The sequence below is a fragment of the Rhinolophus sinicus genome, linkage group LG14 (genome assembly GCF_036562045.2).
Source record: "Rhinolophus sinicus isolate RSC01 linkage group LG14, ASM3656204v1, whole genome shotgun sequence".
NCBI lineage: Eukaryota > Metazoa > Chordata > Mammalia > Chiroptera > Rhinolophidae > Rhinolophus > Rhinolophus sinicus.
In genome coordinates, this window is record NC_133763.1 from 54,703,947 (window position 1) to 54,764,836 (window position 60,890).

Below are 60,890 nucleotides of genomic sequence, written 5' to 3' on the forward strand. Positions count from 1 at the left end.
TCTGCTTATATGTAGACTCTAAAGAACAAAACAAACAAACAAAACAAAAACATAATCCTTTCAGAGGACAGTTGGACAATATGTATCCAAAGCCATTGAAATGTCCTAATTTTTGACCTGGTTATTTCACTCCTGAGACCTTATCGCAAGGAATTAATTCAAGGAAAGAAAAAAAAAAGATAGTGGACCAAGGCTTTGAAACCATTTTATTTACAAAGCAAATAATAAGAAATATTCTAAAAAGACCCCCCCAAAAGGTCAAGGTTACATATACGGAATGTTTGGCCACCATTAAGACGGCCAACATGGACTCTAAAGACAGGGCCGAGCGTCTATGAAGTAAACGTCGATGAACAAAGTGATCACACAATGAACTGCATGTGTGTTTTCACAACTTTACAATCGGCACCTATTGCCTGGCCTTCTGTGTTTGGGGATTAGAAATGATTTCTTACGGTTTACCTGTCGGCATTTTTATGCAGGTTAAGTGTGAAAACCAAACAAAAATGTATGTTTAAAACCAGTGCTGAGCACTTATGAGGAAACCCCAAACGTCACTTCGAGGTGACGTGTGCACCCAGCTCTCCGGCCCTGTACTCAGTCCGCCTGACGGCCCAGGCCCCACTGGCCTGCAAAGCCCCTCCTTCCTGTACCACGCAGTGACTTCTGTCCGCTGCTGGGACACTTGCCACATGCAAGCGTCCCAAGGGCAGATACCCCGGGCCGCACCGACTGTACCAGAGAAACCCACACCCTGCAGGCTGTGGCCACATTCGACCGGCTGACCCTCGGGTGCATAGTCCCTCCCTGATTTGCAAAAGGGGTCTGAAATGAGGGGAGAGGGAGACTTATCATAAGATGTTTACACCCTGCAACTCGCTTCCTCCCCTCAGAAGAGTCCGGGGTGCCCAGCACCATTCACCTCAAGCAGCGCCGCGCGTGGGCTCCAGCACCCAGACGGTCCACACTCGCTCTTCTGGGCGCTGGCACTGGCTCTGGCCACCAGGTGGCGCGCGTGCGCCGTGCATCTTTGCCAGAACCACCCCGAGTTGCTGAAGCCAGTCTCGGCGGAAGTGGTTCTCAGCCAGGGACGACTTCTCCCCCCAGGGGACAGTTCACAGGGGGCGGCGAGGAGTGAGGGTGCTCCTGCTACCTAGGGGCCAGGATGGCCTAAACACCTGGCTGCACAGGACGGGCGGCCGCCGGGTCAGTTGCGCCCCGAAGCCCCGTCCCAGTGGGTCTGGGTAGTTTCCCACCGGGTCTGACACGCGGAGCACGCTGTCTGGCAGCTATGGCCTCCCGGGCTGAGCCTTCAGTCTCCTGGGTTCACCCACCACCAAGGGAAGCTTTAGAACAGTTGACCGCAAAGCATTTTTCATCCACTGAAATGTGGGGGGTCACAGCAACCGCCACCACTGAGAAGGGGTCAGGCAGCGGGCACATGGGTCCCCGCCATGGGACCTTGTCCCTCGGGCTGGCCTGCAGCTGTTTGCAGGTGAGGCGCAGTTTCCTCTGGGGCCCCTGAGACCTCCCCAGAGACACTGAGGCCCCACCTCTGCTGGCATCTGGGGTGATGGGGGGAGGCAACGCTCCTGCATCCTTTCTGGTGGCCCACGTCCAGCTTGGAAACCCAGGAGCTGGGTTCCTCGCTTTTCTCAACCTTTCTGTGGGGTGAGGCCTAACCCTGTCCTACCCTGGGTCTCTCAATTCCCGTTTGTGACGATGACACACCTGCCACAAAGGAGGACTGACAGGCAGCAGAAAGCCAAATACATGGGCAGCCCTGATGGAGGGAAGTGCCCTTACTGCTTGGATGAGGGACAGGGACAAACGATAGCCAGAGGGACCCTCTGTGCTTCCTCGGTCCCCACTGTGGTCATAGGAAGTGGACACAACTCCTGAACCTGCCATTGGCAGCCTGGAGACAGGACTGCAACATAGTTCAGTTGCCTTGGCCCCTGGAATACTGTTCTCTGCTGGCATTTCCTTGGTTGAGCACAAGACCCTCTGTCGTGTGCCCCCCTGCTCCCACCCCCAAAGCTTCCCTTGGCTCCCCTGTCATTCTCAGGACCCAGGGCTGAGAGCAGGAGCAACCCCTCCCCCCACCCACCCCTTAGAACGCTGCTGGGAGGTGCCCGGCAGGGACCCGAGGGGCAGTCCCTAAACACCGTGCTCTGCTCTAGTTCTTTCCTCGAGGCTGGTTTCTCCCTGGGACGTGGTGGCAGCAGACGGGCTGGCTCATTTCCACTTCTGCCCTAGGCCCCCTCCTCACCTTCAGCGCAGACCAGGCGAAGGGCAGCGGGAGGTCAGCCGAGAGGGCCTGTGCCAAGGCCATTTCACACGTGGTCTGCAGTGGAGCATTACCAAGTCCTCCTAGCCCACCTGCTGGGGTCCTGGGGAAGTGGAGGCAGGAGGATGTGCCTGTGGGACAGAGCTCCCAGAAATCAGAGCGGTGGGAGAGAAGTGTACGGAGGGGAGGAGGGGCTGGAGACCTTGGCTGTGGTACGGGACATGGGCCCCAGAGAAGAAAGGCATCTCTGGGACTCAGGAAACAAATCAACTGCTGACCCCTGGCCTAGACCTATGATGTCTGTCGCCTCATGTAGGCAGGTATGGGTGCCTCCCACGAGGGAAACCTCATCCTCATCTCCCTCAAAAAGGCTGAGATTCAGAATGTCTCCTTAATCTGATTAGCAATTTGGAGGGTGGGGAGGGACACGTGCCTCAGTTTCTCAGGACCACACGCTCACCTCCCTGCAGCACCCCATCGCCTTGGGTCCAAGCCCATCTCTTCAAATCCTCCTGCAGTCTCAACCTGTTCCCACCCAGGGAAGGCGGACAGCCGGGGGGAAGGAGGACCAAAGGGATGTGGCTTGGGGGTCCCCATGTCATGTCTTCCCGGTTAAAGAGGGTTCAAGGGCCATACTGCTTCAAAGTTCTCCTGACTGGGGAAACAGGGCTTTCCTCCATTGTTTGGGGTCCATGCATCTCCTGGGGATACAGGTGCCCTCTGCCCCCATCAGGGGGCGGGCCTTTACCTCAGGGACGGGAGCCCAAGCCTGTCACCAAGCCCCATCCCAGCCCAGCCAGCAGGGGAAGCCCCGGAAAATGCCCGGCCACTGAAGGGCACACAGGCCCTGGGAGCAGGGTGTCTGGCTTGGCGGACCCTGGGAACTGCTGCTCTGGGGGGACAGGGAGTACGAGGGGCCCTGGGAGGCGGCGCCAGGTGGAGGGGAGAGGGGCTGGGAGCGGAGGGGTGAAGGAGGCAAGACTGGGCAGCTCTTCTGGGGGGCTCCCCAAATGGCAGCAGGGGCCGAGCTGGCAGGGGTGGGGGGCAGAGCCAAGCCCTAGAGGAAGAGAGAGAAAGGGTCAGCGAGTGCCCCCCAGATGCCCCTTTCTCCTCCCATTTCTGTTTCTTTTTCCTTTTACTTGGAATTGTCTCTCCCGATCACATGCCTCCCTTTCTGCTTTGCTGCAGGTCTCACTGTAAATGTCACTTCCTTGGGGAAGCCTCGTGAGACCCCCCCAGCCTGGCGAGGGTCCGGTTGTTCCTCATGACCTCTCCTCCAGGACCCTTCGCTTCGTTAGAATCAGGTGGTCATCTGTTTGATGACTTAATGTCTGTGTCCCCAACTCTGTGGGGGCAGAACTGTGTCTGCTTTATTTTCCTCTGGAGCCCGCCCAGCCTGGCACATGAAGTGCTCAATAAAAACGTGTTGAATGAATGAATGAATGAATGAAGATATTCTTTGCCGTAACCCAGCGAACCCATTCTCCACTGTCCCCGTGGCAGAGGGCTCCAGCTCTCGCTGGCACAGGACTGGGCGTGTGGTCCTGGGCTCGTCATTTACACTCTCAGGCTCAGTTCCTCACCCATAAAACCCCTCCTGGCTAAGAAGCAGCAATGTCACGTCACGGTACGAAGGGGCCGAGGCCCAGCATGCGTGGGCTAAGCCCCAGCCCGCCCCCTCCCACTGGCTCTGGCCCACAGGTCTCCTCCTCCAGGAAGCCTTCCCTCCTTCCAAATCCCCCCTCTTTCCCCAGGTCCCACACAGGGGCTCCCCGCCAGGGGTCTCTGGGAGTGGCGATGGAGAACACCACTTTCTATATTTCAAAAAAACGTCACTCCATTTCCACGTTTTCCTTACCAAGGCCACATCATTTAACTAAAAAAGCACGTTATCAACCCAATGTGATCACATCGGTGGGGCTATAGTTAATAAATATTGGAAAAACAAATTAATCACGACAATTTATCTGATTTGACAGACAACGATATTTCTAAAGTCGGACCTATGAAAGAAGAAATAGTAACAACGGTCCTTCGTGAGGAAGAGCGTGGAACCTCGGCCAGAGGGGACCCGCCCCGGCCACTGTCCTTTCCCTGGTCCTTACACGAGGTGGAGACTGATGTTTCCCCAGGAGGTTTGCGTCCCCTGAGCCCCGAGGCTGGGGCGCTGTGGCCCCTTGGAGACCTGGCCCCGAGGAGGCAGTCCTGCTTCCCTCTCCCAGCACCGATACTGCAGCTGCATCTTTGGGCCACTTCTCTGGCCAGGAGCAGCTTCCTCTCTGTGGAGGGGCGGGGGTGGCACAGCCTCTGGAACCCCAGCCAGAGCAGGACATGTGGCGGCCACTCACTCATCTTCTGCTGGCCTGAGCCTGCTCAGCGTCCCTCAGGGCCGGGGCACAGGCAGGGCGTGTGTGCCTGCACAGGGCAGGGATGTGCAAAGTCGCCCACTCCTAGCCGAGGACACTTCTTCACAGCTTCCCAAAGGGGGCAGCTCCGTGCTCAAGGCCTTCCCAGGGCTGGAGGGAGGGAGGGCCAAGGACCCAGGGAGCAGTCCTGGCGTGTCCTGGCCACCCACGCCACACCTCATGGCACTCACACCGAGGGGGCACCCCCGGGCCTGGCTGCACTGGGGTGGGGCTGAGCCCGGGAGTCCTTATTCCAAGAAGTTGCCTGGAACAGAGGGCTTGGTCGTGGGCCGCTGCATAGGAGCCTCGGGTTGGTCAAGCGTGTCTGCGCGCTTCACAGAAATCTGATTGTCACCTCCAGGTTTACAGGCCTGGACGCGCTAGCCTCTGCCCACATGCCTACCTTCTCCCCCTCGGGTCACCACAGGCGGCTGCACTGGCCTTCCAGACGCTCTGTCCCATCCCAGGGCCTTTGCATGTATGGTTTCCGCTGCCTGCCATGCCTTCATCCCTCCTTCTGAGCTAAGCTGACACCTGCTGGGTGTCAGCTCAAGTGTCACATTGTCAAGTGAGGCTCCCGCTGCTCTGTGCAGCAGTCGGCACAGTTAGAACGACAAGTCTATGGTCAGGTTAGTAACCGAGTGTTTGCAAACTCCCTCGTGCTCAAGCTCCATAAAAGCAGTCGTGCTCAGGTTGGCGCACAGTCCTGGACAGAGCCTGGCACACAAACAGGAGGTCACTAAGTGTCTGCTGACAGAAGGAGCGAGCGAGCGGATGAGGGAGTGAGGCCCTCAGCCCCGTGTCTCCACCCTGGCCCTCGCCTGGCCCTCGTCCTGTTGTCCTGGCCGAGGCCATCTCCAACCCCAGTCTGACATCTAGCCCAAACTCCACATTCAACCCCAGTTGCCTTTGTAACATGGAGCTCTCGACCAGCCCACAGGATCCAGTCCCCTCGCAGCGTGGCCCCCGAGGACCCTGTGACTGGACACCGTCTGCCCTGCCGGCCTCATCTGCTGCCCTCCGCCACGTTCCCTCCCCATCACACAGCTCACGACGTGACGAGCTACCCATTCTTCAGATTTGCAACACCCGCTCACAGCCTGTGCCTCACGGCCGCTGCTCTCTGCCTGGGCGTCCTACTCCACCTGCCAGTGTGGCCTCCTCCAGGAAGCCCACCTCCTGCTCTGCACTCCAGTGGCGCCTGTGCTCCCCAAATCTCAGCACCGGTCACCCACTGTCCTCCCATCTCTGCTCCCCACTAGTTTCTGAGCATCTTGAGGGCCATCTTCTCTGAGCCCCAAAACCTAGTCAATAGCTGGTACTCAAGCAATGTTTGTTGAATGAATACATGACTTACATTACCCCTTTTCTCGGTTAGCAGACCTTTGCTCCTGTCCAAAACGTCCATGCTTAGAAAACGTCCCATAATGTTCATTCCTGCTTTGGGCTTACCGGTTACCACACAGAAAATGTTGTCACACTTTACAGTCCTTCACAGTGTTGTGTGTGTCGCCTCAGCTCGTCCTGGCACATGGGCTCAGGCGGCTGGGTCAGCGTGGACCCAGTGTCTCCGTGGACGGTTAGGACAGGATAAAGTATCAGGGACCTTTCGGCGTGCATGGTTAGGACAGGACCAAATGTCCGGCAAGGCTGTGCTCCTCTAGGAGGGTGCCCCTCCTTGTCTAGTAGGACCCCCTGTGCCCTCCCCAGGCCCAGGCACTCACCGTGGGTACTGCTGCCGCTTCCCTCCTCGTCCTCAGAGGCCTCCGGTGGCCACCGGGGGGTCTGCTGTCCAGCCAGCGGCTGCCCCCTGGCCCAGTGCAGGGGCTGCTGAGTGAGGAGAAGCAGGTGTGGGGTGACACGGGTGCTCCTTGGCACACATTCCCCAGGACACACTGTGTGACAACCAGGGGTTAAAACAATGAAACCATCTCGCAACGGATGGCTGTGGAGTCACCCCTGCCCACGTGCCCGGCCCCTCGCCTGAGAGCCACACCCTCCCTGTGACCTGACACTGACGGAGCCTGGCACACAGGGACTGTCTCGTGTCTCAGCAGATATAGTGTCGCCCTGCCACCGGGGCACTCAGGGGCCAGGCCCAGGGGACAAAAAGGAGGGAAGCGGATGGGCCCCAAGGCAGAGAGGAGGGCTGGGGGGCCAGGGGTGGCCTCGTGCCTACCTCACCCCACACGTCCAGGTCCAGGGGCATCAGGCCTGGCTGAAACCGGGCGGGGGCCCCCAGCAGCAGGTGGGGGGCTGGCGGTGTCCACGCCTCCCACACAGGGCAGCCGACCAGGAGGACCTTGCTGAAGTTGAATTTGTACGTGAATCTCTTGCCTTTGCTCTTGTGCAGGATGCTCTTGTTGTAGTAATACCTGCACGGCCCGGTGAGAATGGACGGTCAGACGGCCCAGTCCAGGCACCGCAGCCAGACCCCAGCCCGTCCCCTCCCCAGGCCCCAGGCAAGCCACGGCGTCCCAGCGGTTCCCACGCCTGGGAGGGGCGGCAGTCAGGTGGGGACCCAGAACCACAGCCCTTCCCTCTGAGCTCTGCAGCCTCTCACCTGAGGGCCCGGCTCAGCTTGTCGTAGTTCATCTGTGGTTTGCACTTCCTGCGGCCCCAGAGGCGGGCCACCTCGTCGGGATCCTTGATGACAAACTCCCCGTACTCTCCCTGCTGCCAGGCGATGACATGGCGGAACTCCTCCTTCTGCAGCAGCTCCAGGATGAAGTGCCACAGCTGGATCTGCCGGGAGCCCGGGGACGAGCCGGCCTTACAGGCCCAGTCAGGGACGGCCAGGCCTGGGCACACGGGGCAGCGTGAGTGGCTGAGGGCCACCCTGCAGCACACGTGGGGCGCCTGGCAGAGGCTCACCTGAGATCCAGGAGTGGCCTGTGACGGTGGGGACGCCCCCGGCCAAGCAGCCACACTGCATGTTTCTCTCTGGGAGGCGGGGGGTGGGGAGCGAGGGCTGTGTCCAGGTCTCTGGGGAAATGGCCACCACTTAGGAGGAAGGGAAAGAAGGCAGGGGAGACGGAGGTGATGGGGAAGGATGGAGGGACGAGAGAAGGATGAGGGGTGAGGGGTCAGATAGCTGACATTCTGGAATCCTCTTGTCACCTTCCTTTCCAAGCCCGAAGCAAATGTCCCCATCCTGTCCCACCCTCCCTCCTGTCCTGCTCCCTGGGACGTTCCCCTTTGTCTAACCTCTCCCCCCTCACCTGAAGAAACGGGCTGGGAGGTGGGGGTCACAGAGGGCAGTCCAAGAGAAGACTCTCCTTGGAGGCTGACAAAGTCCTTGGGCCCTGCCTGCAGCGTCTACGGTGTTTCCTGGTCTGGCAGTTTGCAACCTTGGCGTAGAGCTAGGATCTGGCAAGGAGAGGAGGAGAAGCCACCTGGGGGCTGACACTCTGAGCCCTGCCTGTGCCGGGGGACCTCGCACGCATGTCACCCAGGATGGAGGAACTTCTCTAAGGTCAGACAGCTCTTCAGTGACAGAGAGGCAAGCGAGACACAATATGCATCCACCTTGGCAGCCTACCCACACCCTCTCTCCTGCCCCAAGAGAAAGCACAGAACCAAGGTGGGTGGAGCCCGGGCTCGAGCCGCAGCCCTTGCCTGGCCCTCCCGTAATCTCAGGTGCCCACTGCTGGCAAGTCCCTGCAGTGCTGGAGCCCTGAGTGCATCGGGGACGCCCGGGGAGGAGCAGGCTGAAGTCCTGCCTTCTTGTCCTGGAAGCCCTCCTGTTCCGTAAGCTGAAGTCCTGTGCTCCCCACTCAGGAGGCTGTGCTCCCGGGTGGGGGGTGGTCCCACTCTGCCGGCCCGGCTCCCAGCCCCTCCCTCGTGTGCACAGTCCACCTGCAAAGCCTGGGCGGCTCTACACTGCTGCGCTAAGGGGACAGGCACTGAGAACCAGGCCCCAAAGGGTCAGTGTCCAGTCTGGAGTGGGCAGAGCGGCCACTCTTAGGCGCTGCGTTTCTCGAAGGATTACGGCAGCGAGTGTTTGTCACTGTCACCTCAGAGCCCTCATGCTGACGGCCAATAATATGATTGGTCCCCTTGGCCAACACGGAGCTCATCGGGCTCATGACAACACAGGCAGGTTGCAGGTCACTGTTCAATAGATGCAGGAGGTGCAATGCCGGTGACAGCCGCGGTGGGGCTGGGGCTCGGGGCTGCAGCTGAGGGGCGGCCAAAGCAGGTGCTCCTCTTACGAGATTCGCTCGCGTGAGTCAGGTGAGCGCCACGCACCCCGCATCGGGCTGGACTTTGTTTTCAGATGCGGCTTCACGGAGTCTTCACAGCAACCCTCGGAGGCGGGTATTATTACCTGTGTTTGGCCAGCAAAGGGAAACTGAGGCTCAAAGGATTAAGAGACAGGCTTGCCTAAGATTCCTGGGCGAGTGGTGTGGCCGGGGGCGTGGGGAGCAGGTCTGTGCACTCACTCTCAATGGTGACCAGTCAGGGCAGGAAACCTGGGAGCAGAGGGGAGGCCTAACGCTAAAAAGTGGGCGCTCGGCCAGAAGAGGGATCCATGGCGGCCCCAGGAAGCCCGGCTGGCCGGCTGGCTGGCTGTCAGGTGGGCAGGTGGGACAGAGAGGAGAGCGAGACAGGAACACAGCCAGAGGAAACAAGATGAGTCCCAGAGCAACGCTGCAAAGTGGACACTCGCCTCCCAGGTCACTTTGTCCTGGGGCCTCCTGGGCGGCTGCATAATCTGGCCGGCTGGACGCAGCCCATCCTCCCGGGGCTGCCGGATGAACTACGAGGGAAAACGGGAAACGGGGCTGATTCTAGATACAAAGGTGGAGGAAAGACCCAGGCAGGAGAGTCAGAGGGACGACAGAAGGAGGGATAAACCACAGGGTGGCACCTGGGCTGTGGACACAGGTGAGGTCAGAGGTCAGAGGTCAGACTGGAGCCACCCACAGAGGTGGTTGGTGGTGGGGGGTATTTTACGTTAAATTCCAAGCAAACTGCCAAATCCGGGATCCAATTAGAAGCCTCTGGTTTCTGCCCTTGATCTGGGCCCCAAGTGCAGGGTGCTGAGTCCTGAGACACCCCTAAAGCTATTAGCTAAAGCTGCTTAGGTGAGAGCAAGCCAGGCGAGGGCTGGGCAGGCACAGCCAACCTCCTTTCCTGGGGAGTTTGGGGAGAGGCAGGGATGGACTCCTGCGTACACCCAGACCCCAGGGCCTCTGGTCTCTCCTGGGCCACAGCCCCCACACCCATGGAGCCTCTGCTGCTCAGAGGCTGGGAGTGTGGTGCTGAACCCCGTGTCCTCCTGCAGCTCAGCCACCCCCCCCCACCCCCTTCCCAGGCTCCGTCTCACTCTGCTCGGTTGCCTGCCATTCCTGGTTGGGTCTCAGGTCTCTGCCCCCCCCCTCCGCCCAGCCCCCCCACCCAGTGCAGCCGCCTGAGACCTCACCAGTGTGTGCAGTCTCTGGAGGCTGTGGCTTTAAAAGGTTAGTGCAATTCCGTGTTGTAGACATCCAAACCCCGGCACCCCATTCCCCCCCAGACCTGACACCAAAGGCAAGTGAAAGTCATGGGGGGCAGGGGTTAGGGGCCTGGGGAATGGGTGTCAGGAGACAGCTTCCACCCACCCCTCGGTCTGCCCCCCCCCCCCCCCCCCGCCAGGTCTCGGTTTCACTGTTTGACCTTTCAGTCTTCAGCCCGTCTCCCCCTTCCCTGTTTCTCTCCTCTCCCCGGCTCTCCGACCTGCTCTGGTCTTACTTCCCCACCACCGTCCACTTCCTTCTCTCCGCACTGGCCGTCCTCTTCCAGCTGTGTGCACGGGCCTTCCCATTTCCATCTTAGCTTTTTGTGTCTACCAATCGTGGCTCTCTCTGTCTCGCTGTCTCTGTCACTACCTCTCACTGTCACTTTCTGTTTCCTTGCCTCTCTTTCTGTCTTTCTCCAGCCGCTCCCCCCCCCCCCCCCCAAGAGTCAGAGCTGGACACTGAGCCCAGGGCCTGGCTCCTCAAAGCTCCCCAGGTTCCCTGCTCTTCCCCCAGCGGCAACCGCAGTTGGTTCCTTTTATCCCGGAATTCCCATCAGCTGTGCCCTGGGGATCCCCCTGCTGACACCCCCATCCTACCCTTTGTCCCCCCACCCAGGGACCAGAAATCCCCAGCAGCAGGCGCTGAGGACCCAGCTGGAGGAAGTGAAAGCTCCCAGCTAAACGCGGTGCTGGGTGAGCTGGCAGGCGGCTGAGGAAGGGGCCTCTGGGGCATTGTCACCCTCGGAGCCTCTGATGCCAGCTCACTCAGCCCCCGTGCACTCAACCCAATCTTCACACGAACCCTAACTTCACCTTCCACCAAGTGCAAGTCCACCCACATGTCTCGGGTCTCCCCACGGGGCCCATCGCCCTTCAGGGTGCAGTGGCCACGGCCCCCCAGGCTTGCCCAGCAGCTCCTATGCCCCGGGAAGGGCTGGGGCCCTGGGACTTCTCTGCCAGAGCACCACCTCTGCCCCGCCACCCTCGGCCCGTGTCACAGGGCTCTCCTGGTAAGGGGCACCCCAGCTGTCGGCTCAGGCTTCTTGGAGCTGGCTCTGTGGAAGGACGCGGGAGTCTGGGAAAAGGAGGGCAGGACGGGGCGGGGCCATCTTACCCCATCCGAGGTTCAGTTCTGTTCACAGAGCCTGGCTCACACGGCAGCACTACCCTAACTGCTCCCTCCCGGGGCCCCTCTGCCCACGCCCACGCTGTGAAGCCCACACCCTCAGCGCCCGTCCTCACCCCTGCCCCTCACCCTGGGCCACAGGGGACCCCAGGGAGCTCCCTGGTGGACACAGCAGGGGTGGTGCCGGCTGAGACCAGCATCCATTCAGCTCCCCCCCACCCTTCCCCCCAGCCCCAGGAGTCTGCACCATCGGACCCCAGCTGTGCCCCTCTGGGAGAACAGCCTGTCCTGTGCCCCAGGTCACCACTTCTGCGCCACGCCCACCAGGCTTTGTGTCTGTCCCACACCTGATGGCAGAGAGATGGCCTCTGAGGCAGATGCAGTGTGGCCCTTGGGAGCCTCTGTCCCCTTGCTTCTCCTCTTCCCACAAGGAATCTGCAGCTGGGGTGGGCTTGGGGTGGGGAAGGGCCATCCCTGTGGCCAGCCCCAGCCCAGGACCTGCCACCAGGGTCCCTTACCTTAGTGCAGCATCTGTCCCTGCCGTCCAGCGGCGCCTTCCCAGCGACCCCTCGCTCACCACGCAGAGTTAGGGTTCCTTAAAATGAGAGCAGGATCTCCAAGCTCCCAGGGGGGCCCATGTGGTTTTCAGACAATGGCATTAACCCTTCAGGGGCCAGTGGCACCTCTGCGTGCCCTCCACCTCTGTGGGGTCGGGGGCTGGGAGGGACTGGCTCTCCCTGGGTCCCTTACATTCAGCGCCTGCCTCTGGGGCCAGCAGCTCCTAAAACATCCACGACAGACAGACAGACAGACAGATGGGTGACTGGGCTGCCGTTCTTAGATGTGGGAAAAGGGACACTGGACTGCCAGGAAGTCCTCCCAGTGGCCTGCTCTTCCTTCCCACTCAGGCAGCCCTTCTCTCCGGGAACTTCTGTGGACATAGGGAGAATCTGAGCCTGGAAGAAGCCCCCCTCAACCTCAACTCTCAACCCCCTGCTCCTGCTGGTTTCGTGGAGTCCAGGCCCCACCTGTGCTCACAAAAGGCTGCCGAAGCATCACTGTTTGGAACGTTCCCCTTAGTTTCAGTGTGAAAATGACACCCAGTCACCTCGTTTCGAAGGACTTGGAAGCATTCATCATGTTTCTTTCCTCTGAGAGTTCCAGAAAATGACTTTTCTTTATTAATGTGACTCAAAGCTAGACAGCAAAAAGAACTTCCAAATAAGGCACAGACCAGACAGGAGAAAGTAACTGGGGGTCATCAGACAGCTGCTATAGACATGGTAGGAACCAGCTGAGGTGGGGGGCTCCAGGACGCTGAGGGGGGCATGGGGATGGGCAATTTAGGGAATGGACCTCAGGCGAGGCTTCTGGGGTAAACAGAGGAAACCAGGGAAGCCACAGGAAGCCAGAGCTTCTGGCTTTGAAGTCCTAGGGCCTGAGCCCAATCTCTCTAATTCCTAGTGGGGAGGAGAAGATTGACGGCTGTCACCGGGGAATCAATATGGCTTTCTTTTTCTCTCCCTGACTCTGGGAGGCCAAGCCCCCGCCTCCCCATCATTACACAGCCCGCCCCAGCCCTGAGCGGATCCAGACGGGAATGGAGGGCCAAGGGATTACATTCTGGGGGTTGTTTTCTGGGTAAATCAACCGAAGCTAACATGATGGAAGTGAGAGAGAGGCTGAGTGATGAAGAGACAGGAGCTGGGGGCCCTGAGGAGAGGGTCCTGGGTGGGGGGAGGCGGGGACAGGGTTCCGAGCTCACCGAGGATGGAGGAAAAGGGCTGCAAAGGGAGGGGGCCCAGCACACTCCCAGGGAGTTGGGCATTGGCAGGGACCAGACGAACTGGAAGGACAGAGCTACAGTGAGGAAGACCGAGGTCAGTGCCAGGACACGGGGCCCTGCTCTCAGGTGTCACTGGGGTCCCCTCACTGGCGAGCTGCTCCTGCCCTTGTCACCTTCTCCTCATTGCATCGCCTCCACTGAAGAATCAGGACCATCCCAGTTAGGGGCCAGGAGGTGCCAGGGCTATGGAGGGCTCTCAGGACAGGCCAAGCCCCCACCCCTGCCTCTCAGGGGCCCTCAGGCTGCCCCCCCACCCCTGCCTCCGCAGCTCTGCCTGCTCTGCTTTCCCACTTCCTGCCTCCATTGCAGCTCCCAGCTCCCGCATACGTTGCTAACTTCAAGTCCTTGGAGAACTAGGGCAGCTGCTTCTGAGACATCAGGGTTGTCACCTTCTCTCTTCTGCTGCTCCCCGCTGTCCCCACCCACTTCCTCTCACATTCCTGTCAGCCCCCTCACGTAGCAGAGGAGGCTGGGGGGTTAGGAAGCCAGGTGCTTGGCACAGACATTTGCTGCTGGGGTCGCCCACTGAGCTTCCTGTGGCTTCCCCAATATGCAGGCAAATGTCCTTTGGGCAGGGGCGGGGACATGGCCAAATCCAGCCCTTTTCTGTGCTTTTCTGAGCATCTCTGTGTGCGCCCAGTGCTGGCACAGCGCCCAGTCGTGGGACGTGCAGGCTGCTCGCCATGGCTGGCACGTGAGGAAACCAAAGGGGCCCAAGCAGCGCCCGCACTGGCCAGCCCCAGCCCCAGCTCCCAGCTCCCAGCTCCCAACGCGCCTTCAGAAGCCCAGCCTCCCATGCAGTAACTGCACCCACACGGCGTGGCCCCTGAATCCCGACACGAGCAGTAAGAGGGGCCGTGAGCTGGGGTGGGGCTTGGAGCTGACCCTGGGTGTCTGCCAGCATGCAGTGGGGTGGTCCGTCAGGCCGAGGGCTGAGTGGAACCACTCTGCTCAGCTCCCTGCAATCCATCCCCCCACCACAGGCATGGAGAGTGCCCGCAAGGAAGCCAAGTGGGGGCTTCATCTGAGCCTCCAAGAGTTTCCAGTTCCCGGTAGTGACTTTGCACAGTTCCAAGCCTGTGCCTGTGTCTGACGCCCTTTGTACGAAGCCCTCAGCACCCCGAGAGGGTCCTCTCATCCCCACCCATGCCTCTTAACAATCTGCAGTGACAACAGGCTGGCAAAGACACAGGGATGGGCCCAGCACCTGGGGGGGCCTCCCCGGGCCACAAGGACTGGGGTTCAGGCAGGGGTGGCGGTGACAAGCTGGTGTCACCTCTTCCCCAGGACAGAAAGGACAAGAACAAGAAGGCTGCTGTGCCTCCTCCCTGCCCTCTGCCCAGCCCTTCTGCAGGCGCCTGGCCTGGGGTTCTGGGCCAGTGGACTGAAGGGGCGGGGGCCTGGCTGGTTCCACGAGGGTCTGTCTGGCCCGTCCAATTGTGACAGAAGGAGGCCACACCTTTGTAAACACCCCTGCCCGCTGAGGGCCAGAGGGGTCATTCCACTGCCCTGTGCCCTGGCATCCCCCACCTGCTCCCTGAGACAGGAAGGGGCCCAGTGCAGCCTCGTCAGAGGGACGGAGGGGAGAGGTGGCGACTGAGACAGGACTCAGGTGGGAGAAAAGGGGACGTGAGGGGAGGGAAGGGACCTCCCTGAAGAGAGGGACAGGTCCCTAGTGGCCAGAAAGGGGAAAAGCAAAGGAAGTGCCAGGTAAGCTTTTGGAAGGAGGAGGAAATCAGCCTTACGGACACAAAGCCCAGGGAGGGGAGAGGCTGGCGATGGAGGGGCAAGGGGGCAGCCCTGCAAGGTGGCCACGGACATGAGGGCTGGGGGAGGGAAGGCTGTGCTGTCTGTGGAGACTCTTCAGGTCCCATTAGCGGCAATGGAAGGTGACATGTGGGGATCGATACCAATCGAGGCAACAGACTCCCAGTAATGAACCCATTTCACTCACACTTCTCCACCCCCATCAGCAACCCCAAGAGAGGGAGCAAGGGCTCCCCGCGTCTGACCCCCTCCGAAAGGCTGCTCTCAGAACTGTCAGCCCTGGTGACAGGGCAGGGCAGGGACCCCAAGCCTGGGATGGGGTGTGTGCCAGCGCCTCTGCCTGTGGCCTGAGTCCTACCTGGCCACCTTCTCCTCGGGGGAGGAGGAGCGGGACCCACCACCCAAACCCACGGGCCTTTCCAGGGCAGGGCGGGCAGCTCTGGGTTTGCAGGTCTGTGTGCCTGAGTGTGCCCAGTGCCTGTGTGGCCACCAGTGTCCGTCTGTCAGCAGGTGTGCATCTGTGCGTCTCTGCCTAGGTGTCTGTGCCTGTCTGTGTCCGTGCACACCTACCCGGAACGTGGGTGTGTGAATCGGGCTCTGTGTCTGCTCCTGGGCGTGCGGCTCTGCTCTGTTCTGGAGACTGGGTGTCTGTGTGCATCTCTCTCTGTGGGGTGGGGGCGCCTGTCTGTCTCCTGAACACGCTGCTGGCCTCTTGCACCCAAACCCTGCCACCACCGGGCCCCTTGAGCTGGACCTGAGGCAGTGTCCTACCCTCCAGGTAGGGTGCCCCCGTCCCTGGGACTCAGTGATTTCCCCAGACATGGGACTCCAAGTCCTAAACCTGGGCCAGTGCCAGACAAGCCAGGACAGCCGGTCACACTTATTCCAGGCCTGGACACTGAGAGGCCCAAGTGAATGACAGTGCAGGTGTCCGGGAAGGGAGAATGGGAGAAAGGAGGGGCGGGGAGAGCTGGAGAAGCCGGAAGGTTGAGGCACTTGCGTGGAGGACGCAGGGAGGGAAAGGCTGTGGCAGCAGGAGGAATGCAAGTTAGGCTGAAGGAGGCTCTTCCCCGGGCACCCAGGTGGCGGTCCAGAAACTAAGACGGGAGAAAAGAAGGACGGCTGTCCTCTGCCATGCACACTCTGCTGAGTCATGCTGGGCTCTTGGGGGACACTGGCAGAGTGACAATGTGGCCGGCAGGTGGGAGGCACCCAGACGGACCCGTGGGGACACGGACACCCACTGCGTGCTCTGCCCCTCACAGGGTGGGGATGGGACCCCCATGGGGCAGTGGGTGTGGGTGGTGCCCTGCTTTGAATCCTTCTGCCTCCATCCGCTGAACTGGGCTTCCTTCTTCCTCACAGGGAATGAGGCCTGGGGGCCTGGGGGGTGGGCATGGTGGGGTGGGGGTCCACTGTCTGCAGCCCGGAAGGATTTCTTGGCCACGGAGAACTCGGGCTCCAAGGGCAGGCTGGTCTCCCTTCCCTGCATCCCCACCCCCACCGCCGACCACCCCCCACCAGCCTGCGGCAGGCTCGCCCACCTTACACACACACACACTCTCTGTGTTAAGGAGCGTGTCCGGCTGATGGGAAAAACAAGAGGGAGAGAGAAGGGGAAGCCAGGAGACGCAGAGCTCAGATGACACGCGAGATAAAGCAATTACCTGATCAATACGGGTGAAATTGAGTCCTCTAGCCGATCGTTACCCCTCCTGCGCGCCCTCCCTCCCTCAGCCCCTCCCCTTGGGAACTCATCTCAGTGGGTCCCCCAAGGCGCCAGCCCCCCCCTTCACGTCCACCTCATCTCTCCTCCCTACCCAAACTCATCCCCTCTCAACATCCCTCCAGGGCTGCCACCCCCATCTGTCCCCATCCCCCCAGCCCGCTCCCGCCCTGCTCACTGGGGCCACAGCCCAAGCCCACACTGTCCTGGGGGGTGTCACCTCCATCCCCCACCGAGAGCAGCAGCTAAAGACAAGAGCTAGGTTTGGGGGACTGGTCTCCCCAGACCTGATGGGGAGGAAGCTTGGTCTCGCTGTTGCTGGTAGTAGTTGCATAAATACAACTCCTCCGTTTGTATTTATGATACTGTCTAGGGACCTGGGGGCAAACTGGAGGAAGTGTCAGGGACACACGGGGACCAAGGGCCCTGCCCCGGCCGCCTGGCTGCAAGGCTGACTCTGCCCCGGGATGTGCTCTGCCCTCCCTGGCCTGGCGCTGTGACTCCAGCAAACAGCCCTCGCTGGCCCTTAGCTCCCTGGGACCAAGGCTGTGAGGCTCGGAGTGTCCTAGACCAGCCTTGGGCCTGAGGTCAGGGTGGAGCCAGCACCTGACAACTGAGGCAAGACGCAGTGACACAGCGACACGGGCAGACGCCTGCTGCCCCCTCTGCAGACCTGCACGTGTCTCAGCCACTGTTGGGGCCACAGCGCCACAGCGCCGCCCAGCTGGACCCCCAGGTCCCGGAGCCACTCGCACCAGGCGCTGCCAGTCAGGGGAGGTTCCGTCTCTGCTCTTCGTCCCTCCTGGTCAGTCGCGCAGCCCAGGCCCCGCCCGTTTGACCGGAGCTAAGCACCGCTGCCCGTGCTGCCCTCCAGGCTGGGACACAGGCCTGACAGCTGGAGAAACACCAACGCGGGCCCCACGCCACCCAGTTCTGCTGGGAGGCAGTCAGTGCCCTCACCAGCCCCTCAGAGGTTCCAGGCAACACGTGGGGCAGTAGGGGCCGCGAGTCGGAGACCAGAGTCCCGTGGGCCGTTTTCTCGGCTGTAACACCGGGACCACGTACGAGCGGGGCCACTGAAAGCGTGACGACGTCCCGGCTCTGCACAAAGGCGCCCTGCGCCACCTTTGGCGCCGTGGCCCGGTGACCGAGCTGAGCACGGCGGTGCAGAGGCCCACGGGCGGCGGCGGCCTGAGTGGGACTCTGATGGGTCCGCTGCAGCGCCCGGGGAACGGAGGAGAGCGGTGCTCCAGGGGAGGCCTCGGCGGCGTGGGGGCGGCACCAGCCGTTAACGCCCGTGACTCGGTCCCCGCCATAAAACGGGCACCTATCTCAGCGGGTCATCACCGGGCGTGAACGTGCGCACGAGCGAGGCCTAAACGGCAGCGTTGGTTGGTGGTCACGGAGGCCGTGCGTGTGCGTGCGTACATGCGTGCGTGCATACGTGCGTGCGTCAGTGCGTGCATACGTGCGTGGTCCAGGACGGGCTGCGGGCGCGCCCGGGCTGCGAAGCGCCTTCCTCTCTGGGCTCAGGGACTGGTAATCGCCCCCGTTCTGTGCTGAGCGGTCAGCACAGCCCGGCGCCTCGGGCCCTGACCTCAGAACTCCGTGCCCGTCCGCCTGACACGCAAGGCGGCGTCTCTCCCGTCCCGGCAGCCCCAGGCTGTGTGGTCCCCGACCGGCCTGCTCCGGACCCGGCTCATACCCGGCTCCACGCAGCGCAGCCCGGCCGGCCGGTGGCTGCCCGCGCTTAGCGGCCGCGCGTCCCCACACGACGCCCTGCGAGCCGCGCAGGCCCGCGGCCTCCGTCTGGCAACAAGCCCACAGGCCGCACACTCCACTTAAAAGTATTTTTTTTATTTAACTTTAATTTCTGAGGTAAAATACTTTTTTCTTTCAACTTCCATAACAAAATACAGAGCTATCAGATACCCCTGGAAAAAATATGTATATTATACATATATTTCTATAACATTACATCATATATATAATATATATGCAAAAATCTGAAGACTTTATAGAAAGCGGGACGTCTAGAAGGCACTGCACCACGAGGTTACGGTTACGGACACGTATGTACACCCCACACCCGACGGCCAGGAACGCACGCGACGTCCTGTCTCACACGCACTGTCACTCACACCGTCCCCGCCTCACAACTTCAACTCAACGGAGGCCTCCGCTATTTCAGGACACACTATGTAACCTTTTCTCCAACAAGAAACTAGAAATGGAACACTTCTTTCAAGACTGGATCCAAGTTCCCCTTTTAAACAAAACTGAAATTCCATCATTGTTGACAAAACAAAAAGCAGAAACGTAATTATGGAATAATAAAAAAAAAAAAACAAGGGACAAACAGCCAACTGACTCCACCCGCGTGGAGAGCAGGGAGATGCGCCAGCCACATGTTTAATGCTCCGGAAAGGCCCGTGGTCCTGCGTGTCAGCGCGCTGGTGCAGCCTGGACTGGGCTGAAGGGACTTGCTGAATTGTCTGCATTTCTCTCACAGCCACTCTCTAAAAAAATAGAGCTCAGCAAGGCTGAACGCCCTCAAGATACCTACATTTTCTACAGTCAAAAAAGCAAACTGTTTGCATGAACAAGGGCTTGATTAATGAAATTTCAAGGTTTACAGCTGCAAAATTTTAAACATTTGGCACAGCCAAATTTGGAAAGAATGGGGGAGCGAAAAATAGGTCTGGTTTTGTCCCCCTTTCTTCCACCTGCTGTTGGACAGTGATAAGATGCTCATGGAAGGGAGAGGACTGGCTTTGTGCCAGGCTGGTGATGGGGCTGCCAGGAGCAGGCTGGGGGGAGAACATGCACCTCCCAGCCCTTGAGCCCAGGACGTCTCAAGGACCCACGCCTACCCCCTGGCCCCCACCCCAGTGTGCAGTGCAAAGCAACCAACTGTTTACTGGTGGGATGGCAATCAAAGGACAGTTACACACCAAACAATTTCGTAAAGCCCAAAAACATTTTTCATGGAGTTGAACATTTTTCGAGTGTTTTTTCAAGTGTGAAAGCAGTGACTTTTTGTTCAAACAGAAGCAGCATCTAGGATTAATTCTGGCACTTGGGTTCTAGGGATTACGAGGGTGCATCATGGATTTCTCTCCCTTATTTTAAAGGCCTCATGTTTCTATTCCTGAGTTAATACCAACACCTGCTGGCCCGCCCCTCTAGTGGATAGAGGGTGGCTAGCCAGCCTTCCTGCTCAGATGGGCAGTGACAAGCAGAGAGCCCCCTCATGCCTGCGCTTGCTTTCTGAGTCGAGGTAAGTCAAGGTGCGTCGGGACACTGACACAACCACCACCGACCACAGACGGCCTGAGTCCTTAGGGGCTACTCTCCTAGTCCCTTTCCCGGGACCAGTCACTCAAGAATTTTGAATTAAACAAGGGGGAGGATCTTGCCAAAAACTGCGTGATGGACTCAGCTCATCCCGTCACCCAGTCACTCACTCACTGCTCTGACCTCTGGAGCAGTGTCTCATGCAGGCTCTCTGTTTAAAGAACTCTGCCCCGCTCCCCCCCACTGCCAACAGTAATGGACAGCCCTCCAACGCTTCCCAGTACAGAGCCCACTTCGGCTAAGGTGGAGTCAGGCGCTCCTCCTTCCCAGATGGCACCCATGCCCACTCCTCTCCCATCAGATATGGAGTCACTTCCCTCCCCGCTGTCCTCATGTCCAGCGATCTCAGCCAGTTAGGTATGTCCACACATCACGCCGACGGACAGACACAGACACACACGGCTTCTCTCTCTGCCCCAGTCCAGGGCCCTTTTGCTTCACATAAAATCAATGCTTTCCCATTCCCGTGAAGTCAATGGAAGGGCACTTCCCATGAAGAAACACTTCCTGTGTAAACTGGAGTCTCATGCAGAACAGCCCACCGATCGAGAATCAGGACCTGGGGAACGGGTATGGCAAGAACAGCAAGAGCACAACAGGACAGACGCCACCACCTCACTCCCGGCCTCTGGCATCTGCTGCCTCGTGTAGCGCCGCCCACCTCTCCCTTCAGGTCCCACAAACACCCACTGTGCCGCCAGCTACCTCCTATGTTTCCAGGTACCACCCGCCTCTGACGGCCCATCCAGGCTCACTAGACCAAGCGGGGAGGCTACAGAGCAGCTCGCGCTGAACCACTCTTCCACATTCCTGGATTATCTGAAAAGTTGTCCACGCCCTTTCACGGGCTCACGCTGACAGACCCGTATCGCGTTAAAGTATGTCCATTGTTAAGGCTTGACTTAAGAAAACGAAGAGAGAAGCAGACTCGGCGGAAAGCCCTCTTCAGCGCCGTCATGCCTCTCCCTGACCTCACGCACAGCCAGCTCTGGTTTGGCTCCCCGCACCCACGATGGAAAAGGAAAAATAAAGATCATTTTTGTGTCTGCTTTGTTTTTAAAGGCATTGGGTTACTTCCTCCTGCCCTTTCTTCCTTCCCTGAACAAGAGTGTACAACTCCTCATGGCTTCTGAACAGGTGAAGTAGGTGAAAAGTCCAGGAATTCACAGCAGGCCTTGTGTCACCCATGCAGCCCAGCTCGGTGCCCACGCCTCCCAGCTGCACTCTCACTGGCAGATGTTTCGTGTTTCCTGAAAAGTTTTTTAGAAGAAAAAAATGCCAAACAAAGGACAAGAGCCGCATCCGAACACCCCCCACCCAGGACTGAGATGACCTTATTCTTCCCCTGAAACAATTATAAAGAACCATCTCAGGCCAACGCGTTTGTCAATGGTGTCTCACTGCTCAGCTGCCCACCCTCCCAACCACGCTCGTTCCCCTTCTGTGCGTCCCTCTCAGAGCAATGTGAGTTCATTGATGGCTTTCCGTGGAGAAATAGAAGAAAGAAAGAAGCCTAGAACCTGAACAAGCCCGGGACCAGCACTGTCTCGGCCCTTTGGGAGTTTGTCAGAGAGTACGAGCCTCGACAGGAAGCAGAGGCGGTCTCCCCTTTCAGTCAATCCCCCCGTGCCCTACGCCCCAGGAAAAAAGTGTGTTCATATCCCACCTAATTTACAACAGAAGACACCCCATCCCATCCCCAAATGTAAAAATACAAGTCTAAGCCCCCCGCAATCTTGCTACATAAATACATGTATCTGATTATAGTACAGACAGCCCCCCCACCTCCAGTTCTAAGCGTCCGCGGCTGCTGTTGCCAAACCCCGCGGCCCCGGCGCGTCCCACGGGGGCCGGCCACCCTTGCTCAGCCCTCGAGCTCCAGGGTCATCATTCCAGCGCCGCTTCAGCCGAAGCTTGGGGGGCATCAGGGCGTCTTCTTTCTTCTCAGGAGCACTGGGCTCCTTGCCAGGCCCGTCGTCACTGTCTTCAGTCACTTCCAGGGGTCCTTCACTTGAGGCGCTGATGGGTGCAGAGGGCCACACACGGGGTGCAGCCGGGCGGGCAAAGACAGCGCCCTTTCCCTCTTCTGTGGTCCTGCCTGGCACAACGCCCTCTTCCTGCAAGTGTCCCTCCTTCTCTCGGGCCGACTGGGCTGACTGCCGCAGACTCTCGGGGTCCTTCTCAGAGGCGGGCTCCACCTTAACTCTCGGGGGCAGAGGAGCTGTGGCGGCAGTGGGAGTGGGAACAGCCGCCGGCTGCTCGCTGCTCTCTGCCCTCTCGCGGTTCTTCCGCCCCACGGGTGGGGGCTGCAGCTTGATAGAAAACTGGGCCGGCTCCTCGGGAAGCACTTGGCACTGCAGTGGTGGGACCATGAGCCCCGGGTAACGCGGAAATGTCCGGGGACTCAGATGGTAGTTGAACACTGAACAGGCTTGAGAATGAAGGTAGTGTTTCATTTCCTCAGGGTTGAAGGAGAAGCAACTGCTGCTGGTGAAAGGGCTCAGGCCTGGAGACGGGCTGTAGGAGAAGATGGTGGGAGTCAGGGACAGGGCTGGGGAAATGGGGACGTTCAGGACGCCTCCGCGGCCAGCGATCGGGGAGACGGCGAAGGGACTGTGGGGGTCAGGGTAGAGCCCCGGCCTGGTGAACAGCGGAAGCATGATGTCAGGCTTGCGCTTCTGATGGCCAATCCCTCCTCCCCCGACGGCGTTCCGGGAGGCCATGAGATCCACGCCCCGGCGCCAGTCGGCTGCGCCGTCCTCTAGCTCCGAGAGCTCCGCCTTCCTCTCGGCGCCATTACTCAGCTCCTGGCCAGAGGCTGCCAGGGAGCTGGCAGAGAAGCGCCCGGGCTGCACGTCACTACTTGGAGAGGGCGCGTCCAGAGGTGGGAAGTGGAACCGGGAGGAGGCCGTTGGCACTGGTGGCGCGCTCTGGGGAACCACACCTGTGATGGTGGAAAGGACAAAAGGCCACTTCAGAGGTCTGCTCACTCATTATCAGCACTTTCCCTTTTGCTAAGTAAATAAGTACACGGTGTTTAGCAGCGACAGGAAACACACATTCCAGCAGGGCCCAATCCCTCAGCCTGTCCCCCTAGCAACTACTGCCCAGCTTCCCCGTCTCAATGCAGCTGCCATCGTTCCAGCTCCTGCTCACGCTGTCTTCGGGGTACGAGGGACCACTGGAAGTCTGAAACAGAAATCCCACGAAGGAGGGATTTCCCATTGCTCACAACTAGGTTCCCAGCAGTTCAGGGCTTAGCAATGAGCAGGCGCTCAGCAACCAGGGGCTGAATGAATGAATGGGCCCACGGGCTCCTCCTCGGCCGCTCTGAACAGTGTGTGTCACCTTTTCACTCTCGGCTTTGTAAACAGTCTGCTTATGTCCCTAACGTTGGCATGTCCGTAAAGCAAGCAGACACAACTGACATGCACGCAGAGCCATGCAGGAAAAGCCCAAGCCCCTGCCCGTAGCATACGTGAACAAGGCATATTTTAAAGACAAAACCAGATGAAAAAAATGGCCAGGTGATTGTTAAGCTCTTGTAATGTATCTTTTATCATTTCTGATATAGAATCACTACTTTACAGAAATTTAAATATTTTTCAATTTCTCCAAATCTATTACTTCTCTAATAACTTTTACATGAAGATCTCCATCCCCAACCTGCTTTCAATGCTTTTCAAGTACTGAGGAGGCCAGGTCCACCAGGACCTCCCACTCCTCTCCTAAGTTCACCTGCTACAGTCTGAAGCTCTAAGCTACCGACATGCTAAACACGCCAACTCCAGAGGCTAAGTCCTCAGCCCCCAAATGCCCTTCTGGTAAATGGCCTGGGAACAGCGTGCCAGCGGAGAACCCAGGGCCTCTGGATTCCTGGATGGTCCCAGCAGCCTATCACCGAGGATGTCAGCAGGGCGCTTTACACTGATGCAGAGAGGGGAAGGAGCAACAAAGTCAAAGGCAAAGAAAAACCCAAATAAGTGAAAGTATGGTGCTCTAGGAGAAGCAGCCATAAAGGGCGGAAGAGATGGCGGGTGAGGCGGCACTCCTAACCGGCGGCCTTCTCTCCGTATGGCGGGGCCATCCTCATGGGTGGGCACAGGTGACTCTGGGCACAGGTGACTGAGTGACACTGCAGAGCAGCATCTCCTAAACTCATGTGCCACAGAAAACTGTTCTGCAAAACTTCTTTCCCTAAAGCCACTGACGGTATCTTATAATTAAGAAAAACAGGTGGATGACCTTGTATATAATTTGAGTTGAGTCATGGAGTCCCAGGCTTCTTTTAGCCTGTTATAGTGTCTAAAATTCTACTCTTCTTGACTCTTTTGAATCTTGATGTTATATTAAGAGCACATCTATGAAAAGGCAGAAAACCTCAGTTCGGTGAGTTCTGAAGACTGAGCGACGTAAGGATGCGCTCCACGCCGGCGCTCCCACAGGCTGCGGCTCACTGCAAAGCTGCAAGGAGGCCGCCCACAGCATTTTCCAAGGGCACACAGAGGGCATGCAGGGGAGCGAGGAGGCGACACCCAGGAGCAGAGCCGGAGCCTCCCCTCTAAGTGCAGCAGCCCCACTACCAGAAGTCCACACAGCAAATTCAGGATTTTGTCTGAAAAAACAAGTTTGCTACTTCAAAACTTTGAGTAACACGTGTGGCTTTGGAAGAAGACTATGATCATGGAGCCGCCATGATATCTGAGTGGTAAGGTGGGAAACTCTGGGTGTAGATCCCAGTTCTGGCACCTTTTCCTTGTAGCAAGTACCAATGGTCTTTGACCCCCTCTGGCAAAATGGAAAGAATACAGCCTTTGCCTAGGTTCAAACCCTGGCCCTACCACGAGTTGTGCGACTCTGGATAACTTACCTTTATGTGCCTGTTTCCTTGCCTGTAAAATGCGTAATAAAGGGACTAATCTTATGGTTTAAAAACTAAAAGTTAATATTTGTGAAGATCTCAGAATATATCAGCACATAGCAAAAGGCATATAAGTATTTGTTAAAATAAGTAACTTATTAGATCAGAATGGTGGTTCAAAAATCCAAATTTTAAAAGGCATATATAGCAATTGAATATGGACCACATGTTAGATAATGGCATCAGAGCAATGTCAAACTTCCTGGGCGTGGCAATGGCACTGAGGTTCTGAGAACGTCCTCGTACCTGGGACATACGTGCTGAAGCTCACAGGGGTGAAGTGTCCTGATGTGCAGCTTACTCTCAAAAGATTTAAAAAGTATATACAAACAGAACGACATACAGCAAGTGTGGCAACAATGTTAATGATTAGAGACTCGTGAGAGGCCATATGGGTGTTCACTGTTCTATTTTTTCCAGTTCTTCTGTAGGTTTCAAGTTTTCCAAAATAAAGATAAAGATAAACAACCTGGGGTGGGGGTGGGGAGGCACAGAGAGGTCTCAAGTCCATCCCTGAACTGGTCTGCCCTGCCCCCACACCCTATAGGCTACCACTTTTACTAGTATCTTCTGTATCTTTCCTATGATTATTATGTAACTACAAGTAAGTACTTAAAATAAATGTAACATAATACTTTACAGGATGCTTTCAATGATAAAAATGAGATACTGTGTGTAGAAGTGCCATCCAAGTGTTCAGTACTCTACCCTACATGTTAAGGGAAAGTAGGGCTGTGGGGAGAGAGAACAGTCACGTTCCTTGTCACTCGACGAACTGCCGTATTACTCAGCTATATTACAACCAGCAGGCACTGCCTCTATTTTTAAAAACACGCCGATTGGAACAGCCCACTCTATCGACTCACCACCCAGACATGGTCCCTCTGGCCCTACTTCACATAGCCCTACTCCTCAGAGCACTCACCACGTCCCACATTCCGAACTGTATTAACCCCACATCCTACCTCTCCCGCTAAACTGTCGGTTTCTTGAAGGAAAGAGCTCGCCCATCGTTTCTGTATGGTTTTTAGGGCTTAGCACCTTATCTGCTGTGCAGACACATGAGTCCCAATCCAGAGGAAGAACGACTGACCTAGTAAACGGGAGCCGGTTCTTAGGAGCGCAATCTCTCAGGGACTGTTTCTCGAGAAGCTGCTCACAAACACTGTACCCCGCCCACCCTGACCAATCTCTGACTTTGCTGTCATCCTTAACTTTCTTATTTGTGAAATGATATGGACACATATTCTTTTCTGGGCTAGAGGAGTTAAATGAGATCATTCACAAAAAACTAAGCGAAAGTATTTTTGTTATCACAAAACACTAAGCAAAAGTCCCTTTGTTAAGCACACGTTCAATGAACGTTGCAGCTCCTCTGTCATCAGAGAAGCTAACCTGAGACAACATTTGCTTAAGCTGGATGAGGGTCTCTGAACAAACGACCCCCGTTTCCCGGTCCGTCCCAGGAGTAAGGCCCCAGCCGCGGGTTCAGGGGGACACACACACACACTACCGGCTTCTCCTGTGACTTTCTCATTTTAGGATCCTGAGCTTAGCTGAGGATCAGTGCCCGTCCCACTGCCCTTGGGCAGAGTGGCTGCGCTAGGCCAGGGCTGTCGGGTGTGCCACTGCACGTGTCCAAGTGACTGGACTTGTGGAGTTTCAACAGACAAGAATGGGTCACAGACCGAAGGACAGATCAAGGAAGCGTTTTGGGGGGAGTGGTATGGAAGGGTATGGGCGCCAGCACAGTCTTTAGAATTGTCACATACCCACGTAGAGCCCCAGTTCTGCTCGGCGTACAGGGAGGGGGCACAAGAGGGACAGAGAGGAAGCGGGATTCCAGTGGCTAGAACAGGTTTGATTTCCTAATGCCTCTCCCTCAGGCACAAGGAAAGAAAACAGGTTGTAATTAGAGAGATGCATTCCAATACCACTTTTTTTTTAAATGTATGCCCCAGGGACAGGAGGGGGTGGCCCCAGAAGGAGATGGATATGTAATGGCAGCAGCATGAGCTGAAACTGCCCTAACTTGTTGTGCAGTCATTACGTATCTGCAGTGGATCTCAGCACTAGACTCTCAGCCACTCCCCCGCTCCAAGTTTTCAGGTTCCCCCCCTCCTCCTCTGAGAAGTTGTAACACGGCAGCATCAGTCAGATTTCTTCCGTACAAGGCCACAAACGCATACTGCTGGCTGGGCAGAAACCCGCTAACACAGGCCGCCGTCTCGGGCAGGGGTACGGTCTGCACCTACAAACCAACCACGCAACCACGCAAGCCCTGTGAGAGCGCCTTCTGCGCTGAGGGGCAGGCCTAAAGCCTCCGCAGACCTAAAGGGGAAGCCTTGCTGCACTCAAGACAAGGTCAGTCACCCCAGCGTCTTGTTCTCTGAGGAGCTGCTGCTGCAGATCAAAGACCCTGCTTTTCACTGCAAACACACAAGCCTCCCCTTCTGTGATCAAGGTTCTGTGGTTTTGATGACAGTCACTTGATAAGGGAGTCTGGTAGTTTCATAGAAAATCGGAAGTGTTTGTAGAAACAGGTTCTCGTCTATCAAAGAGCCACTGGATAGGGTGTTAAAACTCTAACTAAAGATCAACACACGCTTACAGACGCCATTCCTAAGAGGACAGAGCAGTAACATCCAGATCACAAATAACAGGCAGAGAAGGGAAGTGAAACGACCAACTGAACCCTTTATCCCGACAAGGCCCAGCCAACTGCCCTGGGTGAGACGACAGGAACACAGCAAGGACGGAGGCGCGCCAAGGCTCACGCAGTGTCGGGGTTCCTAAACATCCTAAACACGCTAGGCTTAGACTTGGGTGTTTAAGTCTTCTCCAACTCAAAGTCCCCCCCCCCCCCCCAGGCTGCATCTTACCACTGGGCCGGATGTTGAGGAAGGGGTAGTTGGGCATCACCAGCTTGTTGAAGTTAAATTTGTACGTGAACCTTTTCCCTTTTGTTTTATGGAGAATCCTCTTGTTGTAATAGTATCTGCAAAAACAGGAATGCCTGTCAGGCCACCTTCTACCTCCCGATACCTCCCGGTGACCCGAAGACCAACAGTTCTTGTTCCAAGTACTACTTGCAAATGTCATGGCCACTCTTTCGTGCCGTGCCCTCAGCCGAGGGCTCGGAGACCTGGGAGCTTCCTTGTCTCCTTCAGTTTTCCAGTCCACTCCAGTCCTGGGCTAGAGCTTCACAAAGACAATCTCACTTTAAGATCCTGAACACCTATCCGAGCCCCCACCAGCGTTCATCTTCAGATTCAGTTCTACAGCGCCTTTTCTTCTGTTCTTACATGTCACTGCCTGGTTTCTCTTTCCTGCTTACCCAGGTGGGTGCAGATGATGCTCTCGTGAGACCTGACGTGGTTAGTCTGGGGGGGCACACAAGAAGGAATGGGGAACTCCTTCAGGTCAAACAATGGGAGAGCCTGAGTTGGTAACCAGCAGGCAGCGGCCGCTTCCCTCTTACAGGGATGTGAGGCTCCAGCAAAGCGGTCGCAGATATGACATCCAGGGTTATCAAGAATGAAACAGCTCCACCTGGGAACTTCAACGCCCCTGGAGCCTTTCGCCTCGCACCCGTTCAGTGGCACAGGTTATAAACTGCCTTCTGGCCCCCTGAGGGCTAAGGGTTACGAAGTGTACAGACTGACAAGGGGGAAACAACCTGAGGAGACTCACAGATCACTCCTCGGCTATGTTGGAACCCGTGGGCCATGGCTGCTGACAGCCAGGTCACTCCTCTCTGGGAGTCCTCGTCCTGCGTGTTGGCTTCACTACTTTTCTATTTTTCCCAGGAGAGTGAAGAAGAGAGATTCTAATAGATTTCCCGCAGGGAAGTGGACAGTCATCTTTTGGATTACAAATGAGCTCCAGTCCGTTTTACCCACTGTCACCGACCACCTAGCAGAAGCGGCTGTCTGTCAGGGTCCAGTGCCAGCCACGCTGGACCCCTCCTACCTGTGAGCGAACACATGCCCTTTCTCCTCCGGTGCCTCCACTATTCAGACTCTACAGGTCGTCTACTCCCACCTGACGACGACACGTTATCCGCTCACATACTACAGGTCTGTCACCTGACACCCCCTTTACCCAACATCATCCAGGAGACCGCTTAGTCTCCCTCCAGTCTGTTAACACCATGGATCTGGGAAGCCGTTGTGTTACCTGAGGGCCCGGCTCAGCTTGTCGTAGTTCATCTGTGGTTTGCACTTCCTGCGGCCCCAGAGGCGGGCCACCTCGTCGGGATCCTTGATGACAAACTCCCCGTACTCTCCCTGCTGCCAGGCGATGACATGGCGGAACTCCTCCTTCTGCAGCAGCTCCAGGATGAAGTGCCACAGCTGGATCTGCCGGGAGCCCGGGGATGACTCTGTCTTATAGGCCCAGTCAGGGAACTGATACCCTGGAATGTGAAGAGGGTAAGAGCAAAGCAGTTAGGGGCGCACCCCAGTGTCCCCGGCTCCACATCCCAGGGCGCAGTCTCTGGAGTGCTGTGCAAACATGCCATCAACACCCTTTCGGTCAGCTGGGGCCAACCACAAGGGAAGAGGAAAGCGCAGAGAAGTCAGCTTTCCTTCCGGCAATCATCGAATCTGATAAGAGGCGGGGTAGCACCCACATGCCCTCCTCTCTCACACCTTTTCCTACATTACTAAATCTCACACCTACTTTCTAGAGGGCATGGACATTCCAAAGGGAACAAACAGGAAGGATAAACTAACATATTAGGAAAATACAGCTGAACCCCTTCCTCCCCAGGCTGGGACTGTGTCTCCACCAGGAAAGAGAGTCTAAAGCTTGAGACAAAGGCGTGGTCACCAGACTTAGATACACGTCCACAGCACGCAAGCCTGCCAGTCCCCCAGTACCCCCCAGACAGAGGCTGTCAGCCTGCTGTGGCGTTAGTGCAGAGCCCAAGTGCAGAGAAAAGGAACCACGGAGGGACATTCCAAGTACATCAGAGATGATTCACTGCTCACCTCCACCTCCTTCTGGCTTTTCCACGATGCTACAGCCTGCTTTCATTTTCAGCCTCCTGCTGAGAGATACAAGCCACAGCAATTACTTCAGGCGCTATTATTTATTCTCTTCCCAAGGTTTCTTAGCACAGCTTTTCCCCAAACTTCCCTTTCCTTATCTTTTCCTCTTTATGTGACCCTTTTTCTTTCAAACATGTCACCTCTGAACTGCTAATCCTTAAAGTCATCAAATGATGGTCCTCAGGTCATGAGCTTCACAGGCCTTAATTATCTCTCACCTGACTTTAAACCACAAACGGTAAACACTGTCTTTGATATTTGCTTTCTTCCTCCTGACCAGCCCTTCAAAAAGGAAGGGCACAGTGACATGGGTCCAGAGAGGCAGCCCAAACAGGTCAGTTGGTTTTCTATTACTAGACAGGCCCAGCATGCCAAGACACACACGCCTGCGTTCTCCCAGATGCACCAGTTTAAAGAAGAGTGAAAAAAATCTCAACCCATCTGATTGCCACTCAAAGAGAACATCTGATTTTGATGTATTTTACTGAATTACTTGAGATGGGAGAAGGAAAAAAACCGGTCAGAAAACGCCCCCTCCTCCTTGAAAAACACCCTGGGATACAGGAAGTACACACACCACATGTAGTTCCTCTGGACAAGAAACACATATTCCCCCCATTTTTCTTGAGAAAAAAGGTTACGTTTTCTCCCTGTAACAGGCAGGCATGTCTGCGTCCCTTAGCTCAGTGAGTGGAGGGAGTGGAGCTGCGGCCCGAATGCACTCCGTCCGGGTTACAGTTAGTAAATGTCCTGTTGCGAGCAGCAGGCATGCAGCTCCGTATCAGGCAATCCTTTAGCAGAAAGAAGGGAAGGGCGAAACTGCCACAGGGAGATGCGGGCAGGAGGGCAGACGTCCCCTTGCGCTTCCCCAGGGGGGACCGGCCCTCAGCACCCACATTAGCGGGAGTCTGGGGGGCAGGTAGGTGCCTTGGTGGCCTCGGGGGGGGAGTGGGGACAGACTCCTAATCTTGGCAGTTTCATCTAACCTAGGATTCCTCTGGCTCCTTGGAATTTTTTTCTCACCATACACAGTAAGGACACCAGCAGGTTTCAGTCTGTACAACTACCAGGGAAGGAGGAGGAGGAGATAAACACCCCAAAGGAAGAAGCAGACGCACAGACACACGAGATACACAACAACAAGGCCTCTGACAGGCTGGGGCTTCCTCCCGGCTGCTCCCAGCTCCGTGACAATGAGGGAGGAAAACACCAGTTTCCCCGCCGCTGCAGGAAGCTGCCCGGCCTCGGCTCCTGAGGGCTCCGCGGGGCCGCCACCCCGTCACACGCACGCCCTGCCACCCTCGCGACCCGGGGTCCGCACCCGCCGCCACGCCACCCAACGTGACCGGGAAGCCGTCTCCTGACACCCCGGCTCCCGACGGTCCCCACGAACGACCCCTACGGGCGCGCCTCTGCCAGCGCTTCACGCCTCCACTCGGAGACACGCACACACACGCACACGCCGTCCAGCTCCCGCCGCTCATCGCAACTCCGCAAACGCAGGCCCTCGCCCTTCCCCGGCTCGCAGCCCCTCCCCGGAGTGAGGCAGGCGGCCAGTCGGGCGCCGCGGCTCCCGGGCGCGGCCCGCGGCCCACAGCCGCCTTCCCTGTCGCCTGCCGGCCTCCCTCGCCCCGGGGCACGAACGCCGCCCTGGGTCCCCGTCGCCCCTCAGACACGGGGCCCCCTCCTTCCCCCGCCCCCCGCGCTGGGTGAGGCCGGCTGGGTTGGGACGTGGCCGCCTGGCGGCCCCAAGCCCAGGGCCGCCGTCCCCGCCGAGGCTCGGGCGTTCCGGCCGCAGGGGCCGGCGGCGAGGCCGGGACCCACCTCTCCCCGGCACGGTCCGTCTTCGGTCCGGTCTCCTCCGCGGCGTCTCCGGCTCCTCCTCATCCAGCCCAGCAGGAAGTGACCTCCTCGGCTGCTGTCGTCACTTCCATCCTCCGCCGAGAGGGCGGGGCGGGGGCGGCGCCCTCCCGCCGGGCTCCCAGCCGCGCCGCGCCGCGCCCAGCCGCCTCTCCCTTCCCTTTCCCGGCCGCGGACGCCGACTTCCGCCCGCACTCCGCCCCCGGCGCTCCTCCCGCCGCGCAGCCCGCGCAGCCGCCCTGGCGCGGTGCGTGCGTCACTCTGCGGAGGCACGTTACGCACGCTCGCGGTGGGCGGGGCTAGCGGCCGCGGCCCTGAGTGAAGCGGAGTGCGAGGGGCGTCCCGGCGAGCGGGAGGGCATGTCGCAGGCCCCTCGGGAAGGGCCGAAGCGCCGGCGCACGGCGTCCCCGGCCGCGGCGGCCTCGCAGAGGGGAGGGCCCTCATCGTGGGCCGAGAGGACCGCGGGCTGCGAGGGCGTCCTCCACGCTCCGAGAAAGGGCCCTTCCACGCACTGCGAAGCGCAGCCGCGAAGCTTCTCCCGCGTGGAGTGGGGCCGGGCCCCGAGTGTCCCCGCGTGTCCCCGTCCCTTTGCATTGAGTCTTAATGTGGTCCCCTCTCAGCAACTCGCGCGTCTCCCCCAGTCATTCAAGTACATCTCCCCCTTTCCTCTACCTTTGTTCCTGGGGAGGAATTGACAGCGATTTTGTGCTACTTCTAAGGCCACCGGTAAAGGCAGGGGAGCAGTTCAGCTTTACCCCGTCTCCAGCCGGTGTGGCCGAGTGGCGTCCTGGTCTCGTCTCACTCGGAGGCAGGAAAACGAGGAGTACGGATCAGTGAAGGTTAAATAAATGGTGTGAAGAGTAAAAGTGTGAAGGATTAAAGTGTGGAAGTGGAAAAGGGCGATGGAATTGACGGAGGATTGAAAAACTTGGGGTAGAGCAGGGACCGTCTCTTTGTGCTGTTGTTCTAATGCCACCTCCACGTCCCGAATGCCACCAAGAACATGGAAGCCGCCTACGTTGTGAGAAAAGCTGGATTTACCCCTAGCCCTCCTCTAGCTGTTGATGAATTAACCAGCAAGTTGGGCCCCTCTGGGTCTAAAGTTGCCTTCCCTGTTTAAAAACAGGATAATAAATAGGATTGGTGGTGTAAGGTCTTTTCTAGTGAGAAAATCATGCTACCGGTATAGAGGTGAATAAATTGAGCAACATTTTAGCGTCGAGGAGCTGGCTGCCGAAATCTGCAAGGACACCATGAGCCCTGTCTGCACGTCCTTTGTATCTTCCACACAGCACCCAGAAGTGTCACATGTAAATGTCACATGTTTGGTTGGACAGTCTTTGCAAAATCCTCAGATTTAGCAAAATGATGTAAATTATAGTCAGATCCTAGTGCCTTGAGCTACTAGCGGTGTGACTTCGGTGAAGTTGCTTAACCTCTCTGTGTCAGCTTCTCATCTGGATGGATGTACTCACATGGTTGTGTGAAATGTGTTCATACATGTACAGTGGTGAGAAGAGAGCATGGCATGTAAATATGACAGATGAACAAATGTTGGCAAAAATAAGAAGAAGAATCATAAAAACACTCCAATTCTCACACCACCCATGCAAATCTTAGTAATTGTGTCAACTTAGAAACCAGGGTCATCAGGAATGAGCAGCTTCTTCTGAAAGTCTGACATTACCAAGCTTTGGCTCATGGCTCAAATGGTCATGCTCAGAGCCCGCATTTATCCTCCAAGGAGCCTGTGTTTTACAAAGCGCCAGGAACCAGAGTACAGGGACGCTCTGCGTACTCATATTCCCTGCTGTCTCCCAGCGGATCTCTGCTGCTGCTGCTTCTCTGAGTAATTAGAGTCCTCAAGGATGACTCGAGTAAACACAATTAAGAGATAAACAGGCCTCTCTACCTGGCTGGAGTCTGAACTGACATACCGAGAAATGTTTATATGCCAGTGGAGCTCAGCAGAGTTTTTACACTCAGAATCTACTCACTGGCCTGAAACACAACAGGTCAATTTGGGTTTGATAAGCAAACTGGAGGTTCGCTCCCAGTAGTGGATCCAGACAAATGAGTTTTGTAGTGGGCACCTCTGTGATGGTAGAACGCGGGAGATTCGGGTGGCTCTGGACTCTTTGCCCAGCTTCCCTGAAGTCCCTTCCACTGTGTCCTTCACCTGCTTCAGATGCGATTCCACACCTGGAGATATGGAAATATGGAGAGCACGGGCTTTCTGAAAGCATGGGGGTGGAAACACAGACACAGTCTAGGAGTCGAGACAGGGAGTAATCCCTCTTGAATTTCCACTTGCTCAAAGCCCTCTTTGTCCACTGACACTGCCTGCCCTGTGCTCCACTTCCCACTCACCTTTGTAATTGTCCCGAATGCCTAGGGTAAGTTTCTGCTGTAAATCACACTCTCAGTTCGGCCCTCCATGCAACACAGCTACTCCATTGCTTCTGAAATTTGAAAAAGAGAAAGAACGTCTAATTCTTCAGAAACCTCTTCCTGGATTGGCGTGTGTGTGTGTGTCCCCTGGTTCGCTCTTCTGTGTGGCCCGTTTTCATCTATGCATGTCTATTCTCCATGTTCCAAACTTACCCAGCCATAGATGGAATATAAATGCTTTCCTCTCGTAGCAGGATCATCCAGATGAGAAGCTGACACAGAGAGGCCGTCACGTATGCATTTGTTCTCGGTGCGTTCTTCATAGACCCCTGCAGTGCCCAGCACTTCTGTGTCATCATGTCACATGCCTAACAGTGATAATTCCCTTTTGTGCCAACGTACGGGCTGCCGTCTACAGGCACTGGCTTCTCCCACCTCCCGCAGTCTCCTGGAAGTCTCCCAGTAGAAAGCAGGTAGACTCTTTTCCCCAGACTGTGTTCTCACTGAACTTGGACTCAGAAGACCCGAGTTGCAGCCCTACTTCTGCCCTTTGCTAATAACTGTTCTCTGACAAGCTGCCAAACGCCTCTGAGTTCTGGCCTCCTTGTCTTCGTCTGTAAAAGGGAGACACGACTAATGTCCTGGATACTGGCTGTGGAGCACATGAAGTTTGAAGCCCTTTACAGAGGTCAAGGTCATGATTACTCTGGCCACCACCCCAGACCCCACAGGGTTTGGTGTCAAGAACTCAAACTTTACAGCAGTTATTACCAAATTTCACATACTTTGAGTGGATTTGATATGTTGAACTTGGGTAGGAATCCAACAGAAAAAGATTTTGCCTGGAGAATTAGGGTTCATGAGTTTCTTATCTAGGCACAATTTTGTAAGGACCACCTCAAGGCAATACATTTTACTGACTTCGTGCCTCAGTTTTCCCGTCCATAAAATGACTATGATATGAACTTCCAGAAAGAAAAATACTATAACATCGAAACATTATTTCTATCGGTAAAGTCAAAGACTGAAGGGTGTGTATGAAATTGACTTATTTCTACTCTGTGTGACTCAGTTTCCCTGAGAGTAAAGTGAAGATAAACTATTATGAGAGAATAAACTTTCACTAAACATTATTTGCATTTTACCACATTGGACTCAAGTAGCTCATAGGATTTCGTGTTTTGGCTCCTTTTCCCCATCAACCCGAGGTGGTTGTGAGGATGGAGGAGTGAATGTCAGTAACATGAGTGGGGATCCCCAGATTAAAGGTTAAGTGAGTCCAAAGCAGAAGTAACTTTGTCCAAAGTTGCGGCTCAGCCAGGAGCAGGGAACCTGGCTGTTTATTCAGTGGTGACTCGGGGACTCAAGGACTGTCCCGGATTCCACGTCCATCACGGTCCACAAATACCCCTTCCTCTCATTTCCCTTTTTAGGTCTTGGTTCCCCCATCTCAAACGGGCACAGTGGAGAGGGTAGTGAGAGATCACGAAAAACAACACAGGAGAACAGGGTTTATACAAGGAAATGGATACTTAAGCTATTTGCATTTTTGTTTTCCTGGCAGCCTAGGAGAAAGATTCCCCTAACCAAACTTCTGAATACCGGAATCTATATATTTCTGAAGGCTCATTGCTTCAGGAAGCCTGACGAGCTTAATTGGAGCAGAGGGCTAGCTTCTCCTCATCCTCAGCTTCCCTAGGATGTATTTTTCAAGGCCCAGTATTTGTTCCCCACTCTTACAAGACCTGAAACCCTGACCTGTTTGCCACATAGATGTTTCGCTGTCTTGTATTTATTCACTGTTCATATCCGGCTCACACCGTATTCTCTTTATGATTGCTTACAGCATTTGTCATCCTAAGAGGGCAGAGACTGTGCCTATCTACTTGTCATTGTGTAATGGCCAATAAAAATGATAATCACTGGCATAGAGACTTGAGGTCACAGTCTAACAAACACCAGTAACGGCTGTAAGTGAATAAATGGAGTGAGGTCTTGAATCTAATGAATTAAAAGGCAATCAACCACCTTCAAATATTTTAGAAAAAGTTTCCTTTAATAATTGCCCACATATTTTTGAACTTGTGGAATCTTAGAGATGGAATGAGTGTCACAGGTCGTCTACCTCATCTTCCCACTAAGTGCCACCAGCCTATACTTGAATGAACCCTCACAATGATGAGGAGATCACTACTTTGCCCAACCTAGTTTTCTCATTGTAAAACGTATCATGCCCACAGGAGTATATGAAAATATACGTGCTCAAGAACAATAATAAAACAAAGTACTTCAGAACGAACCTACCACCCAGGCAAAGATTGGAAATTACCGTACCCTAGAAGTCTTCTTGGCCCCTCCTGATTTCACCCAAGTTCAATGTTTCGATCACCCTAACTGGAGAAAGTTGTTTCTTATATGGAACTGAAATGTGTTGCACTGACGTTTGCCCGTGACTTCTAGTTCTGGGCACTGGGGCTCTGCAGAGTCAATGTAATGTGACAGCCCATCAGCTATTTGAACACAGGTGTTCCACCTTCCATAAGGACCTGCTGGGAGAAACATCCTTCGTTCTGTTCCTCTTCAAATATGCTCTCAATGACTATACTATACACAGTGCTCCACAGACCCTGTCTGACCAGCAAAGTGTGGAGAGAAACCACTCCCTCCTTGACATGCTCTCGCTCTCAAAGATGGCCTTGGTCAAGCCCGACTGTTTTGGAGGCTGTTGTACATGGCTGCGTTGACAGTCAAAACCCCCACGGTTTTCTTACAGGGACTATTGTTACCCCAGGCTCTTCTGGAAAGTAGTTCTTAAGTCTAAATACCAGACTTCACATTAATTACGTCAATCACCGGCAATCGTATTGGGTTGGTTTTGGTCTGTTAGTCGTTCCAGCCTGTCTACATCATCTCGATTTACTAGAATGTACTATTGTATAATTTATCGATAGAGAGACTTCCCTCGGAGCAAGCATGGAAAACACCGTTGCAGAATACGTTAAAAACCACCGTTAAACTATCGTGAACGCAATCAGGTATTTTCTAAATGGTGCAGAAGTGATGGCAGGATTGCCGAGTCTCCCCAGTCGTCATGCCCTTCGGTTGGTGGGATGCCAGTCAGTGGAGTCGCAGGTGATGAGATTGATTTCAAGTAGCAACGTGCTTTAGTGCCTCAGACTCTGGCAGAGACTGAAAGCCACTTGGAAAGCGGAGGACATCAAAGGAAAGCAAGTCCAGGTCTTGGCAGCAGGAAGAGGGGAGTGGGAGTCCTGTGCTGCTCTTGGACGTGTCAGGAACTGGCCATCTGTCATATTTTGGCATCAATTCAGAAGGCGGGACTTCTAGATACATGCCCTGCCAGGATGTTTTTCTCTTAGCAATAAACTATTGCAATGGGCTTGGCTAATGTGCTTGCAATAATAACGCGTTAAGACCGGGTTCTCTGGCACAATTTTAAAAATCACTGTCATTATCATAACAGCTCTTGATTGCAGCAGCAAAAACCTGGGAAAAGAAGAAAAACCCAAAACTTGGAAGGAAAACACGCTGGCATACACCCCCTTCTCCTGGCTGTCAGGAAAGCACCTGGGGCACAGAGCAAGCAACGGCAGAAGTGCGTGCGTGCACACACACACGTGTGCACACACACGTGCACACACACACACGTGTGCGCACACACACGCTTCCTGTCCAGCTTACGCACATGCTGGCTGCACACCAAGTCCTCTCCTGTGCCTACCTGCCAGTCTGGTCCAGAACAGCCTTCGTTTCTCTTCAGTTCCTTGTGGAAAATATTTTGCCCTGAGACTGCCCCCGAAGCCCTCAATTACTAATGGAACCAGAACGGTTTAATTGAACCTCATTATTTGAACTGTGAGAGGGAGGTGCGGGTCCCTTGGGTCTGAAATAGGGCGAGAGGAGACACAACTCTCAACTCTTGATTAGACTTTGTCTCCTGGTGCCAAAACACACTGCCTCTGGGAAGCCACCTACTTGTGGCAACTTTGACTTTTGTGCCTCCCCTGCTCCTCATTTACCGCCTGTAATTCACACATCCCTGAATCCTCTCACCTTGAAAGGGAAGTATGGATTACATGGAAATCAGCATTGGGGGTAGCCAAACTTGGGGGAACCACCATCAACACAGTCACTTAGCCCCACAGCTGATGCTGCTCGTTGGGCGCTTTGTTTTCCCCTGATCCGTGGGGCACGGAGGGTCGGTACACGGGGCTTCCTGGAGCAAAGGCAACATGCTACGATGCGGCAGCTCTGCGTGTGTTTGTGCCACGCGGCTCGCAGCCCATAGAGCCAACGCCAAATACCATTTAAACAGCTCAGTCTCAGAATTAGGAATATACCTGCACTTCTCAGGTAGGATTGCGCGAAGCATTGTGGGTCTATTGGCCAAGTTCAGCAGCACCACTTATTACACTAGAAACAGGTGACATACCCACCACTTTTGCAAATACCGACAGAGCGGAATGGATGCCCAGTTCTGGAAGACATTTTTCTAGAAAACTTGATGACACCTTAAGCTTATATAATGATATGTTTAAAAGCATTTACAATATTGTAAGGATTCCTTCATCCATCATTTACTCCGTAATGCTTCGCGCGGCAGTTACCGGACCCCATGCACCGTGAGCTCATGGCACTTGGGCTTGTCTGATTGTAAGAACAGTGCCACTAGCAACATTCACCACAATTATTTAAAGATGTGAACCACAGACCATGCAAGGCAAACGTATGGACAGAGTCTAATTTTTAACGACACACAACATGAACAATTTCATCTAGTTTGTTGAAGTCTGTTCCTTCAGTCCGTTAATAGACGTTGGCTCAGCCCGGAATTGCGCTAGTCACTAGGGGTGCACACGTGACCGGGACCTGGGAATCTAAGGGTAGAGGCAGACATGTGAGCGGGAAGCCACGACACATATGCAGTGGGGTGCAACAGATCTTTGGGTAGCCTGCCCAGTTATCATCCCCAAATCCTGCTTTCCAGCTGGCAGAGCCCTCTTCCCACCGTATAAGTGAAACTGCTTTCCTAGACTCACTCGTAACCAGAAAAAGGCGTGTTACTAAGTCCTGCTCTGTAAGTCTACCGAAGGATTCTGGGAGAGGGTTTTCACACGAAAAGAGAGATTGCCAGAGGGGAACTGCTCTGCCTGCATCTTTTGCTGTTACGGACTGACTCGTGTCTCCCCTGAAATGCATGTTGAAGTCCCAGCCCCCAGCACCTCCGAATGTGAGTATATTTGGAGATGGGGTCTTTACAGAGGCCATCAAAGTGGACCCTAATGAACACGACTGGTGCTCATATAAAGAAGGAGAAATCTGGACACAGACACACGCAGGAGAGAGCACGTGGGACATGGGGAGAAGGATGTCATCTAAGCCATAAAGCGAGGCCTCAGGAGAAACATACGCTGCCAACGACACCTTGATCTTGGACTTCCAGCCTCCAGCATCGTGAGAAAATCAAGTCCTATTGTCTAAGACACCCAGCCCGTGGCACTGCATTATGGGGGCCCTAGCAAACTCGTGTATCTGTCCTGATTTGGGATGTCGTCGCGTGAGTTTGGAAATGCTGAGACCGACCCGGGGAAGGGCCGAGAGAATTGTGGAGCTGCTCGCTGAGAACCCGGCGTCAGCGAGCCAACTCTGAAACCATCGACTTCCAGACGTCTTGTAAACACACAACAAGCCCCCTACTGTTCAGGCTGCTTTAGGTGAGGGGTTTGGTTACCCCAGACCATGAGCCTCCCGACAGATCCGTGTAAGGGAGGACGCATGTGGTGTGGAGGTGAGTACCGCAGGACACCAAGAAGGAGGTGTCCAGGACACAGCTCAGCTGTCTGCAGAAAGTCATCAAGCGGATGAACGGACAAAGAAAGTGCAGCCAGGACAAGAGCAGAGTCAGCGGACATGATGGAGACTTGGTAGATGCAAGCCTTTGGCATTGGAGAGCGGGCGGGAGCCCAGTGGGTGAGAGCGGAGCCATGCAGGCTGGTTGCTGGATTGCGGACAGAGGCCCTGGCGGCACCTGACATGTAGGAATTTCTCCTATGGGCTGGGTCAGAACCGTGCAAGTGCAGGATACATTCCAGGGCTCAGAACTGGAGGCAGGGATCCCACCCGGGAGTTGGATGGGTGCTGAGGAGACAAGGAGGGGACTGAAGGAAGGCAGTAGAACAGAGGTGGGGACACACGACTGGTGCCAGGACGTTCAGGAGACACCCCTGGGTGATGTCCATGGATGCCATCGTGCTGTACAGCAACCAGGCGTGAAAAGCAAATGACCAGAACTTAGGATGCAGCTGAGAACAGAAAGCTGAACTTTATCCTAAATGCCAAACTCTCTTTGTATCATTTTTACAAAAAATATTTTTTAAAAAGGTACTACCTACTTCCCTGTTTTCTTCAACGGTTTACTAGATGTAAGCTGACCTTTTCTTGATGACTCACAGTCGTCGTTATGACAAAGGACGTGTACTGGTGCAGAGGAAAAGGCCACGTGTCCACAATCACAAGGTCCGGGTTTATTCCCAGCCCTGCTCATCCAGCTGCAATCGAGGGAAAGAAGGAAAGTTGCTGAGCCTCTCTGAGCATCTGCTTTCTCCATGGCTGCCTGCTTCCGAGGCTGGCTGTAGAGACGGAGCGAGACAGTGTGTGTGAAAGGGCTGAAAAGACACCAGGCGCCCCGACAGGCTTTACAAGCCTTTTTCCAGAGCGAAGTGACATCTGACACAATGCCGGGTCTGCTTTGGAGTTGTTTGCTGTCCCTTTGCTCTCACAACGTGTCCCTCGCTAGAATGGCTTTCACCCATACCCCACCTGTCCTCCCAGGGCCAAAGGCTGAGAAGCCAGTCGACCTCTTAGACATTTTGTTCGGCGGAGCTGGTGAGGGTCTGCATGGAAGCCCAGGACCTGGCTTTGGTTCCATAGATCTGTCAGCTGTTTCCGGTACCCAGAGAGCTTTTTCACTTCTGGGTTTGCTGCTGCCTTCCACAGAATTGAGGCAGTCAGAGCCTGACCTCCAGCTGAGGGTGGTGCACTGACGGCAATTTACGCAGCTAAGTCAGTTATTGTCCTGCTTTGTTAGTTCCCTTTTATCTCTGTGATATCACGCACACATTCGTTCTCACCACCGACCCACACACTGTGATGTGACGTAAATCAAGACAAAAGCCTTGGCTATAACTCTTCAACAGAGACATCCCTCGCCTTCTCTGCTCTAAGGGTTTAGGGACCCTGAGTTTCCTTCCTTCCCATCCAAAGCAGCCCCTGATTCGCATGTTGGGGGGCCTCCAGCCCCTCACACTGTCGGAGCCTAGACTGTAAGACACAGGCATAAGGATTGGGCAGGTCATTTAGACGGCAGAGGATTAGATGAGATGTCAGCACGGGCTTTGAGCCCACACACTAAGGCTGGACCACTCAGCTTAGGGGCATTGCATGATCACGCTGGTTTCCTCACCTATAAAGTGAGAGAAAAGCCTTGTCTCAAGGAGTCTGTATAATAATGGGCACAGAGCGCTCAGCACAAACTCTGGTACAAAGTAAGTGCCCAGGACACGGACGGTGGTGATGCTGGTTGGAGAACCAGCTCTGGGAGAGCCTGGCCAAGGGGCACAGGGCCCGAATTCGTCAGTACAGGAGAGGATGGGAGTAGTTAGGAGCCTGGGAGCGGAGGGTCCTAGAACAAGGCTGGGTGTTTGGGTTGAGTGGGTTCTAGACCGCAGGCTGTGTTTTGCATTATCCAGTGAGGGCAACTCCTGGGATCAGCGTTTGGGGTGGGGTGAGGGCAGCTCTCTGAGCAGGTGTTTTACTGCCTTCTTCAGGGACCTCAGCCCAGCCTGAAACTTTCACTTTCACATGAAGCAACTCTCCCTCGCCTTTTAAGCCCCAGGCTCCTTTCCCACACACCTTTGCCTCTGAGTCCCTGTCAGGTCACCCTGTGGTGGATTAAACATGGCCACAAATTCTTTGCCCCTCCTCCCTGGAGAGGTGGGGTCTGTTTCCCCTTTTCCTGAACTTTGGCTGGCTTTTGGCTGCTTTGACCGACAGAGCACTGCAGAAGTGATGCTGCAAGGTCTGGGCCCAGCCTCAGGAGGCTTTCCAGCTTCACCTTTTCCTCTTGGAACCCTGAATCCTCATCACACAAGTCCAGTCCCTCTACCAGAGACCCCAAGACTACAGGGAAAGGGGAAGGCTCCCAGCCAAGTCCAGTCTGTGTCCCATCTCAGACAAGATACTGCACATGTGAGAAAGATCATCTCCGACGGTCCGGCCCCGCCAAGCTGTCGGCTACACCCCACCAGGTGACGCCGCATAGAGCAGAAGAATCAGCCAGCTGAGCCCTGTCCGGGCCCCTGAGCCACCAAATCCCGAGGTCTGTTATGATCGCCCTTGTTTTAGGCTGCTGAGTTTTGGGCTGGCTTATCACATGGCAATAGATTACAGAACCAAATAAGAACACAATAAGCTTTATTCACAATATTTGGAATGGGAACAAGGCATTTCCGGGCCCCCCATTATCTCTCCATCAAATATTCTTAGAGACAGTTAATTCTGGGTATGGAATACAGTCACGCATGTCACTGTTACTGATTAAAGCCCAAGCCTCAACCAACATGGGAAGGCACTTGACTGCACCCAGCTCACTCCCTCAAGAGTGGACTCTACTACTTGAGTTATTTCACATTTAGACAGAAACGTTTAGGGAAATATTTGGGAGGGGAGGCCCACCCCTGTCCTCCCAGCATACACTGGGAGCAGGCGGAAAGGATCCAGACTGAACAAACTGCATGCGAGGAAGGCATAAAGCATAGTTTCCAGAACGCGGATGTTTGGTTAGGGCCGGTTCCAGTTTCCTTCAATCATCAGGAGACACATAAAAGCTCGGCCCAAGGCATCTTGGAGGAGCCAGCCATAGATGCACCTGGGCTGTGCAGGTACCACCCCCCAACACTAGGAACCCCAACTCAGAGAAACAGTCCCGGACAAGACACTGTCAGGTCAGCCAACCTGTCAGTGGCTGGAGTTCAGGTCCTGGTTCCCCTGGGCTCTGTTCTCCAGGGATCTTCCTATGGCTCCAGGATGTTCCCTTTACCTTGTAGCTGAGGACAGAGGGTGTGTAAACGGCATTTGTCTTGCACCCTGACTTCCAGAGTTTCAGCTTCCTTTCTGAGTTACCTTCCATCACTCTGAGAAGGTGAGAAGGGGCAGGCATGTGCCACTATCCTTGACAAAAATGAAAAATGAGCACAGAGAAGTGGGTTTGCAGAGAGCTCACAACTCAGGAAGAGGCATCCTGACACGGTGGGGAGAATTTCACAGGCTCAGGCGGTTGTATCTGCTGGGGACATGGCATCTGCTTCCAGGCCATGGTCGGCAGGGCAGGAAGTCACAGCTACGAGAGGTATGAGCAACTGCAGTACAACTCTGGTCCTAGAGTCGAGGAGAGGAGGGCGAGACTATCACAGAAGGCTTCCTGGAGGAGGTGATCAGCACAAATTAGAAGGAGAGAGAGAGCACTTCGGAGCAGATGTTTTGTGCCAAGTTTCCATAGTCATGTTCAAGCCATGGTCAGAAAATAGCCAGAGATGTGCACAAGCGCTGGCTGCGGGGGCAGGAGAAGTGGAGGGAGGGGAACGTGTGTTAGTGGTGGAGACAGGCTGGACTCTTAGGAGCTCTTTCTCTGATCTCCTGACCCAGAGGGTGAGGCATCTGGTCTCCAGGCCAAGCCTCCGGCTCTTTCCAGTACCATCTGCGTCCCCAGCTCCCATCTGTGTCTCCTGCCCCAGCAGCGGCCACAGTAGCTCTCATTTGTCAGGAGCTTGCTGTGTGCTGGCTGCATGTGTTCTCACGTGACCTGCCTGGAAACACTCAGGGGAACCTGTGCTTGACAGATGAGAAAGCCGTGGAATGGTGACATTGAGCTGGGAGCCAATTGGGAGAGGTCTGGCAACTTGCCCCAGGAGTCCCTTGTCACTCATCAGTGGCAGAGCCAGGAAGGAGCCCAGGCTGCTGGTCCCCAGACTGTGTTTTCACCTTCGTCTGCATGGGCTCCAGGTCGTGGCAGGGATCATAAACAGGACTGGCTGAGTAACTCCCTGGGCCCAGTGCAAAAGGAAGGCGCGGGGTCACTTGTTCAAACACAACTCAGAACTTTAACACGGTGACCAAGCGTGCAGGGCCTCCTGAGTGCAGGACCCTGAGCCACGGGGAGGATTGCCCAGCAATGAAAGCTGGCTTGATGGTGTGGTCGCTGCCAAGACACAGGACGGCCTGAGTGCTGTCACCTGTGTGTGCCCTGTCTGCACCCCCATTCAGGGAGAACAGGGTGTGGGGCAGGAATTGGTGCTGCCAGTGGGGACGGCAACCCAGGATCCAGGAGGGAAGGGTAGAGAGGCACTGGGGGAAGCTGCCTTCTGTGAGGTGTAGGCTGCATCCGGCCCAGGGAACTAGCGCGGCCGTGTAGATACACGTCCAATGGTCAGATGTGAAGGTGACGGACAGCCCTTTGAGCCCCCGTTTCTTGGAGCACCTGTTGTGCAAGCTGACGAGGGCAGGAGACTGAATAGGCAAAGGGAAAGGACAGGTCTTTGCCCTCAAAGATTTCTGTCCGCTGGTTGGAGATATAAAATTTGTAAACATTAAGTAATTAGAAGACAAGGCCAAATAATATATGATTACACTGTCAATTAAATATGGTCAAGTGCCAAAACACATGCCACAGATGTGCTCCGTCCATCTGGGAGAGGAGAGGCCGGGACGCTGGAATGAGCGAGTGCTCAGAGCTTCCCGGACAGACGGTGGGCTTTGAGTTGGGCCTTGGCCATGGGCAGGAATGGAGGAGGCGGAGTGGAGAGTGCTGGGAAGATTAACAAGGCGAGAAGGAAGAGAGGCTGTGTGTGGTGACTGTGTGATGACAGTCTGGGAGGTGACCAGACAGGCTGAGCCATGGGCGGGTGCTGGGCAGACTCAGGTGTCAGCTGTGTGACGATGGACGTTGCTTAACCTTCCTGAGCCTCGATTTTCTCATAATAGGACCTCATCTGCCGTTCAAGGTTGGGCAAAGGACTAAACGCAAGGAAAGGAGTTGACAGAGAGCCTGGCACAGGGTAGAGTGCAAAAAAAGAAAAGTTACCTGTTATTACGATTATTTTGAAGACAGACTTGCAGGGGTGAGTAGGGTTGGGTTGTGAAACACAGTCTTGCTTCGTCTTGGCTCCTATCCTTTTCAGTCGGGCAGAATTGGACAATCTGCCCAACGTCTCTGAGTCTCAGTTTCTTCATCTCAAAATAGGGATGATAATGTCACCGACCTTGTAGGGCAGTTGCCAGGACAAAATGACACACAAATGTAAAACTCCAAGGACAGCTCGGTACCCCTGAGAGCTAGTAAGTGCTGGCTGTTGTTACAGCAGATCCCGCAAGGGCTTCTATCCCCATATCGTTGTTGAAGAGACACAGACTTGGAAAACTGCACATGGCCACCTGGCCAGCCCCTGGTGGGCCACCACTTCACGTGTTCTATGAAGGACAACCGGAAACGGTCCAGGCTGCCTTCCTCACCCCCAGGCAGACATTCATCTCTGATTCCAAGCTCTCTGTGCTCCCAGGAGGACACCTCAGTCTGACTGAGTGCCGTGACTCCCCCAGGGCGAGGCCCTGTCTTACTCACCTTTTGTGTACCAGGGCCTGACATCAGCCAGCCCCTGGAAAGCGCCCAAGAAGGCTTGTTGACTTGAAATGAAACGAGGTGACTGGGGCTAGAGCCCCAGGAAAGGCAGCGCTTGGTAAGAGCTTGTATCTGGGCTGTCAGAGGAGAGAGTGAAAGAGAACTCCAGGTTTCTCTCACAGGATGGGGAGTAGGGAGAAGCTGATGGCTTGGGTTTGGGAAGACAGTGAGGGGAGGGGAGGTGCAAAGGTTGGTTTAGACAGTTGCATGAAGATGAGAATTTAATTAGGCTTCTGTGCTGTGCAAACCCTGGCAGCACCCCAACCCCTCTCCAGGACTGGCCCGTGTCCTGACACCAGGTCCCTGCCTGGGTTGGGGGGACATGCTCACTGCCAGGAAGATGAGGCTTGCTGCCCTTGGCTGGGCTCTGGGCATGGTCCCCTGACCCATCAGCGGGAGGGCTGGAGGAGGCGTGGCACAGCTGTGGTGAGGGCCCCAGTGGGCTCTCTAGGGAAACAGGACAAGAATAGGCACCCCAACACACAGCACCGTTCGGAGCTCAGCTGCCCTCTCTGACTTCGGGCTTTGCTTTCTGCCTTGTGGGCACCCCTCACTCCACTCCCTCTCTCCTCCATTCCTGTCTTTCCAACCCAACCCAGCCACTGGAGGTAGAGACGCCACTTCCCAGCACGTGGGGGAGACTGGGCTTTGCCAGCTGTCTCCGCCTCCACCTCAGCCCAGAACAATCCCTCCTCCTGGGTTGGCAGCACCCACTCTGCTCCTGACAGACCAATCTGGTGTCCTCCCCCCCTCCCCCACAGATCCCTCCCCTGCTGTACTCTCCTCCACAGCCCCTCACTCCCCCCACAGTCCCCTACCCTCGCCCCAGAGCTGGCAGATAATGATACAACCTCAATACCCAAGAAGTGCAGGGGTGAGTGGGGTCACCCCTGGCTCCCCCTTGGGCTCCTGCCACCTGTTCAGTCCCCTGGTACCTCCCAGCCCGCCCTGTCAGCCCCCAATCCCTGGTCCTTGGTATGCCCAGCCCAGCAGAGCCCAGCCCTTTCTCCTAGTGCCCTCAGCCCTACCCTCTGCCCCTGGCACCCTCTCTGCCTGCAGGAGGGCACAGAGCGCCCTGTCTGGCCTGGCAGCGCTGAGTTCAGCCCCCGGGATTTCCCAGCCGCCAGCCAGCAGGAAGTCTGCCTGGAAGACGGGAAACCTTATTCTTGGCCTCAGCCCAGCTACTGAGCACGACCAAAGTTCAGGGGAGGGGCCTGTTTCCCTGGTCAGCAGGGGACTCCCACTGGCCTCCACTATTCAGGTTTGGGGGTTTAGGGCGAGGCCCAGGAGAAGGGGCTGCTGGAGGGCAGCGGGGTGAGAGCCTCTGTGTGACCCTCTGCCTTCATCGCCTGGTCCTGGTTACACGTCCCTCAGACTGCGGAGCTCTGGGCTGGGGGAGTGGGCGGGTGGGGGAGGTTTCTGCAGTCTCAGCTTTGCCAGCGGGAGTGTGTGTGCCAAGTGGGTGTGGCCTGGGCACACGCAGGGCCGGTGAGCGGCAGCCCCCAGGGGCAGCCCCTCCCCCCCCAGCCCCGTGGGAACCAGTGAGGCCAGAGCTGGTCAGTGGGCAGACTCCGCACGCTCTCATCCTGAGACATCCAGGAGTTAGGGGCAGGAAGGGAGCCCCTGGGAGCCAGCCCCTCTCTCTGGAGCTGCTGGGAGGTGACAAACCCTGTGACAGGGCTGTGAGGCGTGGCTCTGGACCGGAAAAGGCCTCCCAGGCACTGCAGACTCCCTTCTCCCGCCTGGGCCTTGCCTCTGCCCGAGCCCCGCGGGTTGCCCCATTCCCTGGGTAGCCTGCAACAGTAACATAACAGGAAAGAGCCACAGTCAGCCCCCAGGGAGCGGGGCAGATCGCGCCGGGGACTCTCACAGGCCACACCGCCCACGCCCGGTCCCCTCATCTGCTCCCACTCTGCCCCTCAAAACTAGACTGGGGTCCCCTTTCAAGGGCTCTTCTTGGCTGGGATCCCCATCCCAAGGCCGGGGGCAGAGGGAAACAAAGAGAAACTGAGAGAAGGGGCGAGCGCGACTGGAAGGACCCGCGGGGACCGCTGGGGTCAGGATCACATGGGGCGAGTCCGTGACGGCAGTTCCCAGGGCGCAGGGAAATGCTTGCGTGTGGCGCTAGCGCCCCCTGGTGGGAAGCGTTGCCGCAACCTCGCTCTAGTGGCCATCGGGCCAGTCTTTCCTGGATACTTGGGAATGGAGAGCACAGCCCTGCACGGCCCAGCCAAGGTCCGCTCTAGCACGGGTGGGTCTGGGAAATACCGTCCAGGAAGCGAGTTCCATTCCAGTGCCCCTTGGGAAAATGCCCCCTGCCCTGCTCACCCCGCTTTTTCATCTGTCCAGCCAGTTGTGGGTTATCCCACGGACTCGAGGCCTCTTCTGACTCTGGCATCTTGAGGTTCTAGGTCAACATGGACCTCTCTGGCCTCAGAATTGCCTGACCTTCTTGACTGTGCTCTCATCTGCTCCGGCCACACTCACCGCCATGACAGGGCTGTCACCTCTGTCAGGAAAGCTATTCGCCCGGATGTCCACTTGGTCACTCCCTAACCTTCCAGTCTGCTCTCAAAAGTCTCCCGGATGGAGCCTGCTCTGTCCTCCTGATGTAACACTCACCTCCAGGTCCCCACCCACCACACTCAGCTTTGTCCAGAGCCCTTCCACTGTGGAACGTACTATATAATGTCCTTATTTATTGTGACCTTTGTGTAGGGCCTTTCATGGTGGACCCTGGCACCTGGAGTGGTAACTGGCACACGGGAGCTCACTAGCTACCTGTGGAAGAAGGGACTGGTCCATTGGAGAGGGTCTGGTGGGGACAGACAGGTCCATCCTAAGTGGCTCGTACTTAGTGATGTGGCTGTGCTACTATGACCCGAATAGGGTTTCAGTGAAAGGACCAAATTGCAGGTGAGCTGTCCTAAGAGGGTGGGGATGGAGGGGGAGGTGCCAGGGTCATAAACTGGGAAATGCTACAGACCAGACCCTTCTGAGATAGCCATTGTCCCAGCTCCAGTGGGACACCAACTCAAATTCTTCAGTCTGCTATTTCACAACCTGTGACCATGGGATTCCCACTCCTTCTTTTTCCAAGCAGACGCCCTGCTGAGCTCACCGCTTGTACACGAGCAGCCCAGTGTTTTCTGCCGAATTAACTTGCCTCGCAGGCCAGTGCGCGGGCCATTTCTGACATCTCAGGACGCTCACATGCAGATTTGGGAGCGCGAGTCCCACAGCCCTGGGACCTGACTTCACTTCACGACCGTCTTCCCTCCTTCGGGAGCAAAGACCCGCCCTCAAGGCCCTGAACCATATCTCTTCGCATTCCTGTAGCCCCTGCCCCTTTTGTTGGCGGAGTGCGCACGCGCCGCTCTGCGGGTCACCCTGCACACTCTTCCAAGAGGCCTGCCTGCTTTGTCTCAGATTTCACATGTGCTGAAATAGTTTCTACTTCTACCTCCCGCTAGACTGTAGGCTCATCTAAGACAACGGCTTTGCTTCCTGTTTCTGTTTCCCAGATGTGTTGCACACAGTAGGGTCTCATTCCACGTTTGTTCAATGGCGACTATATGTTGGAAGGGCTCTTTTCAGGAAATCCTTAGCGGTAGTTTTGTTTTCAGCCGCCAGGTGGCATCAGTGCCCAGGCGCAGCCAGAGGAGAGGGACCGGGGTCAGCACCGGAGGATGCTTCGAGAGGGGCACTGACTGTGGGTGGTGCTGAGGTTCCTGGAGTCGTTTTCAACCACTCCCAGACTGACCACAGGGCAGACAGGCGTGGTTAGATCCAGGGAAACTGGGAGCGGTTGGCAGGTGGACAGCTGGGGCGTCCGCCCGTGTAAACATGCAGCCGGGGTTCTGCGACATGGGGCCACATCCGGCAGCATGCGCTAGGGTCTTGACGCAGCAGGCGTCTAAGCTTGGGACCAGGGAAACAGGACGGGGGTCTCGAGGCCCAGGTCCCAGGCTGGGGCTGGGCTGGGTGAGAATTATTTCGGCGTGGGGTGGGTTACCAATGGAAATGGGGGACCCTTGGGATCCTGTGTCTCAAATCCGAGGTCTTGATCCAGATAAGGGACTCCTGAGGGCAACGCCCTCAAAGAGGACAGTGAGGCCTCCTTCCCACCCCTGCAGAAGACTGGCAAGTGAAGCAGAGTGCCCGGGGAGGGGACATGGGACACGGCTGTTTTCCTGGAGCTGGGGGTAACTCGGGAAATATCCAGCTCTGGAGAGAATATTTTGATCCCTGGAAGCGACGCCGGCTTTGAAGGGCCGAGCAAAGGTGCCCGCCATCACCAGCAAATCCAGCTCCCCAATTAGGTCTGTCACCCTTTCCATCCTCACGTCTCTGAGTTGGTTTTCTTCTCTGTAGAGTGGGGACAGCCGTTCCTGCCTCTCAAGTCAGTCTGGAGACAGCCTGAGGTTCCTGGGAACCTCTAAGGCACTTTTCCATTCAGTCGTTTATTCAGTTATTGATATCAGAATGAACTTATTGACAATTATTTTATATGTTGGGATATAGTCTAATACTACTTTTATTTTTTCTCCACAGATTGTTCTAGCTTTGGCTATTGGGAGCTCCTTTAGTTGGCTCCTGTGTCCCTTTGACATAATCCCCATAGTTGCAGGGTTTTTGTTGTTGTTGTTGTTTGTTTGTATTTCCTTCCTTTTCTGGCACTTCAGGCCCATCTTGCATATTTCCCACCCCAGTCCTGGAATCAGCCATTTTTCTAAGGAGCTCTAGTTATTTTCACTGAGGAACAGTATCAGAAACAAGTATCTGAGCACTTGGGGTGGCAGTACTTTTTCGAGTGCTAGAAATTGAGAATGAAATTTCTCAGCCATGGACACAGATTCCACCCAAGTCCATCGGCCTTATTATAGTCCTGATTTTTTTTGACACGCGTAGACCTCAAAGGCACAAAGGGTCAGAACATCATCACAAGCATCTTTAGAAGTAAGAGCAATTAAAAGAAAAGTTACTAAAGGGAGTGTCATTTGGCCCCCAAATATGAAAAAGTTCATTATCAGGCCAGGAAAAGAGGAGTCTGTTGCTTATTGCTGGACAGGTAAGTGACAGCGATAGCTTAGATGGTATCAGAAAGGCCGCTGATAGAAGCAATTAAGATTGCATTGGAAGGGTGTATTGACTTGTGGCATAATAGGCCGTGGACCTACCCCCAGTGAAACTGGTAAAATTATTTTTAAAAATTTAAAGCCTCCAGACATGGTCCCAAGGACAAACAGCAAATGAAGAAACATCTATTCAAGAAAATCTATGTAAACTCAGTAAGAAAGGTGAGAGTCCGTGGTGTTTGAACCAAACTGCTCCCTCTTTCTCCCTCTCAGCTTAGTAAAGCAGAGACTCCACTCCAAACTACTGCAGCCAAGAACACAGGGCTCTCCATAGACCCCCCTCGACTCCCAGCTCCCAGCCATAGGTCTTTCTTCCAGGCAGGAGCAGAACCCAACATTTCTCATCTTGCCCCTCCATGCCTGTCACTGAGGCTAAGACTCAGCAAACGTGGGGGCTTTTGGTTACTTCTGCCAAATCCCAACTCATGGAAACAAGGATATACCTCGGGAAAAGCTGTATTGGCTAAGGAAACGACTGCAGAGAACTAAGTAAGAATTTTAACAATGTACTGTTGGGTTTCTAGTAGATGTGATAAGTACAAAAATAATACTATGAACATGAGAAAAAGAGACTAGAGCTATATAAGAACAATATTTCTATATATTAAGTTTATGGTATTAAGCTAGTAAAACCCGGAAGCTGATTTTGATAAGTTAAGATGTATATGGGAAACCCTAGAACAACCACTAAAACAAAAACAAAAACAAACCCTAAAACTCAAAAATACAGTGAAAATATTATTAACAAAATTAAAGTGCTACACTAGAAAATATTCACTCAGTGCAAAAAAAAAAGCAGTAAAGGGGAAAGAGAGAGAAACAAAAGAGATGAGACATGTAGAAAACAAAAGTAAAATGGCAGACATAAATCAAATTATATCAATAATAACATTCAATGTGAATGGACTAAACAATTCAAGCAAAAGGCAAAGATTGTCAGATTGGTTAAAAAAACCCAACATGATCCAACTGTATGTTGTCTATAGGAGATACACTTTAGATTCAACAACAAAAATAGATTGAAAGTAAAGGTTAAAAAATTATACAAATATTACAATACAGCATGAAAATATAACTATAATACATATATATGCACTTGATTACAGAGCTCCACTAAAAATCCATGAAGCAAAAACTGACAGATAAAGGGACAATTCCAAATAATAGCTGGTGACTTCCATACGCCACTTTCAATAATGGATAGAACAACTAGACAGAAAATCAACAAGGAAATGCAAGCCTTAACACTATAAAGCAATTAAACCTAATAGGCATCTATCTATAGAACATCCTACCAAATTACAAAAGAATATTTATTATTCTCAATTGCACATGAACATTCTCAAGGATAGATCATATGTTAGACCACAAACTCAATCTCAATAAATCTAAAAGAAATCATAGAAAGTATCTTCTATAATTCCATAATGGAATAAATGAGAATTTATTGAGAAATTCAATAATGAGAAATTTTGAGACACCCACAAATATGTGGAAATTAAACAACAGGTTCCTACGTAACCAGTGGGTCAAAGAACAAATAAAAAAGAAAGTCAGAAAATACTCTGAGTTGATAAAGATGAAGATACAACATACCAAAACTTATGGGACGTAGCTAACACAGTGCTTAGAGGGAAATGTACACCTGTAAATGCCTGTTTTATGAAAAAAGAAAGACCTCAAAATTTATTACCTAACATTCCACCAAAGGCCCTGGAAAAAGAAGACCATAGTAAAACTAAAATAAGAAGGAAGAGATACTATGTATTAGAATGGATTCAATAAAATAGAGAATAGAAAAACAAGAGATAAAAATCAAAGAAACCAAAAGCTGGTTCTTTGAAAAGATCAACAGAATTGACAACTGTTAACTAGTTTGAGCAAGAAAAAAATGGAGAAGACTCAAATTACTAGAATCAGAAATGAAAGAGGGGTTGCTACTATTGATCTTATAGTAATAAGAAATATTATAAAGAAATAGTATGAATACTTGTACATCAATAAGTTAGATAACATAGATGAAATAGACAAATTTCTAGAAAGACAAAAACACCCAAAATTGACACACACACAAAGAAATGGACAATCTGAATAGCTCTATAACAAAGTGAAGAGATTGAATAAGTAATCAAAAAACTAACCACAAAGAAAATCTCAGGTTCAGAATGTTTCACTGCTTAATTCTACCAAACATTCAAAAAAGAATTAATGCCAGTTTTTCACAAACTTCCAAAATATAGAAGAGAAAAGAGCACTTCTCAATTCATCTTATGAGAACAATATTAACTTGATTCCACCCCCCCCCAAAAAAAACCCTCAAACATCAGCAGAAACCTTACAGACCAATGTCTCTTATGAATACCAATGCAATAATTTTCAACAAAATAATAGCAAACCACATCTGGTAATATATAAAAAGAATTATACACCATGACCAAGTGGAATTCATCCCAGGGATGTAAGTTTGCTTTAACACCCCCAAATCAATTGCTGGAATTCCAATTTCAATGTGTGATCCCCCCCTACCCCCCAACACACACCACCACCAAGCAATTAACTCAGTTCTTACACTATCTCCCTGGAGATAGCACCGGGTTCCACAGGTTAAGACCTCAGGCCTAAAGACTGCCCCCAACCCCACTTCAGACACCAATCACAGGTCGAGATTGTCACCTGTGCTTCTGACCAACTGGCTATAACTTAGAGGTTCCCATGACCGCTTCCTCAGGTTTGATTAATTTGTTAGAACAGCTCACAGAACTCAGAGAAACATTTTACTTACTAGATTACTTGTTGATTCTAAAAGGATATAATTCAGGAACAGCCATTTGGAAGAGATGCATACGGCAAGGTACGTGGGAAGAGGCCCGGAGCTTCCATGCTCTCTCTGGGCATGCTACTATTCCTGAATCTCTAGGTCAGGGGTGTCCAAACTGCGGCCCGCGGGCCAACTGCGGCCCGCAATCTATTTTTTACTGGCCCTCAGCAAATTCCAAAAATATGTTTAGTTTACTTAAATAAACCAGGTGAGGCAATACGTACTACACTGGAGTGAGTGGCCCGGCTGTTTGTGTATTTTACCGCATATGGCCCTTGGTGAAAAACATTGAAAAAAGTTTGGACACCCCTGCTCTAGGTGTTCACCGAATCGCAAGCTCTCTGAACCCAGTCCTTGCTTTTGTTTTTAAATGGTAGCTTCATTACATAGGCATAATTGATTAAATCATTTGCTATTGGCAATTGATTCAACCTCCAGCCCATCTCCCCTCCCCAGAGAAGGTGTGGGGGGTGGGACTGAAAGTTCCAACCCTCTAATCACTTGGTTGTTTCTCCTGGCAACAGCCCTATCCTTAGGTGCAGTCATTAGCACAACAAAAGACACTGTTATAGCTTTCCTCACTTAGGAACTTCCAAGAATTTTTGGAGCTCTGCACCCAGGATGGGGAGGGAGACCAAGTATATATTTCTTATTAGGAATTATAATATCATAATAATACAGCAATACAATAGAATAAAGCTGGTATAAATCTGAAGTACAAAAAAAATCACATGATCATCTCAATAAATACAGAGAAAACATTTCACAAAATCCAACAGCCTTTCATAGTAAATACACCCAACAAACTAGGAATAGAAGGACATTCCTCAACCTGATAAAGGGCGTCTATGAAAAATCCAAAGCTAACGTCATACTAATGATGCAAGACTGGATGATTTCCCCATAAGGTCAACAACGGGATGTCTACTCTCACCACTTCTATTCCACATTGTCCTGGAGGTTCTAGCCAGGGTCATTAGGCAAGGAAAAGAAATGTAAGCCATCCACACCACAAAGAAAGAACTAAAACTATCTATATTTGCAGATAACATGAAAAAATGCAGAAAATTCTAAAGAATCCATTAAAAATAGATGATAAGTAGTAAGTGAGTTTGGCAAAGTTACAGAATGCAAAATCAATACACAAAAATCAGTTGTGTTTCTATACACTTGTGATGAACATTCCAAGAATGAAATTAAGAAAAGCATTTTACTTATAATCACATCAAAATGAATAAAATACTTAGAAACAAATTTAACAAAAGAAGTGCAAAACTTGTATTGTGCAAACTACAAAATATTGTTGAAAAAGTTAAAGAAGATCTAAATACTGGAAACACATTTCATAATCATGCATCAGAAGACTCAACATTGTTATGATACTTCCAAACTAATCAAGGGACTTAATGCAATCCTTATCAGAATCTCAGCTGACTTCTCTGTAGAAATTGACAAGCGGATTCTAAATTCATATGGAATTGTAAGGGACACAATTCTTTAGACTAGTCAAAACATTCTTTAAAAAGAAGAGTAAGTAGGAGAACTCACACTTCCCAATTTCAAAACTTACTACAAAGAAATAGTCATTAAGACAAGCACAAGAGTAGACATATAGATCAATGGAATAGATTGAAAGTTTAGAAAATAACCCATACACCTATGACCAACTAATCTCAATAAGGGTGCCAAAACCATACAGTGGGGAATTAAAATTCTTTTCAATAGATGGTGCTGGGATAACTGGATAGTCTGTGCAAAAGGATGAAGTTGGACCCTTACCTCACACCATATACAAAAATTAACTCAAAATGGATCAAAGACTTAATTTAAGAGCAAAACTCTCAAATGCTTAGAAGAAAACATAGGGGTAAATTTTCATGGTCTTAGATTTTACAGTGTATTCCTAGTTATGACACCAAAAGAACAAACACTAAAACAAAAATAGATAATTGGTCATCATCAAAATTCAAAACTTTTGTGCTTCAAAGGAACAATAAAAAAGGTGAAAAGAATCATTGAGAATTGCCTGAAATCTAGCTGAACAAAACTCCTACAACTAAGGACACACAGAAGCCATGCCAAGACTGATAGGAGGGGTGGAAACACAGAACGGTCTGGTCACACACACATGTGGTGGTTAAAAATCAGGAGGGATATCTCAGCTGTGGAGGAGCGAGGGGTCCCAGCCCCACACCAGGCTCCACAGCCCAGGGTTCCTGTGCTGGGAAGAGAAGTCCCCACAACTTCTGGCTGTAAAAACCAGGGATATTGTGACTGAGTGAGACAGAGGGTGGCTGTAATCCCAAGCGCTCCTCTTAAAGTGTCTGCACACAGACTTACCCGCTGATGGGCTCACTTGCTCTGAGCTCCAGTACTGGGACAGCAGCTCGAAAGGCACCAGGGACATACAGGGAGGAACTGAGTTGTCTGGCTTCAGGACAAGGACTGGAGGACAGCTTTCTCCCAGACAGAAGTTCTGGCATAAGCATCGTTGTTTTGTTGAGTCCTCCCCCTTCCAGGCATGCAAATGGCGGGCGCCATATTGAGTCTCCATCAACCTGGCTAACACCATTGGCCCCACCCTGGTGATTCCCTGAGACCCGCCCTACCCTTGTGAACCCACCCAAGCTACTTCCAGCAGCTTTTCTATGCAAACAGCCAGTCTCAGTTTGGGCTGTGGACTTTTCTAAAATCTCTCAAAGGTGCACAAACCCCAAACAAGCAGCATCTGGTCTTGGAGTGCCCCATACCTCTTGCTAAGCAACCCCAAGCCCAGCATTAGTGGCAGCTGGTCTCAGTTCACATCTTAGCCTCTCCCAGGTGCCTCCAAACCCAGCACAAGTGGCAACCATCTGCAGATCACTTTGTAGCTTGTACCAAGTGGCCCAGGCAGGGCACAGGCAGCAGCTGACCTTGCCCAGCAACAGAGCCCCTCCTGAGAGACCCCATAACCATCACACCTGGTGGCCAGCTTCAAACCACACCTGAGCACCACCCAACCACCTCCACAAACAATGCACCTACAGGGCAGACTGGGCAGGCACCAGAGCCCACTGCTAAAACAAATCCTGCTCCATAGGGTCAACCTCTGCACCACGGCTCCTCCCCTGGAGTCACAGCCAGTCCTCACAACCAATCAGCCCGAGGGTCAATCCCACTCACTGACATGCCAACAGCAACCAAGGCTCAACTGCAAGAGGAGGACACACCTGGAGCACCCAGCTCAGGTGATGAGGGAGACCGCACCACTGGGCCCCACAGGACACCTACTACACAAGACCACTCTACTAAGACCGGGAGACATAGCAGCCGTACCTAGTACATAGAAACAAACACAGGGAGGCAGCCAAAATGGGAAGACAAAGAAAAATGTCCCAAATGAAAGAATAGAACAAACTCCAGAAAAAGAACTAAACAAAACAGAGACAAGCAATGTAACAGATGCAGAGTTCAAACACTGGTTATAAGGATGCTCAATGATCTCAGGGAGAACTTCAACAAAGAGCTAAGAAACATAAAAAGTAGACAGAAAACATAAAAAAGAACCAGTTAGAAATGAAGAATGCAATAACTGAAATGAAGAACACATGAGAGGGACTCAGGAGTAGATTAGACGAAGCAGAGGAGCGAATCAGCGATTTGGAAGTCCCAAACAAGATGAACCCACAGTCTCTTTCCATAACACCAGACGGCCGCTCAGAAGCCGCGGACTTGACCCTCATTAGACGTGCACCACCCCTTCCCTTTTCTGAGCACCTTCCCTCAAATCCAGGAACACTCGCGTGACTTTCGGGCAGTACTGAGCTCAGCCACTAAGGGGCGACATTGTCTGCCCGCAGCTCAGGCCCCCCCCACAACCTGCAAAGTGGGTATTAACCACTTTTTATCCATTTTACAGACGAGGCCCACACTTCCACTGTATAGAAACAGGAATGGAATCAACACCTGTCTGTTTCCATCCTGCCTCCAGGCAGCTGGGCTCCCAGAGAAACAGTCATCCTGTGGCCTCAGGATGCAGTCTGGTGGGGACCTAGCCCAGCGCTGGGTATGGTGAGGGGAGGGGGTGGGTGTGACCAGCCAGGGGAGAAGGAGGTGGGTGAGGAGTAGTCAAACCTCAGCTTTGGTCTGAAGGGGAGTTAGGTCTCAAGGTGGCAATCAAACACCTTAAAACCACTGTCATGACCCTGTGGGATGTTGCCACAGGGCAGGCACCGCCCCTCAGGGCGGTTCCCCTCCCGCTGGGGAAGGACTGCCTTTTCTTCCCGATGAAACAGCTGTGTTATGCCTGGGTCCTAAAGAGGGGGACACCCAGATAGGACCAGGAGGGGTGGGCTGTGGTGTCAGCTCTGGGATGACAGCATACCTGTGACAGACTGCTCAGGGCCGTGGGGACATTCCTGGAGAGTAGCTCACCTTCCTTTCATAGAGCGCAGTGTCTTGAGCCTTCCAGGGCCTTGTCTCGGTCACAAGGTGAGGTGCTGGGTGAGGTCATGCTGCTCTGTAGACGCCTCGGGCTCAGTGGCAGCAGGTGGTGACCGGCCAGGAGACAAAGTCCCTGTGGGTGCCCAGGCACAAATGTGCTCAGTAACTATTTGCTGAGTAGAAACCAGTCCCAGCTGCCACGTGGAGTTTAGCTGAAAGTGGCTTGTCTTGTTGGAGAGCATGTGTGACACCCCAGCGCCCGCACAGGCAGCACCGGGACTAGCGTGAGACCACAGGACGCCCACTGTCAGGTGACAGCCCTGTACTTGCACCAGCCTGAGGGTGGGCTCTCCCTCCCCTTCTGCCCCCATCAGGGCGTCTCACAGGGACCCACAGAGCCAGCCCTCCCCCTGCGGTGGGGGCGGTGGGACATGAGGTCTGAGCCGGGTGGGGAGCGGTTGTGCTGGGTGAGAAATGCTGAGACCCGGCCAGCAGCCAGCAGCTGAGAGGGGGCCTTGTGAGGAGGAAGTCCCACACAAAGGCTGATGTCACCCGCAGATGACACCAGCCAAAGGACCCTGCCCGGAGCTGAGCCCAGGCCGGGGCAGGAGCAGGTTCCCCTCCTGGGGCTTCTCCAGGTTCAAGGGGCCAGTGGTTGGCGTGACTGACAGGAGGCTTGGAACTAAGAGGAGAAAACCTTGTGGAAGCCAGATGGGGACCCGAGGAGCAGTGTGCATGCCCAGGGGTGAGGCAGGGGCACCAGCCTCCAGCTTGGGCGGTGACAGTCCCGGCGCAGCTGGGAGACCGGCTGAGACTTGTCAGGCCTCCAGCCTTTGCAGGTCTGGCCATTTGTGACGCACTGAGCACAGGGGAAGCGGCTGTGGTTGGACAAGGGTGGCCTTGGGGACGCAGCGGGGCTGGGCTGTAGCCACAGACAGGCCTTGGTTCCTCTGCCTGGGCCGTGAGAATGAGGCGAGAGGCCTCTCTGGGACAGGCCTGGCCGCCTCCCCATCCCCCCCACCCCCCAGTGTGGCTTCTCAAGGCCCAGAGTCACCATGTGGGGACACTGCTGCCCTGAGAGGGACTCACATCTGGGAAGAATGTTAGTCTGGGCGGCGGGACTCCTGATTCCAGTGCAGACCCTGCCGCTCCTGGCTCCCAGGCCTTGGGGTTTCCTGGGTGACCTGTCTGGAGCCCCAGTCCGCCCTGTGAAGTGGGAAGGTGACCCTAATGATGGCGGCTGCCTGTCACAGGTGAAAGTACTTTTAGACTGGACAGTGTGGGGTGGGGGCGTTGGGGAAGAATAGCCTCCTCACCCACCCGCTGACCTGATACACAGGGGACCTGAGGAAACATGTGTGTTGTGTGGGTCCTGCATGAGTAAGTTACTCAGTGCCCTGTGACCCACTGCCACACTCCTCCCCTCTGTAACCCGTCAGATCTCCACCCCAGGTCCCCTCACTGTCATGGGCACAGCGGCCACCCCTGTGAACTGGGCACAGGCGCTTTTGTTCAGCTCTGGTGGCCCCTCACCCACCAGCGTGGTTTCTCTCAGCCCATCCTGCTTCACCAAGGGGAGGTATTTCCCACCGTCTCACACACACCCAGGCAGCTGCTTTCATGTTCTCTGTTGATACCACAGCAAATCATATTACAGATTTTACAAAAAATATTCCACAAGCAAAAGGTTTGAAAAATTAAACCACCGGGACTATCCCGAGACCACCCAGGTGTAGCCTTTCCTCTTTTCTCAGTAGGTGTCCCTGGAAGGGATGGATCACCCTCAGGGAGTGTCCCCATCCCCTGCTGTGCCTCCCCACAGGTGTGGGTGTGGGGAGCCTGTGAGCTGCCGCCCTGAGCCCCACCCACCTCCTCCATCACAGGCCTATCCTGTGGTCCCAGGGCCCTTGTCTGGAGGGGCTGGACTTGTCTGGCTCTCTGGCCAGCTTCAGGTAGTGGACTTGCAGATGTGCTGTTGGGGTCAGAAACAGGGCCGAGAGTGGGGAGGGTGCAGAGAAGAGCTGCCTGAATGGGCCTCTGTGTGACTGACAGCCAGAACCCTACTGGGTGGGTGTGGGCCCTGGGTGTGCCCCTGAGACAGTGAGTGACTGCATTTGGATCACTTCCTCTGAGTGTCTGTGCCTTCGGAGCTCATGCTCTGCATAACTGTGTAGGAAATACTTGGTCCTGCCTGTGCACACTTCAGACAGCAGCCTCGTGGGGGATTCCCCACCCCAACCCCTTCTGCGACACCAGTAGGGTTTCAATGCAGATACTACACAGGAGAGCGAGCACCAGACAGCACAGGTTAAGGGCCCAGCCCCACAGACGGCCTCTGCTCCCAGACGCCGGTCACAAATCTAGGCTGTCAGCTGAGCTTCTGACCAATTGGCTGTACATGGAAGCTTCCCACGACCCCCTCCTGGGTCTGATTAATTTGCTGGAGCGGCTCACAGAACTCAAGGTAACAGTTCACTTCCTGTTTCCCAGCTTATTAGAGGATGTGCTAAAGGACCC

The 60,890-nt window shown here is 54.2% G+C and overlaps 2 protein-coding genes and 1 long non-coding RNA gene across 8 annotated transcripts; all 3 read right to left on the reverse strand.

Annotated features, from left to right (window-relative positions):
• Positions 1-2,077: 2,077 nt before the first annotated feature.
• ETV3L (ETS variant transcription factor 3 like) lies at positions 2,078-10,009 on the reverse strand. Of its 3 annotated transcripts, none has more exons than XM_074318823.1 (6): positions 7,917-10,009; positions 7,570-7,680; positions 7,259-7,496; positions 6,875-7,070; positions 6,420-6,525; positions 2,078-3,347 (listed from the first exon to the last, which is right to left on the reverse strand). In XM_074318823.1, exons 2-6 carry the CDS (start codon positions 7,628-7,630, stop codon positions 3,040-3,042), a joined length of 909 nt encoding a protein of 302 aa, XP_074174924.1. In that variant the 5' UTR covers positions 7,631-7,680; positions 7,917-10,009; the 3' UTR covers positions 2,078-3,039. The 3 variants fall into 3 exon arrangements, with proteins under 3 accessions (XP_074174924.1, XP_074174923.1, XP_074174925.1); XM_074318822.1 differs by having other exon boundaries at positions 7,570-7,698; XM_074318824.1 differs by lacking the exon at positions 2,078-3,347 and adding an exon at positions 4,075-5,412 and having other exon boundaries at positions 7,570-7,698; positions 7,917-10,007.
• An 8,490-nt stretch (positions 10,010-18,499) lies between these two features.
• ETV3 (ETS variant transcription factor 3) lies at positions 18,500-31,954 on the reverse strand. Of its 2 annotated transcripts, none has more exons than XM_019711172.2 (5): positions 31,820-31,953; positions 29,936-29,991; positions 29,121-29,358; positions 27,824-27,939; positions 18,500-22,964 (listed from the first exon to the last, which is right to left on the reverse strand). In XM_019711172.2, exons 2-5 carry the CDS (start codon positions 29,979-29,981, stop codon positions 21,814-21,816), a joined length of 1,551 nt encoding a protein of 516 aa, XP_019566731.2. In that variant the 5' UTR covers positions 29,982-29,991; positions 31,820-31,953; the 3' UTR covers positions 18,500-21,813. The 2 variants fall into 2 exon arrangements, with proteins under 2 accessions (XP_019566731.2, XP_019566730.2); XM_019711171.2 differs by having other exon boundaries at positions 19,756-22,964; positions 29,936-29,994; positions 31,820-31,954.
• A 10,765-nt stretch (positions 31,955-42,719) lies between these two features.
• LOC141568570 (uncharacterized) lies at positions 42,720-58,719 on the reverse strand. 3 transcript variants are annotated; one of them, XR_012491727.1, is made up of 4 exons: positions 58,365-58,719; positions 45,939-46,072; positions 45,402-45,579; positions 42,720-43,699 (listed from the first exon to the last, which is right to left on the reverse strand). It is a non-coding gene; the product is annotated as an uncharacterized LOC141568570 (long non-coding RNA). The 3 variants fall into 3 exon arrangements; XR_012491725.1 differs by lacking the exon at positions 58,365-58,719 and adding an exon at positions 47,024-47,714; XR_012491726.1 differs by lacking the exon at positions 45,939-46,072 and having other exon boundaries at positions 58,315-58,719.
• Between the last annotated feature and the right edge of the window lie 2,171 nt (positions 58,720-60,890).

What these genes read in the sequence shown, in the direction of transcription:
- ETV3 (XM_019711172.2), bottom strand. Translation starts at nt 29,981, where the DNA reads ATGAAAGCAGGCTGTAGCATCGTGGAAAAGCCAGAAGGAGGTGGAG. An exon ending in AAAGCCAGAAGGAGGTGGAG is followed by an intron (nt 29,359 to 29,935) that starts GTGAGCAGTGAA and finishes TTCACATTCCAG; the next exon opens with GGTATCAGTTCCCTGACTGG. An exon ending in AAGCTGAGCCGGGCCCTCAG is followed by an intron (nt 27,940 to 29,120) that starts GTAACACAACGG and finishes CTGTTTTTGCAG; the next exon opens with ATACTATTACAACAAGAGGA.
- ETV3L (XM_074318823.1), bottom strand. Translation starts at nt 7,630, where the DNA reads ATGCAGTGTGGCTGCTTGGCCGGGGGCGTCCCCACCGTCACAGGCCAC. An exon ending in AAGCTGAGCCGGGCCCTCAG is followed by an intron (nt 7,071 to 7,258) that starts GTGAGAGGCTGC and finishes CGGGCCGTGCAG; the next exon opens with GTATTACTACAACAAGAGCA. An exon ending in ACCTGGACGTGTGGGGTGAG is followed by an intron (nt 6,526 to 6,874) that starts GTAGGCACGAGG and finishes CTCCTCACTCAG; the next exon opens with CAGCCCCTGCACTGGGCCAG.